Genomic DNA, 72,089 nt, shown 5'->3' with positions numbered 1-72,089 from the left:
TATACATATATTTATACATACTTCAAAACATCAAGTTATACACATTAAAATTATGCAATTTCTTTTCCAGTTTCTCTATTCTATTCCACTGATCTATGTGTCCATTTTTGTGCCATTACCATACTGTCTTAATGATTATAGTTTTGTAATACAAGTTAAAGTCCGAACTGTGATGCCTCCAGCTTTGGTGTTCTTTGTCAACATTACTTTGATTACTTGGGCTCTTTTGTGGTTCCATACAAATTTTAGGATTTTTTGTTCTGGCTCTGTGAAGTATTCTTGTGTTATTTTGACAGGGATTCCATTGAACGTGTAGATTCCTTTGGGTGGTTTCAACATTTTAACAATATTTTTTCTTCCAATCCATGAGCATGAAACATTTTTCCATTTCTTTGTGTCTTCTTCAATTTATTGCGTAAGCCAAGACTGCACTGTATGCTGACTAACCTGAAAATATAAATAAATATAAATAAATAAATAAATAAATAAAAAAATATATACAGTTCCTATGTATCAATTATCACTCAATACAGCTGAAAAAATTATTCATTTTTAGAGAGATTCCACTATAGTGTCCTGTGCTATTGCTAGTTATTAGAGAGTTAAATCATAAGTGAAGCAGGTTATTATTTCTATTATTCTTTCTCAAGATATAATTTCTTTTGTCTAGTGGACCCATCTTGAGACTATCGCCCCGTTAATATCCTTGGGTTGGCAGACGGCTAAAGAGAAAGTTAAATCATCATAACCATCACTGCCATAGAATCATGGCAGTAACATTTACCCCTTCTGCATATAATTTATGTTTCTTCTATAATCCTCACCAAGTAATATTCTAAAGTGGATGATGATGAGGTATTTCTCCAGAAACTAACTTAACTAAAAATACTCATGATAGACTAAGCCTTGCAGAGAAATCATGTCAATTTACTCTCAGTAAACTGAAGACCACTACAGTTTTCCACAAAAGCAGGAAACTCAGAAATATTTATTTAACTGTTACAGGGTTTTTCTTTTATTGCATCTATTAAAGTTATGGTAATGAAACCGAGTTTAAATACTATTACTACCTCCAATATCTCTTTCCTATACAAAATATTTAGCTGTGGCTATAAAAGAAGAATGTTGCTTCCAATGTGGACCAAGAATAGCATAATGCTATATTTTAAACATCACACATGGTCAGTATATTTAACTACACTGATTTGTGTTTTGAGCACCTTTTAATCACCGTGGTGTCAGAGTGGCTTTAAAGTTCAGCAAAATTTTACACAAAACATATTTAAAATTACTTCACACTTCAGTGAAATTCACTCAGCTTTAGGCTAAATATAGAAACTTAACAGTCTAACACACTTATGTCAAAGCTGGTTAAGAGGGGGAAGTTGTAAAGGTAATCCATTCAGTCAAACTCTTCAGGGAAATATAACATGCATGGAACACCATGTCCCCTCTGGCACACTGCTATTATTATTTTATTTACTTTTCACTGAAACTTTTTTATAAACTATCCTAGAAAAGAATAACACACTTTTAAATGATTTGCGCCTTATGTGTACATTTATTAAATTTAAGACTGCACCACAGAGAGGTTTAAGCCTTTCTGACTAGCCTTCTCTAAGAGCTGTATGTCTTTTCTATTTAAAATTCTTAAATATTATATAAAGGTGCCTTTAATGTTAATACTTAACATATATGATAATTCAAGATATATATAATTGAATAAGGGTAAAATGGATACTAGAGCCATTTTAGGGTCATGTCAACTAAAATACTGGCTGGTTTCAAAATAAAAATACCCAAGGCTAATGAAAGGCATCACTCTATTCTAAGTAACTGGAGAGTATTCTCTTTGGACTATATTACTTCACATGTTCTGAACACTGTGATTCTGGACGTACTTACTCTCTGTGTGAACTTCCATGAATCTCATCTAATTATCTGATAGTTTAGCTATCATTTTTTAAATGAGGATGACTCCACAGTTTGACATATGACAACCAGAAATGCAGTCTTGGCTCCCCACTTACTCATAGTGTAGCATTGGTAAGTTATTTTACCTCTCTATCCCTCAATTCTCCTCATCTGGTAAATGTTTATAATAGCAATTATTGTTCACAGAAGTATTTACGAATTAATAAGACAGTACTTGAAAGCTGTTAACATTGCCTATCCCAGAGTTTACCATCAGTCAAAGGATATTAGCTGGTCTTATTTCTGTTTCTTTTCTAAATTAAGTTATGCATTTTTAGCTACCTTTAAGATATCTTCATCTGAGTTGTATCACCAGGAATTCACATAGGACAAGGTCAACATTAAACACAAAGTAAAACAAAATATATCTCTTGTCACGTACTATCTCTGTAATGAGACAACTAGAGTCCCATTCACCTAGATTTGAAACATAAAATTATCTTAGTCTTCTCTGTTTCTGCATATGCAATTATTATATCCTCTGTATTTTCCTTCCCCAGAATTCCTTTCAAAGGTTCTTCTCAAATGCTAGCTCTCTTCATATGTCTTACCTACACCACTGTCTCTGAGACTTATTGTCTCCTAACTATTCATGCTGCCTCCAGTTATTTCTACTCTGTAAGATCTAATTCCTTGCAGTTATATTGAACCTCCTGAAGCACACTTCTTGTCACATTACTTTTCTGGCCAGAAACTTTCAGTGGTGTTCAGAAGCAAAACAAAGTCCAGACTTCCTGCTCTATCATTCAAAGCAACTTACTTCAGAAACCAGTACTCTGTGTGTCTTCTTTACTCCCAGCCTTATGAACTGTTACCATTTCCTTTAAATATGCTGTCTTTTCCAACCGTATGCCATTTCCCAATTTTCCAACAGTTTCCCTTGCTTAGAATAGACTGTCAGCTATTTTTATTGAAGGAAGACATAGGTTATAATATAATTCAATGTAAGAACTGAATGTGAAATAAAACTAAGTTCTGAGAAAGATAATGTCTATAGAATGTACTCTTTCCTAGGGCTCTTATAACAAGTACAACAAACTGGGTGACTTGAAAGAACAGGAATTTATTCTCTCACAGTTTTAGAGGATAGAAGTACAATATCAAGATACTAATTTGGAGGACTTTGTGTTCCATGCTTCTATCCTAGCTTCTGATAGTTACTAGACACTCTTGGTTTTCCTTGGCCTATAGATATCGAACTCTAATCTTTGCATCCATCACTGTCACATGGGTATCTTTTCCCTGTGTGTCTTTTGTCTTCACATGATGTTCTCTTTTGTCACTGTTGTCACTCTTTCCTCTTACAAGGACAACAGTCATCATATTGGATTAAAGGCTCCCTGTACTCAGTATGACCTCATCTAAACTTTACTAATTATATATGCAAGGATGCTATTTCTTCCTTTTTTCCTCCCTTCCTTCCTTCCTTCCTTCCTTCCTTCCTTCCTTCCTTCCTTCTTTTTTAAGAGACAGAAAAGCACAAAAAGGGGGTGGAGCAGAGGGAAAGAGAAAGAATCCCAAGCAGGCTCTACACTGAGTGTAGAGCCCCATGCAGGGCTCGATCCCATAACCGTGGTATCATGACCTGAGCTGAAATAAAGAGGGATGTTCAATCAGCTGAGCCACCTAGGTGCCCCTGCAATGATGCTATTTCTAAACAAGATCACATTCTAAGGTGTTGGGAGTTAAGATATTGACATATCTTATTAGGGGACACAATTCAACCTATAACAAAAAGGAAGTTAAAAAAATTGTAGACGCTGAATACTGGAGCCAGACTGAATTGGTTCCTTCTTTCCTGAGTTGTTCTCTCACTTCCTGGGTTGATTCCTCACTCCCATTACTTAACGAGTTCTCTAGTGTTTAGCAACTACTCAACCTCCTTACATTTCAATTTCCTCATCTGTAATGTGAAAAAAATAATACTTCCCACTTCAAGGTATTTTGTGAGCATTAAAGAATGTGAACATGAATAAACTATTTAAAACAGTTGTATTAAATCAATGTGCGTATCATTCTTTTCTTACTGTGGGTCCCTGGGAGATAACAGTGTCACATGCCCAGTGTGAGTGTGGAGAGTTAGCCTCTTTTTAATTGTTATAACCACATACCCTCCCCCTTGATGTTTTCCTACTTCCCTGACTCCTTCTCTTGATGTTTATTTTTGTTTTTGTTTTTGTTTTTTTGTTTCTTTGTTTGTTTAGTTTTCACCCCTCTCTATTAAGATACTTCTAGGAACATCCATGAAATATCTTAATTAAAGGTATGATTAAGGTATCGAGTCTTATGTGACTGAGGCGAATAAAGTCATGGAAGAGAAGATGATTGATGACGTTGTTCCTAAATGTAGGAGGGCCCCAGCGAGCACAGTGGTGCCTTAGCTCTTCTCTATCTCTAGTCCTCACCTTCAGAATTCTTCCCAACCCATCCATATCACAATGAATCCTATTTACAAATAAATAAATTCCAAACTGATACATACCTAATTAGTTACCTACAATGACATTTATAGGGAATTTTCTAGTAGGTTATTAAAATTGTTAAAACTTTGGGGTGTTTGGGTGGCTCAGTTGGTTGAGCGTCCGACTTCGGCTCCGGTCATGATATCTCAGTTGATTAGTTCCAGCCCACGTTGGGCTCTGTCCTGACAGCTCAGATCCTGAGGCCTGCTCCTGATACTGTGTCTCCCTCTCTCTCTGCCTCTCCCCTGTGCATGCTCTGTTTCTCTCTGACTCAAAGATAAACATTAAAAAAAGTTTTTTAAAATTGTTAAAACTTTTATTAAAAGAGTCAAAGTCACTTTGAATGAGAATTATAAAAATTATTTTAAATAAATTAGTAAAATAAAAAAATTATTAATATCCATTTCATAACATGAAATAATTACAGAGGAAAATTATTTTCATAATTTAGACAGTTCCTTTTTGGCTACCTCCCTATCCAAATTTTAACTACCTGTGTTCTCTAATACCTGATTTGGGGGATATTTGGTTTTAAACTTATAATTTTGGGATGCCTGGGTGGCTCCCAGGCAGTTGGTTGAACATCTGATTCTTAGTTTCAGCTCAGGTCATCATTTTAGGGTTCAAGAGATTGAGCCTTATGTCAGTCTCTGTGCTAACAGCATGGAGCCTACTTGGGATTATCTGTCTCCCTCTCTCTCTGCCCCTCCCCCCTCAAAATAAATGAATAAACTTTAAAATAAATAAATATATAAATAAATATAATTATAAACTTCCTTCTGTTAATAATTTGTATTTTTGCCAATTCTGTGTATACATCAAAAACATGAAAAGAATGAAAGAGTATTCTTAGAATAAATAGAATAATAATTCACATTAATGATTCTCCATAGATAAAGAAAGCCTAGTTTTGGTTCAAAATGAGAATATATTTTCAAACTAAATTCCATAAATGTTCAAGGAAATTTCTAAGGGAAAGCCATATTAGATAGTAATTTTAAATGAATTATCAGTGCATAGAATATTACACAATTCTTCACGACCAGGTATAAAAGACTAAAGTATCTGCATAAAGAGCTTAAGTAAATCTCAGTAGTTCATAACCTTAAACATCTTGAAAAATCACCTCTACTATCCCCAATCTTATTGTGAAGTAAATGTTAGTTTTTACAGTGGATTTAAATTTCCATATTTTATTTTATTCTATAATGATAGAACAATATTTCTAATTTACATATAAAGCTCAGTTTTTTATGAGTATCTTTACTGTATCGCATTAGTATATTCAGTATTGCTTTGTATACACTATATTGTGGTAGGTATATATAGTTATCTCATATATAAAGTAACATTAAGAAATTTCCCAGGGCACCTGGCTAGCTCAGTTGGTTAAGCATCCTACTTTGGCTCAGGTTGTGATCTAATGGTTCATGGGTTCCAGCCCCACGATCTCGTAGTTCATGGGATCAAGCCCTGCATCGGGCTCTCTGCTGTCAGCCCAGAGCCGACTTTGCATCTTTTCTCTTCCTGTCTCTCTGCCCCTCACCCACTTGCATGCATGCATATTCTCTCTCTCTCTCTCTCTCTCCCAAAAAAAAACATTGAAAAAAAAGAATTTCTCATGAAATGTATGTAATATATTTAATGATTCAAAGAGTGTCTGGCAAAAGTAAGTTCCATGCTAGTGTTTATTAAATATTTTAGTGTTTATTAAATATTAAATACAATGAATGCATTTCTATACATTCTATTGATGTAAAATAATATGTACTAGCTTGTGGGCACTGAGTCAAAATAAGTAAAAGCTGAAATAGAAAACTCATATTTTTTGTTGAAAAATATTAATGGCTATTCTTAAGAAAGCTTTAAATAGATTCTGAGTGTGTATGAAGTTGAAATAGACTTCACATTCTTGAAATATATGCTTTAGAAAAAATTAGACTTATACATAAGTCATTATTCAACATAATATTAAATATAATATTAAAAGGAAAGATAAAGAGTCATTATTTGGTTTTAGAAAATCTGCCTCCAGCTGAGTAAATCAGGAAATGTTTTGACCTGGGGCTTTCATAAACAAAATGGACAAGTAGAATAACTCAAGTAGCATATAGTGAACATTTTAATTGGTTTGTAGTCTGAAGCAAAATAAAACAGAGAGATTGTGTAGCAAGAAATATGATTAGACAAAATTGGAAAAGTCAGCTTGGGGACAGATAATTCTGGATTTCACATAAAAAATTAAGGTAGATTTCATTTGGTATGTAAGGAAGGCTCTAAAAAATTTTATGCAAAATGTAACACAATTGGGGTGGCTTTAGTAAAACTAATCTGACACCATGGTGTCAAGTGAATGAGAACAGGGGTGGAGAAGTCTATGGGAGTTTAATGCAATAGTTTAGGAGAGCGTAATGAGTTTAAAGACCGCTGAAATAGAGGATTGGATATGAGGTTGTGGAAGAAGAAGAGGGCAGTGAGTAGAAAGATGTTACTAAAAGATGTAAGAAATAGAGATGAAAAAAGAATGTTTAGGAGAGTGATGACTCCATTCTGGATATGTTGTATCCACATGCTATAAAAATACTCATATTAAAGATGCTTAGCAGTTATTAGAAATACTATATGATAATCTGGTTAAATGGATTAAAGTCTACACCTTTTGTTATAATTTTCTTTCCCTGAGTTGCTAGGTCAGAATTTTGAAAAGTAAGGATTTTGACCACCTACACCAAGATTCCTGGAAATGCTTTTATAATGCGGTATCCAAAGCCAATCCCTAAATTCCTAAGCCAAAATATATATTTGAATTCACTAACTTTGTAACCTCACTGTTTTTCTTCATACCATGCCCTATAATTGTGTTATAAATACTAATTGGGGGCTTAAATGCAATTCAGATAAATCTTAAATTAAAATGAAATGTAAATTATGAGAATAAAAGCCTATTTTTGAATACTATGTTTATCTTTGATACTTCAAGAGGAGACTTCACTTTAAGTTAATGAGTTACAGTAATCTATAGAGTCTGAAAAAATACATGAATTAATTTTAAGTCACAATGCCATACCGTTGATTAATGGATACATGAATAGCATTTTTATCTGAAATTGTTTAATTATAGTCAGTGCTATAAATGTCCATATTTTATTTCAAAGCAAAAGTAATATACATAATTAGCTTTTATTGTTGTCTTTTTCACTACTCATATCTTGGCATATATTTTACTTGTATTTTTATGAACATCTCTTCTGTTTTGATTAAATTAGAAGCCCATTGAAGTCACAGTACATTAATTTTCTATTCCCATCACCTACTGCATGACATTAAATTGCATAGAAGCATCAAAATTATTGTGAAAATATTTAGCATATTAAACAAAGATTTGTAAATATACTTCTTTTATTGAGTGGAGAAGCATTTCTCTATAAAAAATACAGTCAAACATTGTAACAAAAAGTTATATTTCTTTCTTGGTTAGTTCTGCAACCATTTACTTACGGTTTCAGAAGAATATGAAAGAAGTGAGGAGATTTGGGGAAATTTAATTACTTGTATTTGGTATCTAACACTTCTGTTTTTATATGCCTTAAAGAAATTATTGCTTTATTAAAATAAATATTAATCTTGTTATATAGAATTGGAATAAAAATGTATTTCATGTATGCAGATATAGAAGGCAAGACCACACTTATTGCAATGATAGATTCTTTCTGTAAAGTCAGAGTTTGGATAACATTGAGGAGGAGGGTGACCATGGCTTAAGGTCACTAGAGATCCAATAATACTACCAGAGGGTATTCATATGTATGTATCTCAGTAAGGAGATCCCAAGGCCTTATGAGTTTGATTTAGTAATGATTGAATAAAGAGTAACTTGAACGGTTTGAAAAGCAACTTGCAGAAATTTGTTTTTAAAGGGAGAATGAGCTATACCAGAGTAAATGTAGGCAGAATCAGAAGATGAATCTGGAAAGACGTTTGCCATATGGAGATACAAACCATGACATTTCCTAAAAATGGGATTTATATAACAATCTAGATCTAGATCTGGACTTGGTTGAATCATGCAAATTTCAATCTTCTTTAGAATACAAGTGAATAGAATCTAATATTTGCAGTTAGCTAAGAAAAAACTACTTAAGACGTCTTGAAAAGAAAAAGAACATTGTCTTCCTGATAACAGAAGTTGCTCAGTCATTGTATATCAGATTATAAAATAATCTATAAAAACATTTATTAGTCATTTAAAAATATTCCAATTATGTTTTAAGCAACTATTACTTTAACAGGAAATTTGTAAGTGTCCCCTGATTAAGTTCCACCTTTTCTTGGTTAAAATGCCTGTTGACGGGGCGCCTGGGTGGCGCAGTGGGTTAAGCGTCCAACTTCAGCCAGGTCACGATCTCGCGGTCCATGAGTTCAAGCCCCGCGTCAGGCTCTGGGCTGATGGCTCAGAGCCTGGACCCTGTTTCTGACTCTGTGTCTCCCTCTCTCTCTGCCCCTCCCCCATTCATGCTCTGTCTCTCTCTGTCCCAAAAATAAATAAACGTTGAAAAAAAAAATTAAAAAAAAAATGCCTGTTGAGCTACAAAATTAGATTACAACTCACACAAATATGCAAAATTAATTATGTTAGGGAGTTAAATATGTATTAATGTTAAGGCTGACAAAAAAGGATTAAGAAAAAAATACTCTGCTTGTGTCGTAAAGATTGCCAAGCAATATACCAAAATATAGACCATGTGATAAAAGAGAAGCTCCCTGATGACTCAGGTTATCTCTCTATGAACACAGAGTATTGTTGCTGTTTCTAGGATATAGTCATCTCTTTCAAGTAGGTAGTTAATTCATTGGCAAATATATCCCTATGAGTTAAATGCTGCAGAGGGCCATAAATGTAATAGCAGTCCCAGAAATAAACCAATGTCAAATGATCTCCAACAGATGTACCAAAACCACTTAATTCAGAAAAAAAACCAGTGTCTTCAACAATTGCTTTTACGAAAACTGGATATCCACATGCAAAAGAATGAAGTTGAGCTCTTATCTTACATTAGAGACAAAAATGAACTCAAAATAGATTAAAATGTAAACATAAGACCTAAAAGTATAAAACTCCGAGAAGAAAACATATGGACAATGTTTTATGATATTGGACTTAACAATATTTTCTTAAATATGACCCCAACCACTAAAAGTTAACAAAAGTAAAAATGGGTAAATAGGATTACATTAAATTAAAAAAAAAAAAACTTTTGTGGCTCAAAGGACAAAATCAACAGAGTGAAAAGGCAACCTAATCAATGGGAGAAAATATTTACAAATTATATATCTAATAAAGAGTTAATATCCAGAATATATAAAGAACCACTACAACTCAACAACAACAAAATGAAATACCACATTAAAAATGAGCTAAGGACTTGAATAGATGTTTCTCCAAAAATGGTATTTGAATGCCCAATAAGCAAATGAAAAGATACACAACATCACTGATAATCAGGAAACTGCAAATAAAAACCACAATGAGCTATCGCCTCACACCCATTAGGATGGTTACTATAAAAAAAGGGGGGATAGCAAGTGTTGGTGGTAAGGATGTGGAAACACTGGAATCCCTGTACCTTGTTGGTAGAATTGTAAAATGGTGCACTGCTTAGAAAAAATATGCAGTGTCTTCAAAACATTAAAATAGAACCACCATATGATCCTACTTCTGAGTGTATATCTAAAATAATTGAAATCAGAATTTCTAAAAGATATCTATACTTCCATGTGCATACCAGCACTATTCACAATAGCCAAAAAGTAGAAGCACCCCAAATGTCCATTGGTGGATAAATGGGTAAAATGTGATGGATATATATTTATTTATAATAAAATACTATTCAACCTGAAGAAAGAAGGAAACCCTGTCATTTGCAACAATGTGAATGACCCGGGAGGGCATTAAAATAAATGAAATAAGCCAGATGAAGAAAGACAAATACTGAATGGTATTGCTTATTTGTGGATCCAAAAAAAAAAAAGACAGAATTAGTAAAAACTGAGAGTAGAATGGTGGTTGCCAGAGGTGGGGGTGGAGAAAATAAGATGAGGTTGGTAGAAAGAGTACAAACTTTTAGTTATAAGATAAATAAGGTATGAGGAATGGATGTAGAATACAGTTACTATAGTTAATAACACTGTATTGTATAACTGAAATTCGCTAAGAGAGCAGAACTTTAATATTCTCATAAAAAAAGTATGTGAGGTGATGGGTGTGTTTAGTTAATCAGTGCGGGGGGGGTTCTTTCACAATGTTTATATATGTCAAATCATCACATTGTATACTTTAAATATCTTGCACTTTTTACCAATTGTATTTCGATAAAGCTGGAGGAAAAAAGGAAGAAATCCTGTGACGTGCTACAAAATGGATGAACCTGGAGGGCATGATGCTTAAGTGAAGTAAACCAGTAAAAAGAAAACAAATACTGTATGATTCCACTTCTATGGAATAAATAAAGGAATTGGATTCATAGAATCAGAAGGCAGGATGATAGTTACAAAGGGCTGGGGGGAGGGGTAAAAGAGGACTTGTTCAATAAGTTTGAGTTTCATTGGGCATTTGGGTGACTAAATTGGTCAGGTGTCTGACTTGATTTCTGCTCCTATCATGATCCCAGGGTCATAGGATCGAGTTCTGAGTCAGGCTCCACATTGAGCATGGAGCCTGATTGGGACTCTCTCTCTCTCCCAGTCTCTCCGCCCCTCTCCTGCTCACGCCCTATCTCTTCCACATAAATAAAAAAATAAACTTTAAAAAATGGTTAAGATGGTAGATTTTATGTTATGTGTTTTTTTACCAAAATCAGAAAAGGGAAAACAGTGTTTTTGAAGAGGCAGAAGACCATGAGAAGCCAATAGATTACCGTGTGTATATGTTATATATGTGTGTTATATATATGTTTTATATATATTATATATTATTATATATATATATTATTATTATATTATATATTATTATATATGTTTTATATATATTATATATTATATATATTATCATTATTATATATATATAATATATAATATATATAAAACATATATATAACTAGAGCAGAAGATACAGAAGTTATGTTGATGGGCTACAGGAGAGTTTTGGAAGGGCATATTATAAAACTTATTTCCTAGTAGAGTTTCCAGGGGAAGAATCAGGGGAAAGGAGGGTGGTTCTGATCTCTTTTCTGTCTTCCTTGCAGGTTAGTCTGTGGTAACATTCTATCTCAATGCTCTCACGCGCAAAAGGTGCAAAAGGGTAATTTATTCCTATTCTTTTATGGAAGTGTGAAAAAATGGGTCAGTATGATTTTGACATAAAAAAGGATTATGAAAGGAGATTCACAGGCATTGCAAAGACTCTCTTTCATTACAGAATACAGGCTTATATTTTGATAAGAGCCCAGAGGTCTTTTGTATCTTGCTTAAAACAAATAGACATTGATTTCATCTGTTTTCTCATTCTGCTTTCCGTGAGAAAAGAAAAAAAAATGATAATTTCTAGTGATGTCAAGGAATCGTAGGTCTGGTTTGTATTTGTTTTCTTTTTCTTGAAGGTCTTTATGAACTACAAGGGATCACACAAAATGAAAGGATAATTAGTGAAAAAAGTGTATTATGAAGAAGAATTGGTGAGGAGCAAGGCCTGTTAAGAGAAGTCTAAACGCTCAAGACTTTTTAAAATAGGTTTTTTGAGGTACCATCTACGTCCCAGAACCGAAGTCAATTCACAGAGTTTTACAGCAACCAGATCTGAGTCCAAGTTTAGAAAATGTCCTTAGTCAAAACAAACAAACAAAAAGAAAAACAAAACAAAACCCACAAGAAAACAAAGCAAACCAAACAAAAAAACCAACAAACAAAAACAAACACAAAAACAAACCCCTGCGTTCATTTGTAGTAATTCTCTATTTCCACAATCAACCCCAAGCAACCATTCATTTATTCTCTAATTCTATAGGTTGCCTTTGGGGGGGGGGGGGGGTCAATTCCAAAAATGAATAGAGCTATTTATTTAAAATATTTTAAACAAGTGTTAACTGAACCTCATCTCCCTGACTCTGTAGCCCAGCATATTCCAAATATCTGAGCTTTCATAAAGAAACAGACCTGCCTAAGAGGAAACAAACAAAACTAAACAAAAACAGTTTACAAACATGCTAACTGTTGCAAGAGACTAGCTTCATTTGATGCCGCTCAGAATAATCCTAGTTGCAGCACTCTGCTAGAGTTGAAATTTATTTCTGCAGCGCTCCTTTGCTGTTTATCAGACGTGATTCCAGTGACACAAAAACCTTTTCTAGGGACCTCTTTTCCCTACAGTCGTTGATTATTCACTCACCTCCAGTTGTGCTTTATTCTTATCCCTTAATGCTGATCTTACCTACAATCTCACAGCTTTGCTATTTGAGAAATTCTGAGCCGAATCAGCGTAAGGCACGAGGTCTCTTTCTGTGCTGGAAACGTCTCCTAAATGTCAAGTGTTCACCTTCATGAGTGGGTAGCCATTTATTGCCCAGGGTAGTAAATGCACACGCTGGTTGTAATTCTGACACCTCATTGTAGCCACCCTGGTGTTTCTGGTAGGCATTGTGATGAATTATGTATGAGAAATTCTTCATCCTCTCAATGTTTTACCTGGTCAGTGTCTGCATCTACATTAATTCCTTCCGAACCTGCTGGGAACTAGTGGGCAGCTCTCACGCTAGGTTCTAGATTTGTCTTGTGACTTGTCATCCTTCGTTGCCCTTAAGTTAAATTTGTATGTTTTAATTTTCATCTGAGATAAGACAAGGAAGTTTACGTATACCTTCTTAAAATGAGGATGGGCAAATATTCTGTATCCTAAGCTTAAATGGACCCCACGCTTACTCAATTTCAGTAACTCGGTTGGTAGAGGAAAAATTGGAGTCATACAGAAACCACCTGCAAGAGACCTGGTGAGTCATGATATTATGACATTTTGCCCAGATGAGAAAAAGCATCCTAAAAAAATGTCACCATCTTTCTATTTTGTCAGAAGGCAGAGAAATAAACAAGTGACAGAGTGACAAGGTTGTAAAGGGATCTATGCAAACCCTTCTCTTTCCCTCTCTCTCTCTCTCTCTCTCTCTCTTTTAGTTAAGTTGCAAGTTGTCAGATCCTGAACTCTCACGAAAGAAAACACCACCTGGTAAATCAAAACCACTGTTGAGAACATCTGGTACTGTCGTGACTAGTTGTTCTGAGGCCATTGAGGGAGTTCAAACAAATTAAAATTTGAAATACCTTTTCCCTTCATCCTAGATTTAAAAAAAGGTTTTGGTTAAAAGTATTGATAATAGTTGCTTTTTTTTTAATCTTCATGCCTTTTACTATACCATTTTATAATAATTTTTCTTAATTGCGGCAATGTGTAATTCTTAAGAGAAAACTCACAGTAAGAGAAAGGCAAAATGATCCAAGGAAAAACTGTAGGCTGTAGAATCAGATACAGATTTAATTTCCAGCTCTGTGCTCACTATGCGTTTGAATGTTTACATACAAACAAGCAAAAACCTAATAGTTATTACCTAAATATTTATTTATGACATTAGTAGTTTAACCATTGGTGCTAACGGTTAAAGCAATTTTGTAATTTACGTGGTCCGATTTTATTTCCACACCTGAAACCTAAAAGCAACTTGAACTAAAACTAGACACATTTGAACCTAAAGCTGTATGACTCCAAAATATATTTTCCTTTCTTGGTGCCTGGGTGGCTCAGTTGTTGAGCAACTGACTTTGGCCTGGGTCATGATCTCACAGTTTGTGAGTTCGAGCCCCTAGCGGGCTCTGTGCTGACAGCCCAGAGCCTGGAATCTGCTTCAGATTCTGTGTTTCCCTCTCTCTCTGCCCCAGCCCCGCTCACACTCTGTGTGTGTCTCTCTCTCAAAAAAAGTCAACATTAACAAAATATTTTGCTTTCATTTTAGCATTTTTTTTTAGCTAAAAATTTTAGTGGGGGTGCCTGGGTAGCTCAGTCGGATGAGTGTCCGACTTTGGCTCAGGTCATGATCTTGCAGTTCATGAGTTTGAACCCCGTGTCATTCTCTGTGCGAACAGCTCGGAGCCCGGAGCCTGCTTCAGATTCTGTGTCTCCCTCTCTCTCTGTCCCTTTCCTGCTTGTGTGCTCTCTGTCTCTCAAAATAAATATTAATTTTTTTAAATTAGTGTAGTGTTTTTTTTTTTGTTTGTTGTTTTTGCTTGTGTTTTTTTCAGAGAGAGAAAGAGTGTGAGCAGGGGAGAGGGGCAGAGGGAGAGAGAGAGAATCTCAAGGAGGCTTTACACTCAGCATGGAGCCCGTTGAGGGTCTCAATCCCTTGACCCTGGGATCATGACCTGGGTCGAAATCAACAGTCAGACACTCAACTGACTGAGCCACCCAGGTGCCCCCAGTGTAGAATTTGTAACAAAGTTCACACAACAAGTATATAGCTCAATGAATTTCACAAACTGATCACATTTGTGTAGCCCAAACTCAGCTCAAAATACAAAGTTGCCAGCCAAAATTACCTCCAAAAGCTCCCATACCCATCATTGCTTTCCCCCAAAGTAAATTCTATCCTAACTTTAAAACCACAAACTAGTTTTCTTTGTGAAATTTATAAGAATAGGATCATATAGCATAAAATTGTGTTTGCCTTCTCTAGTGCAACAGTCTGTGAGATCTATTTCTTTTTTATGCATATAATTGAAGTAGGTTCATTAGCATTACTGTATAATATTCCATTGCATGAATTTAAAAACCCATTCCATGAATTTTACATATATACATGATATATATATATATATATATATATACTGATTGTGTGTTCAGTTTTGATGATCATAAGTAAGGCTATGGACATTTTTGTGCCTGAATTTTGGTGAATATTAACACGTTTCTCTTGAATATATACCTAAGAATAAAAATGTGGATCAGAGTACAATTCTAATGCTTCTAAACTCATTTACTTAATATATTCAGAAAACAATTGCATTCTAAGAAAAAAATGTTATGTATAAAATATGTATGGGAAATGTCTTAGGTCTGTCATATTATGAAGATGTCAACCTGATTTTAAAATACTAAACACACCATTTAAGATCTAGGGAGCCAAATTTAAATAGCATTACATTATAGCTACTGGCTTGGAGTGGCAAACAAAACACAGTCCTTGCTTTCACTAAGCTTAGAATCTGTCTTCAAACAATAGGTGTGTGCATAATTACCAAGTCACATCTTTCTTCCTTTTTAATTAGCTGCAGAGTACTGTTCAGGGCTAGAACTATCACTAAGTTCATTGGAATTGATGTGTACCACCCCTGACTTAAAATGAAGAAGGCGTATTTGAGGATAGAGAACAAACACAATAAGTCTAGAAACTCAAAAACTCTATTTAATTCAATAAGTATTTATTAAATAACTAACTCAGAACTCTGATTGATTACACCAAAAACATTAAAACATTATCACTTCTATCAAGAAATTCACAAATTATTCCAGAATTAAAGAGCTGCGCTTTGAATATAAGAGTGATTCATATTCATGTTGAATTCAAGTTTTTATTGTTTGTTTTGTGTTGTTTTTATGATAGGTAGTCTGACGTTTTTAAATTTGAATGACAAAGATACTGGCGTATAATTTAATGTATTTTAAAGCTACGAAAACAATAAAATCACTAAATTTTCGAACTTTTCAGAGGCACATCTTAATTTTAAATACACAGAACAATATTTCTTGGTCTTTTTCTAAAAAATAAAAAAAAAATGGCTATTGATAGAAAAGCTTTTACATTGTTTTAGTCAAACTCAAATAAAAGGATTTAAAAAATAAAACATGAACTAAAAAGAGTTTTACCAGAATATTGAGCTCTCCTTGATATTCATAGAAATCAACACAATGTCCATTAGTGCAGAATAAAAGACATAAAACAGTTCAGTGTAAAAAAATGCCCTGCATTAATGGAACATTAAAGTTATGATTGAAAACCACAAAATTCAGGAAATTCAGAATTAGAACTCCCAAGGTAACCTTAACTGTGACCTCTTGTGCATGTATACTATTTAGAAAAGTGGGATTCTTGCCTTCCTGATCACATATCACTATGAAGAACACTTTTGAAGGGGGAAAAAGTACTTCATTTCCTCCGAACCACTCTATATGTTTAAAGTTTTATACCCACTTAGAAAATCAAAGCATCCATCTTTTGCCACCAAATGAGCTAATTATGAAATAAGAAGGAATTTTTAAAATACACTATAGAAAGCCATGGTAGCTACAGCATAATATACCTCTACTTGAATCATGAATTTGGGTTTTCTTTTAAATATAACCATAAGTGTTTACCTATAAAAACATACTTATATTGCAGAGTGACAGTGGGGAACATTATTGAAATTAAACAGCATGTAAGGAAGAAGGGAAATCATTGAGCTGAGAGGCAAAACTATCATGCTTCAAATTTTTAAAATCTATACTCTTGTGTAAAGATATTTGTTCTCTACAAACATGGCTTCTTCATTAGTAAAATGAGAGGATTGACCTGAGTGATGACATCATAGCTTATTCTAACTTTAAAAATATATGATTCTGTGACTTCATATAAATTTATGTTCTAGATGAGGATACTAAATTTGACATCATATTAATCCTTAAATAAATTATATCAGGGCTTAGTGAGATATGCCAAGAAAGTGATGTTGATAAACTACTGGGCTTCCCTTAGGAACGACCAGCCTGCCTCATTGATATCGCCATTTCTTTTGGATCTTTTACTAAGGAAAAAAAAAAAAGTAAACTTATCTATCTAACCAAACATTAGTCTCTGTGACTGAGGTTAGGGTAGATGTCTGTTAGCAAATTGAAAAACATTCATCAGGTCTCCTAGGATATGTTCCTCAATATAATGGATATGAGATCAAGGACTATGGAGAAAGGTAGTGGTGAAGGAAGGCTATATCAGTGTCACTGTGGTATATAGTTCTTCTAACCAAAGTCACTAAGGACCATTTTTTTAAAATAAGGAAATATATTTATTGAAAAGATAACTGAAAAAGCGCGCGCACACACACACACACACACACACACACACACACACACACACTTATAGATAATTTACGTGAACTGTGGCACAGTAGACACTATCAAAACTCCTTTGCTTTCCCAACAGCCAGCACTTGCACCTCTGTGTCAGAGGGCTGACCCCAGCCTGCCAAAACCCATTTTGCCTACATGCATAGGGATTTTACAGCCCCATGGTGGCTGTTAACCAATATCTTACTCGTGCATGGATATGAACACCAGTGCCCCCTTGCTTCTTATGTTGTACCTCCATTGCCTTCCTGGAGTTGCCCTGAAAGGCTGAGGCAAAGTTATCTACCCGCCAAAAGATTTTACCTGAGTTCACACTTACAGTCCTAATATTTTGTTGGGTTGGTTTGGTGAATCTTGGAATAAAACAAACAAACAGTTTTTAATGATGTATATATTCCAGAATTGCCTTAAAAGAATGTTGAGGTAAGGCAATCTAAAGACTAAGAGAAGTGGGCGTGTGTACAAGGACCTATTATATACATGTGGTGAAACACTTGCCGGCCAATCAACAGAAGTGTGAGTAGCAGTCTACTGGCTGGGTTCAACCATGAGTCTTGTTAGCCCCCTGCACCTGCTCACCACCGATTCCACTTCTCCCCAGACCAGCCTGAAGGCGCTTGAATGAATGCCGATCCATGCCTACTTCAAGGAGTTTGCCCAGGACATGGGCCACATGTTCCTTCCTTGATTCACTTTATTATATGAGTTAGCCTGATGCCCAATCAAAGGCTTATTAACTAAACTATAAATTTCTAAAAGTGAGCAACAACAAAAAAATTCATGACTTTTAGTTCTATTTAGACCAAAGGAAGCAATTGTGCTTTGTTTTTAATTGCATGTGTTTGAACCCTTTGTTGGGGTGAAAATACAATTAATTCCAAATAATATAGAAAAATACAGAGCAACATAAGGGTTCTGTCTCAGGGCAATGCAAGTCTAATAACCATCTGTGAAGTTGGAACTTTGTGCCCAACAATTGCTTCACCCAAGAGCAGAATTCAATCTTCAGGAAAATGAAAATATTTTTGGATTTTCTGTGGCAAATAAGGAATCACTGAGATCACTTGTGGAATCATGGAGGGAGAGAATTTTATGGCCCATTTACATGAGGAGAGATGTTACTCATTGATGAATATACCATAAAGAAAATAATATTACAATGTTACCTTAACATTATTTATAAAAAGCCAAGAAACCTCTCTGCTAAAGGTGGTCTAAATTTAATTGCTGATGATGTTTTACTAGCTTTTTTTATATGAGGTTGGATAAATTGGAACAATGGCAACAAAGGAGCCTATGATATATCCTCTTATTGAAAAACAAAGTGAATTTTTGAGAAAATGAAATACCTTATAAATCAAAAACATGTCTCAGCTATTTTCATGTTTGCATGCTATCTTCCAAATATTGTGAATATGGATACATATATTTTATGGTTGAAATAGTAATGACCAAATCATTCTATATCTGCCTTTTAGTGGAACTTCATTTTTTTTATATGTGACAAAAATTTGTATGACTATTTTAAGAAGAACAATATACTACCAAGTTAATGCACTATAATTTACTTAATTTCTTTAATGTAAGAAAGACACTTTAGCTACTGGAGAACACACTTCAGGGAATAACCATGTGCATATTGCTTTTTTTCCCCTCATCTTGACAAATTTCCAGCATGAAATATTTATGACAATACACAAAGTGACATTGTAACTAGTTGAAGGTGAGGAAAGGAGTGTTTAAAATTTAGACTGCAGTCTTAACGGAAGTGACTGTCAATGATAAATTATCTACTGAGGTACCAGGACAGAAATCCTGTCTCCTAATGGGTATGCAGACGTTTAAAAGTAAGCTCCCATAAACGTGTGTTATCTGTTCAGAACCCCAACCATTGGTTGCTAGAAGAGTAATAGACATGTTTTAGATTTAAACAGCCATTCAGTGTCACCAAATACCTTTAGGTACCTATCAAACCACTTTTATCATCTTAACCTTCAGATTAAAATATTAGGGAACAAATACGGTTACCTTCACATGGAAACAAAAATATGGAGGCTACACATTTTAGCAGGGCAAGCATTAATATGTTTTGAGAGGGTACCTTGCTTTGTATAGGTCATAGGATTGGGGGATATTATTTCCTTATGCAAAACAAGCATTCTTACTCTGAAATACCACTGCAATCAAGGATAATACCATTTTAACGAATACCCTTCCAATAGCTTGAACGCCTTGTGGTGCTTTCCTTCTGTTTCCCAGCACAGGTACCTTTTCTCTACGGAGGAGCCAATCCTCTTACTACCTTTCCTTACAAGCATCTTCAGCCTTTGTGGTCTCATTGCTGGCCCTGCCGTTTGACTGAAACCTTTCTGACAATAGGCAGCAATAACATGTGATGAAATCTAATGAACACTTTCCAGTCTCTTTTTATTTGACCTCCCTGCCACATCTGATATTTTTGATCACTTGCTTCAGGAAATTTTATTTTCCCTTGGCTCCATGTAAAAGGTCTCTCCTCATTGTCCTGTAACTTTGCTATCTAAGCTACCTTTTTTTTTTTTTTTTTGCAACCTTTCTGGGTTGAGGCTCCCCAAGGTAATATCCTACCCTATTGTGTTCTCATTTTACACTTTGCCTGCTGAAAGCCTATTCATTTTTATTACTTAATAATTAACCTTCTATACACTGATTCGGTAATGTAAATTTCCTGTCCAAACCTATGTAGAGAGTAATAGATATATTGTAAAGCCAATTTTCTGTCTATATGAATAGCTTAAGCTGTTTAAAATTGGACCTAATTGCCTCATCCCCAAATCAGCTATTCCTATTTCAATATTTGTTCTGATAAGAGACACCATCACGTACATAGTTAATCAGCCAGAATAATGTCATCCTCATCCTCACCACCACCAACACCCTCCTCTCACTACCTGGATGGCCAATTATTTATTGTATACCATCTAAATATCTCTGTAATCTATTGTTTCCATTTCATGCTCTCTGCTATTCCTCCATAATGCCCTCTTTCCTAAGCTATTGAAATATATTCCTAACTCATATCCTGATAGATTTTCTCTAATCTTATCTCTTTCCATGTATCTGCCTCAGGCTCAACAAAGAGAATCTTCTAAACCACACATTGGACCAAATTACGTTCTATTTGATCCACTGAACTTTAATCACCCTTGATTTATATTTCATTCCATTTAGCTACCTATCTAATCATACACTCAACAGTAAGAATTCAGAGCTCCTGGTCTCATGGCGCTTATAGTTGAAGATGAAAGGCTTAAATTTATCTAGCAATGATATGTGTACCATAAATATGAAAACAGAATTCCTACGGGAGCCTGTAGATAGAGGACCTAGCAATGTTTCAGAGTCAGCCAAAGCCTTTGCAATCAACTGTAACTTGAAAGTTGCATGTGAATTTGCAAATTGAAGATAAGGAAAATGGAGGCATTGGGTCTTAAAGAATTCTGGATGAAATGATTGTCCCAAATAGAATGAACAACTTTAACCAGACTCTGAGGCAAAAGAGAACATACAGCTCTGGAAGAACCTGGTAGGGGGTGGAGTACAAGTGTTTTACCCTTTATTGAAAAGGGTGAGGGAGAATAGGTACCGATGGGATTTAGAAGGATTATTGAGACAAAAGGTTGGACTCAACTGCCACACTGAAGAAGTGACATGACCACTTTTATATTTTAGGAGAAATAGACACATAAGAAACCAGAAAACAAATCATAAATTCTTTGGTTTCCGAGTTCAAGTGCAAAGATTTTTATAACCAAGCTCCTGCCTGCAGTCTGTGCCTCACCTTCCAGTCAATTCTGGCAGCCCCATTCCTCCAATTACAGTTACCTTTTACCAAAGTTAACAGGTGTTAACTTTTCCTGGTGTCTCCTGTTATGGGCCTCCGCATCTAGTCAGATGCTTTTTCTAGCTTTTAAAATTTGTTTTCCCTTTTCTCAAACTATGAAAACCTACTTCATCGTACAGAGCTAGCTCAAGCATTTTCTCCTCTGTGAACCGATCCTTGACTTCCATATATATAAGTATATTTGAAGATACAAGTATATTTGAAGATATTTATATGAAATATAAATCAAGGGTGATTAAAATCAACTTTTTGATTTCCTGTCCCTACACTAGAAGTACAATACCTGGATTCACTGAATGTATTTTTAACTGTTTATCCACTGCACTTAGCACAGTATCTGGCACTTGATGAAATGAAGGAAAGGAGGAAGGAAGGCAAAGAGGGGGGAGAAAGAAGAAGGGGATAGGGTAGAGAGAAAAGTTATTTGATCAATGTGTGGTATTTTTCTACTGTTTCCATTATAAGGGTAGAATGCTGGAGAAGTAAACAAAAAAAAAAAAAAAACAAAAACAAAAAAAAACAAAAAACCTTCCCATGGAAATAATTAATCTTCTCTACAGAATCCTTGAAAGATGGTCATACAGACTTTGCTTGAACATCCAGTAACTTGAGACCCATTCTTTCTAAACCAGACCATTGTTTAAAATGTTGAATTTTTAGAGCTGACATTGGCCTTATAACTTTTGTCCATCATAACTAGTTTTTTTCCCCCTGAAAGTATGTGGAATAAGTGAAAGAAAGTGTCTTTAGGTACTATATGTTATTCAGTGCACTTCTGTGGAAAGTTCCTATTTGGTAATGCCCAGCATAAAATAAAACATTGATTAAACATAATATGAAAGCCATATTTAAAGCTAATACTGTCTGATTATTCCATTCACTACCTGATGGTAGTCATCTGATTCACTCAAAATCTTAAAGATGTGGCCCTTAGTTTTCTGACATTCTTTACAATATTTCTTTTGTCCTGAACTATGATGATTGTAATGTCTCCATAGATGATCTTTCTATTGCCCTTAACTTGATATTCTCTACTCCAATAAATTTCTCTGCCACCCATGCCAAGCATGGTCATACCTGAAACTCCATTCTAATAACTGATAATCCTCCACAATCTCAAATACAAGAATTCCCTTCTCATATTTACCTGCTCCACTTATTTCTCTAGGTGCCCAACTTCAGAATTGTTTTCTTTTCCAATAGGTCGAACAATCTATTGGTTTTTAGTACCCTTATAAGAGGAGATATCAGAGAGCTTTCTTTTATTGTTTTCTGCCATGTGAGCACATACTAAGAAGTTTACTATCCACAAGCCAAGAAGAGAGATCTTGCCAGAACCTGACCATGCTGATACCTTGGACTTCCAAGCTCAGAACTGCAAGGAAATAAATGTGTATTGTTTAAGTCACCAGTCTATAAAGTATGTTGTTATGTACCTAAGTTAAGACAGTACAGTTCTTTAAAGAATATGGGGAGAAAAAGAAAATAATGTTTTAATTGTATTATGTTTTATAATAAGGCATAATTTTTTTCTTATTATATTATGCCACTATTTTATTTTTATCAAACTTCCTAAAAGCTTGCTTTTGTATCTTCTTCCCTCCTCCCACTCTTCCTTCCTTCCTTCCTTCCTTCCTTCCTTCCTTCCTTCCTTCCCTGGCCTACTTCCTTAAAGACTTTTTCCATTTTGTCTAGAAATTCTTCCTTTCTCAAAGACTAGAGCATATGGTTGCTTATTTTAAGAACTTACTATTTCTTATCTATCCATGTGATCATTCTGCTTTTATTGCTCACAAAATTTTTTCCAATATAAGACAGGAAAACAGAGATAACTGGTTGAAGATCACTTTACTGCTTTCTTCAGGATCTATAATTCTTAGATCTCAAATTGAACAATACTTTTCTAGGCCCATTGTAAAAACAGCAATTGCAAAATACCACTCCAAATATTCTTCATTTCATATTTGTTTTTTAAGAAATTCATTGTGGAGAGGAATTCTTACATTTATGGATGGGTTTATTATCTGATTCAGTCAACAAAAATACTCTAATACTTATAGTTATCTCTATCTAACTAACTGAAATTTTATTATTATTTTATTGTATAAAAATATGGTGTTTATCTACAAGTAAAGAGAAGTAATTCACCAATCTTTCTTTCTATATAATTAGGCAGCAATATTAATGGATTCTCTGCTTGTTCTGTTCTCATGCTTCTATAGCTAAAAAATAAGATTCACTAAAAAACTAAGATATTTCACTGTGAAAACAGACATTTGTGTTTTTTAATGCAATTCACCAGGATGGTAATATTTTTATTTGTAATTATTTTATTAAACTATTTTATCCAGTGTTTAAAGGTTAATGAATTGAAAATTACAATGTAGAATATGAAAAAATTACTAGAGCATAACAGTGAACTGGAGATTGCAGAAAAAAGATAAGTAAACATCAACAGATTAATATATATTATCATATTTGAAACATAATCAGAAAAATAATCTGTTTGAAAGCAATTAACAATTTCTTATTTTGGACAATTTCAAGCATTATAATCTAAATGTAATTGGAATCCCAGAAATAAAATTATGCAGAAAAATATTTGAAAGCATATTACCTAGAAACTTCCCAATTTTTTTTTAGAAACCTATTTATCCAAAAGTTTGACTAATGTTAACAGTAAATACTGAGAGAGAGAGAGAGAGAGAGAGAGAGAGAGAGAGAGAATGATGCTTAGGTATGAAATAGTTAACATGTTGGAAGCCAACAGTGAAAAAAATAAAGGTAAAGAAGGGAGGGAGAAAGGGAGGGAGAGAGACAGAGAGAGGGAAAGGGAGAAGAAAGAAAGAAAGAAAGAAAGAAAGAAAGAAAGAAAGAAAGAAAGAAAGAAAGAAAGAGAAAAAGAAAGAAAGGGCAACCAATGAATAAGCTATCTTAAATATAGGGAACAATATATACTGATAGCTTCATTTTCATCAGAAACAGAACAGAAAACAAAACAGAAAACAGAAAACAGGATAACATTTTTAATGTGGGAAAATAAAAAGTCAATCTAGAAGTCTATATCACTCTAAAATTTATTATAATTTATGTAAGTGAAAAGTTAGAGAATGTTATGCCTACGAACATACACAAGAAGAAATGCAAAATAAAAAATTAAATGAAACCCCAAAAAGGAGAAAGGAAATGAAATATAAGAGGAAGAAAGAAAGAAAGAAAGAAAGAAAGAAAGAAAGAAAGAAAGAAAAGATTTTCTTTATTATTTTGTTCAATAAAATGCTAAGTTTATTTTTTGAAATTGTTGACAAAATTAGTAAATCTGTAGAGACACTTATCCAGAGAAAAAAATGGGAAAATGCATTTTAAAAATAACAGGAGTGAATTTGAGGCACCTGGGTGGCTTAGGCCGATAAGTGTCGAAGTCTTGATTTTGGCTCAGGTCATGGTCTAGCGGTTGGTGAGATTAAGCCCCTTATAGGGCTGTGCCCTGACAGCTGGAAGACAGTTTGGGATTCTTTCCCTCTCTCTATGCCCCTCCCCTTGCTCATGCTCTCTCTCTCTCTCTCTCTCTCACTCTCTCTCAAAATAAATAAAATTAATAAATGACAGGAGTAAAAAAGAAAATGTTTTCACCAACTCTACCAATAAAAAAAAACACAGGAATATTATGAAAATCATAAAGCCAATAATTAGGAACTTAGAAGAAATGGTGCATTCTTTGACTATACAAATTACCAAAATTGACTCTGAAAAAGTCAATCTGAATAGTCCAATAGTTATTCAATAAAATAGACATTTAAATACTTATATTTAAATAATAAATATAAACATTTTAAAATAAAAATAATAAATATTTATTATAAATAAAGCATTTTCCTACTATGGGAAAATGTGTAGTTTTTACAGATTGCTCTGCTGTTGAATTTTTCAAACATTTAAATTATTCTTTTTTTTAATGTTTATTTATTTATTTTTGAGACAGAAAGAGAGACAGAGGTGGGGGAAGGAGAGCAGAGAGAGAGAATCCCAAGCAGGGTCTGCACTGTCAGTGCAGAGCCCGACATGTGGCCCCAGCCCATGACACTGAGATCACCACCTCCGCCCAATCCAAGAGTCTGATGCTTAACTGATTGAGCCACACAGATCCAAGAGTCTGATGCTTAATTGACTGAGCCACCCAGGCACGCTGAATTTTTCAGGTTTTTAAAGAAGGAATACTACAAGTCCTAGGCAAATATGTTGAGAAAATGGAGGAAGAAAAGAATATTTCCAAACGTATCTTAGGAAGACAATATTACTCTGATAACAAAAGCAAAAGAACATCAAAGGAGAAAAAAAATCAGATAAATTTTGGAAAATCATGCATTATATAGATAAATGTGGTGGCTATGATAAAAAAAGAATTGGATTGAGAAAATGGAATAATGTAGATATAAACAAATAAAAAGTAGAAGTGAACCTACAAACACATATTTTGTGTTCTCTGGAAGTGAGAATGTATAATTTTATTAAAAGTAGTCCAAGCAGGTTTAGAGAAATTATAAAATGGAAGATGTAGCCGATATCTTGGTCAAAGGGGGGAAAAGAGAAATCTGGGTAACAAATATTCTCATCTTACATAGTCTAAAGTAAAACAAACAAACAGACAAACAAAAACACTTATCTCAAGGGCACTTGGGTGGCTCAGTTCATTAAACTTCCGACTTAAGTTGAATATGTTTGCCTCTGAAGAATGTTTGAAGTGAAAGAACTTTGAAATAATTTTTAAGCTATTCTAGGATAGTTGCCTCTTTTGGGGGGATAAAGTGCCTACATTTTGGGGGGATAAAGTACCCATATAGTTAAAGAAAACAGTGCAACAATATTTCAGTAAAACTAAAAAAAAAAAAATGCTAGATGATAGAACTAGGAGATATGCCAACCAGCCAAACTATCAATTATTAGAGTAGCAGCTATCCTTTATTTTCCAGAGTTCATGTTAAAAGGAAAAAGCATACAAAAATTATGTTGAAGATTGTTTATTCAAGAAGGTTTCAATCTAACACAGCAGGACATACTGTGTGCACATGCAAATACACGTATGCATATCCTCAAGACCATGTACAAGTTCAATATACTTTCTGACCTCTGAGTATACTGCCTCATACAGAACAAGATGTGTTACAATAGCTTATGACAATGATATTTTCAATGCAAAAAAAGAATACCAAAAACTTTCTGTGGAACACGTGTATATTTTTTAATGATACATCTTAATATTAAATTACATTTAAAATATTTTAATATAAACATTTAAATTACTGCTTTAAATGATAACTTCTAAACAACTTGAAAATATTAGCTTTTCAAGTTTTGCAAATCCTCAAACAAAATGCATTTTGATTATGCCCCTCTTCCTAGTCAACTGTATTAAAGTGTATTGATAAGTTTTTAATTTTTTTAAGTTTTTTATTTTAATTCCAGTATAGTTAACATACAGTGTTAATTAGTTTCGTGTGTACAATGTAGTAATTCAACAATGATATACATTACTCAGAGTTCATCCTGATAAGTGTAGTCTTTATTCTCCATCATCTATTTCACCCATCTCCTCCCCACTTCCCCGCTAGTAACCATCTGTTTGTTCTCCAGTGTTAAAGAATCCATTTCTTGGTTTCTCTCTGTCTCCCTCTCCATCTTTCTCTCTGTCTTATTCCTTTGCCCATTTGTTTCATTTCTTAAATTTCACATATGAGTGACATCATATAGTATTTTCTTTCTCTCACTGACTTATGTCAGTTGACATTATACTCTATCTCTATCCATGTCACAGAAAATGGCAAGATTTTGTTCCTTTTTATGGCTGAATAATATTCCAGTGTGTGTGTGTGTGTGTGTGTGTGTGTGTGTGTGTGTGTGTGTGTATACCACTTCTTTATCCATTCATCTATCGATGGACCCTTAGGCTGTTTCCATTTTTGGCTGCTGTAAATAGTGCTGCATGTAGCCCTTTGAATTTGTGTTTTTGTGTTTTGGGGGTAAATACCCAATAGTGCAACTACTGGATCATAAGGTAGTTTTATTATTAACTCTTTGAGAAACTTCCATACTGTTTTTCAGAGTGGCTACACCAGTTTGCATTCCCATCAACAGTGTACAAGGTTTCCATTTTCTCCACATCCTCGCCAACACTTGTTTCTTAAGTTGTTGATTTTAGCCATTCTGACAGGTGTGAGGTGATATCTCATTGTAGTTTTGATTTTCATTTCTCTGATGATGAGAGATGTTGAGGATCTTGTCATGTGTCTTTTGGCCATCTGTGTCTTCTTTGGAAAAATGTCTGGTTGTGTCTTCTGTCCATTTTTTAAATGGGTTATTTGGTTTATGGGTGTTGAGTTCTATCAGGTTTTTTAAAAATATTTTGGAATACTAACCCTAAACAGCTGTTTTTTTTAAGTTGTAACAGGGATTTGTGTTCATTTTGGGCAGACCTATGTTCTCAAGATTTATTTTTTTTAATGTTTATTTTTGAGAGAGAGAGAGATAGAGTTCGTGAGTGGGGGAGGAGCAGCGAGAGAGGGAGAAGTGGGTTCTGTGCTGACAGTAGAGAGCCCAACATGGGGCTCCAAGTCAGGACCATGAGCTCATGACTGGAGCCGAAGCCAGATGCTTAACCCACTGAGCCACCCAGGCCCCCCAATTTATTTTATTTTTAAGTAAATCTCAGAATTTCTGCAGGTACCCTGTGAGTCTCAGGAAACATCCCACACCCACTGACTGCTTTCTAAAGAGATTCTTACAAAAGTGAAAAAGCAGCTAAACTTTAAACAAAATGAATATGTTTTACACTAGCTAAGATAGAAATCAAGTACAAAATTTACAAAAGCATTTCCCTTTATTACAAAAAATAGGGGCTCCTTTATACCTATTAGATTGTTTTTAGATAGTTTTACTTATTGGTATTGTTTTGAATTAAGTGGAAAGCACTCGTGAAAATGAGGGCTATGGGTTTTCCAAGCCTGTTTATTACATAACTACCAGATCATTCCAGCATCGCTCCTGTTTGTAGAAACTCCTAGAATGACTTTTCAGATCAGTTCATATCAAGAATCTGTGTCCAGTCAGTGCCTCCTTGTATCATTCAAGTCCATACTTATAATATCACTATGTGTACTTCATGATCTCTTACCTGCTTTTTATTCTCTTTCTTGCTTCCAGCCTTTCACATATGCTCTTTCTTCTGTCTAGAGTATTGCTGACTCCTTTTTATTTCTAAACCTGATAATTCTCTAGCCCCTCATATAAGCTGGATTAAATCCTCAAATTTGGTCTAGGTTGCAGATGGGTATGAATGCTGGGCTAGGTTCAGCAAAATTAGTTTCTGTGTGTTTTTGCAATAATTAACAAGCTAAATGCCCAAATGATGAACGAAACAAGGATACAAAGGTAGAGATTATTACCCTATGTTCTCTCACTAAGACGTTTAGACATTTTGGACTAAGACTAAGACGTTTGGTCAGTTTGGAAATTCAAGTAAACAGAGAAAAAAAACTTTTTTAAAAAAGCCCAGATGACTTATATTATTCATTAAAATACATCATTTGTTTGCTTCCACAGAGAGAACTTTATCAAATCCCTAAACAATTGTAACTCATTAGTCCTTATAATGAAATGTTTAATTGCCCACTTTACTTACCTACTCTAAATTTAATAAGCAGGAGGTAAAGGGGCTTAAATTTTTATCTAGCAGAGTAGCCATCACTGGTAGGCACTCAGCAAATATTTATGTATCCTGAATATTTCTCATGTGCCTACTATGTGTCAAGTTGTTAAGGGAAAATGAATAGAGAGTAGGAAAGGAAATATCTGGATAAAATCCTATCTTCCATGAATTAAAAAAAAATGAACCACCTTTTAGGAAACAACTGATTAGCAAGAATTTTTTAAGGAACTTCTCATTTTCAATAATAGAAGGTGGAAGACAAAGGGAGAACATCTATAGACTACTGAGAAGGTCAGATTATGATTCAACTGTCATGTCCCCAACCAAACTACCAAACATACCAGGCAAAAAAAAGGCATTTGTGAACAACAACAAAAATTAAAAGAGTGTACCTTTTAGGTATCTATTAGAAGGATATCATCAAAGAGTAGTCTTAATGAAAATATATTTGAATTAATAACATGGATTTCAATAAGAAAGTTAAAAGGAGAGGGGAAACAGTGGTGATGATCAATGAGTCTTGAAGTGAATTTAGTTTACAGTAAATGCATGAATGTGCAATATAAGTGGAAAGTAAGATTCTCATGATGGAAAAAACATACAGAAAAGAAAACTAAAAAATATCCTGAAACTAAACTAAACTAAACTAAACTAAACTAAACTAAACCATCCCCGCACAAAATAAGCAATTGAAGGAAGGGTTCTGGGAGGTGGATGAGATCAATAAAGTTTATTTCCCTAAAGGGAAAATTGTCTTATTTCACAGCATTGCCCCAATAATTTTTGCTGCTCATTAGTCATGCATATGCTTCATTGCTTAGTATGTGAGCAGAGCATTCTTGACAGAGACAATAAAACTAAATAGTAGGCACAACTTCTGCTGTTGAAAGGTTGTCAGATGATGGTGGGAAAAACACATTTTTAAATAGAGAATAGAAAAATGCTCAGGAAGCTGTGAACTTTAGAAGTGACTTTATGCATGCAAAAGGGAGACCAGGAAGACAGATGTTTTCTGGAAAGGGATCAGTATGAAGGGGGGAAGGGTAGTAAGTGGTTAATAGGATTGAGTTTATTGTTTTAGGTTAAGTCTTAGCTCTCTGCTGTTTCCTGGAAGCATGGCTATCAGAGAAACACTACCAGCTGCCACCACAGACTCCTGAAGCTACTGTGGAATAGCAAATAGCTAGACTGTCCCTGAAAAAGTGCCAATTTGCATCTCTCCCCCCACTTCATGCGCGCATGTACATACACACACACACACACAGAGAGAACAGATTTACTGCACTTTTTTTAATTGAAAGGATGCAAATGTGTCTTTTTCTTACTATATCAAAATTGAATATGTATCTTCATAAGAAAAAAATCACTCTTTTTAGACAGATAAACTGAAACCATCTCTTGTAGAGAAAGGATTTAGGTCTCAATGCCCTGCTGCAAACACGGTCATTAGAATACAAGGATAATTAAGCAGTTTTCAAATCCAATGGGGAAAAGTGGGATCAAATGTACCCCCAGCTGGCATGGGAAGCTGGGAACTGGCATCTGTGGTTTATAATTCCAACCCTTATGTTGTAAGGGAAAATTCTCATACTCTATTAGGGTCTATTTTCAATTGATCATTGTCTCTTTCAGTTGTGTCACTTAAAAGCCTTGTAATTAACCTTTACCTAGAGGTTTCATTTGCAGAAATGGATAGCATATTTTTGGCTGTGTTGTTTGAGGAGCAGAATGAGATCAATATAATCAATAAGATTAAAATAGAATGTATTCAAATTGTTCAATGCAATTGGACGCATTTGACATATCTTAGCATATTAAAGATGAGATTGAGGAAATAAGTTAATTTCAATTTGTAATAATAATGAAAGAGCAAACTAGATGAAAAACAAGCTACCCAAGGGAAAAAGTCTTGCAGGGTTTTCTTTTGCCTCACTAAATTGAGTTGACAACTGTGCTGGGATATCTAGTCCACTTGTTATCACTACCATCACTATCACTGGGTCACCTTGTCATACACCACATTAGTTACATGCATTTCTGTAGAAACTGCAATAATCAGTATACACCCAGACAGGTTTCACTGTCATGTCTCCAAAATATTATTGACCAAATGGAAGCAATTCAATGTATTAGCCAAGATTAGAACCTTCAAAATTCAATCAGATATCAAAACATATACACACGCGCACACACACGCACACACATACACACACACACACTTGATGTCTCTAAACAAATTGAGATTTAAACAATAGCAACGTTTTGATAAGATCAAATTCACTTACCTATTTCTCTTGTTCCCTCCTTCTCTATCACTTGGGAAAAGGTGGCATCAGAACAGCTAATCATGAAACAAATAAATTTCATGAACCAATGTTATACCAATTCATGGGTTTTGCCAAATATTCTTCTCTTGTTTGTTATTTGTATGACAGCAATAGTGATGATGTGATGAGGAGAAATAAAGGTAGTAATGTAAGTGGGGAAAAAAAACCAAAGTTCTGGATGTAATTTGCAAATAACTAACCTCAAATGAAAAAAAAAATTTCCATATGATTCATAAATATATATATATATATATACGATTTCTCTTAGTTTATAAAGTAAATGCTACAAATGCAAAAAAAGTAAAGAAAGACTTATAGTTTCTCTGCTATTAGAATGAACTGGTTTTGTGTTATTAATAGAACCAAACAGCTTTTACTAGTATCACTCCCATGTCACAACGTGTTGACACATTATGTATTTTCTAACACATTTGGAATGTTAGGTTTCCCTAGTGAATCTCAATATCTCAGAGGATGAAAACAAAATCTGAACACTGTCAGAAACTTCCAAATCTGCTCTAATTTAGAGACTCAATGGACTGCCCAATTGCCTTGAGATGTTCATTATGTGAGAAAATATAAACCTTTTTCAAGTTTTTACTTATTTAATTATTTAACTTTCATTTTTGGCACTTCATTTCTGTTACTGTATTTGTCATAATTCTTGTTTGCTAGCTCACATAACCAAAATAAATAACAGGAAACAGGAAACTTGAATACATAGTAAAATTATTTTTTATTAATTTTTTTTTAAATTTTAGAGAGAGCGCACAAGTTGGGGAGAGGGGTAGATGGATATAGAGAAAAAGAGAAAGAATCTTAGGCAGGCTCCATGCACAGCATAAGCTGGACATAGAACTCAATCTCACACCCTGGGATCATGATGTGAGCAGAAATCAAGATTCAGAAGCTCAACCGACTGAGCCACCTTCATGTCCCCAAAATACTGAAATTATTTTAAAAATAAATTTTATTACAAGTTATTATATTTATCATTGCTGCTAGCTTTTTTAAACTTGTCCCCATAATTACATACCTCTGTGCATACATATATAGAGAAAATTAATACTGCCTGTGTCATTAAATATTCTTTGAACACCTGATTCTATTTTTTTTATATGAAATTTATTGTCAAATTGGTTTCCATACAACACCCAGTGCTCCTCCCAAGAGGTGCCCTCCTCAATGTCCATTACCCACTTTCCCCTCCCTCCCACTCCCCATCAACTCTAAGTTTATTCTCAGTTTTTAAGGGTCTCTTATGGTTTGTCTCCCTCCCTCTCTAACTTTTTTCCCCCTTCCCTTCCCCCATGGTCTTCTGTTAAGTTTCTCAGGATCCATATAACAAGTGAAAACATATGGTATCTGTCTTTCTCTCTATGACTTATTTCACTTAGCATAACACTCTCCAGTTCCATCCACGTTGCTACACAAGGCCATATTTCATTCTTTCTCCTTGCCATGTAGTATTCTATTGTGTATATAAACCACAATTTCTTTATCCATATGTCAGTTGATGTACACTTAGGCTCTTTCCATAATTTGGCTATTGTTGAAAGTGCTGCTATAAACATTGGGGTACAAGTGCCCCTATGCATCAGCACTCCTGTATCCCTTGGGTAACTTCCTAACAGCTATTGCTGGGTATAGAGTAGATCTATTTTTAATTTTTTGAGGAACCTCCACACTGTTTTCCAGAGTGGCTGCACCAGTTTGCATTCTCACCAACAGTGCAAGAAGGTTCCCATTTCTCCACATCCTCTCCAGCATCTATAGTCTCCTGATTTGTTCATTTTAGCCACTCTGATTGGCATGAGGTCATATCTCAGTGTGGTTTTGATTTGTATTTCCCTGATGAGGAGTGACATTGAGCATCTTTTCATGTGCCTGTTGGCCATCTGGATGTCTTCTTTAGAGAAGTGTCTATTCACGTCTTCTGCCCATTTCTTCACTGGATTATTTGTTTTTCGGGTGTGGAGTTTGGTGAGTTCTTTATGGATTTTGGATACTACCCCTTGGTCCAATATGTCATTTGCAAATATCTTTTCCCATTTCATCGGTTGCCTTTTAGTTTTGTTAATTGGTTCCTTTGCAGTGCAGAAGCTTTTTGTCTTGATGAGGTCTGAATAGTTTACTTTTGCTTTTAATTCCCTTGCCTTTGGAGATGTGTCAAGTAAGAAATTGCTGTGGCTGAGGTCAGAGAGGTCTTTTTCTGCTTTCTCCTCTAGGGTTTTGATGGTTTCCTGTCTCACATTCAGGTCCTTTATCCATTTTGAGTTTATTTTTGTGAATGGTGTGAGAAAGTGGTCTAGTTTCAACCTTCTGCATGTTGCTGTCCAGTTCTCCCAGCACCATTTGTTAAAGAGACTGTCTTTTTTCCATTGGCTATTCTTTCCTGCTTTGTCAAAGATTAGTTGGCCATACTTTTGTGGGTCCAATTCTGGAGTCTCTATTCTATTCCATTGGTCTATGTGTCTGTTTTTGTGCTAACACCATGCTCTCTTGATGATTACAGCTTTGTAGTAGAGGCTGAAATCTGGGATTGTGAGGCCTCCTGCTATGGTCTTCTTCAAATTACTTTGGCTATTTGGGGTTTTTGGTGGTCCCATACACATTTTAGGATTGCTTGTTCTAGCTTTTAGAAGAATGCTGGTGCAATTTGGATTGGGATTGCATTGAATGTATAGATAGCTTTGGGTAGTATTGACATTTTAACAATATTTATTCTTCCAATCCGTGAGCACAGGATGTTTTTCCATTTCTTTGTATCTTCTTCAATTTTCTTCATAAGCTTTCTATAGTTTTCAGCATACAGATCTTTATATTTTGGTTAGGTTTATTCCTAGGTATTTTATGATTCTTGGTGCAGTTGTGAATGGGATCAGTTTCTTTATTTTTCTTTCTGCTATTTCATTATTAGTGTACAAGAATGCAACTGATTTCTGTACATTAATTTTGTATCCTGTGACTTTGCTGAATTTATGTATCATTTCTAGCAGACTTTTGGTGGAGTCTATCGGGTTTTCCATGTGTAATATCATGTCATCTGCAAAAAGTGAAAGCTTGACTTCATCTTTGCCAATTTTCATGCCTTTGATTTCATTTTGTTGTCTGATTGCTGAAGCTAGAACTTCCAACACTATGTTAAACAACAGCGGTGAGAGTGGACATTCCTGTTGTGTTCCTTATCTCAGAGGGAAAGCTCTCAGTTTTTCCCCATTGAGGATGATATTAGCTGTGGGCTTTTCATGAATGGCTTTTATGCTGTTTAAGTATGTTCCTTCTATCCCAACTTTCTCGAGGAATTTTATTAAGAAAGGATGCTGAATTTTGTCAAATTCTTTTTCTGCATCGATTGACAGGATCATATGTTCTTATCTTCTATTTTATTAATATGATGTATCACATTGGTTGATTTATGAATATTGAACCAGGCCTGCAGCCCAGGAAAGAATCCCGCTTGATAATGGTGAATAATTCTTTTTATATGCTGTTGAATTGGATTTGTTAGTATCTTGTTGAGAATTTTTGCCTCCATATTCATCAGGGGATATTGGCCTGTAGTTTTCTCTCTCTCTTTTTTTTTTTTGCTGGGTCTCTGTCTGGTTTAGGAATCAAAGTAATGCTGGCTTCATAGAATGAGTCTGGAAGTTTTCCTTCCCTTTTATTTTTTGGAACAACTTGAGAAGAATAGGTATTATCTCTGCTTTAAGTGTCTGGGAGAACTCCCCAGGGAAGCCATCTGGTCCTGGATTCTTATTTATTGGGAGATTTTTGATAGCTGGTTATGGGTCTGTTAAAGTTTTCTGTTTCTTCCTTTTTGAGTTTTAGAAGTGGGTGGGTGCTTAGGAATTTGTCCATTTCTTCCAGGTTGTCCAGTTTGTTGGCATATAATTTTTTATAGTATTCCCTGATAATCGCTTGTATTTCTGAAAGAGTGGTTGTAATACTTCCTTTTTCATTAATAATTTTATCTTTTTAGGTCATCTCCCTTTTCTTTTTGAGAACCCTGCTAGAGGTTTATCAATTTTGTTTATTTTTTCAAGAAACCAACTCTTAGTTTCGTTGATCTGCTCTACAGTTTTTTTTTTTAGGTTCTATATTGTTTATTTCTGCCCTGATATTTATGATTTCTCCTATTCTGCTGGGTTTGGGGTGTCTTTGCTGTTCTGCTTCTATTTCCTTTAGGTGTGCTGTTAGATTTTGTATTTAGGATTTTGCTTGTTTCTTGAGATAGGCCTGGATAGCAATGTATTTTCCCATCAGGACTGCCTTCACTGCATCCCAAAGCGTTTGGATTGTTGTCTTTTCATTTTCATTTGTTTCCATATATTTTTTAAATTTCTTCTCTAATTGCCTGGTTGACCCATTCATTCTTTAGTAGGGTATTATTTAACCTCCATGTGTTTGGAGGTTTTCCAGACTTTTTCCTGTGGTTGATTTCAAGTTTCATAGCATTGTGGTCTGAAAGTGTGCATGGTATGATCTCAATTATTTTATACTTATGAAGGGCTGTTTTGCGACCCAGTAGGTGATCTGTCTTGAAGAATGTTCTATGTGCACTCGAGAAGAAAGTATATTCTGTTGCTTTGGGATGCAGAGTTCAAAATATATCCGTCAAGTCCATCTGATCCAATGTATCATTCAGGGCCCTTGTTTCTTTATTGACAATGTGTCTAGATGATCTATCCATTGTTGTAAGTGGGGTATTAAAGTCCCCTGCAATGACCACATTCTTGTCAATAAGGTTGCTTGTGTTTGTGCGTAATTGTTTTATATATTTGGGGGCTCCTGTATTTGGTCATAGACATTTGTAATTGTTAGCTCTTCCTGATGAATAGACCCTGTATTTATTATATAATGCCCTTCTTCATCTTTTGTTATAGCCTTTAATTTAAAGTCTAGTTTGTCTGATATAAGTATGGCTACTCCAGCTTTTCTTGACTTCCAGTAGCATGATAGATAGTTCTCCATCCCCTCACTTTCAATCTGAAGGTGTCCTCAGGTCTAAAATGAGTCTCATGTAGACAGCAAATAGATGGTCTTGTTTTTGTTTTGTTGCTGTTGTTGTTTTTTTTAATCTATTCTGATACCCTATGTCTTTTGGTTGGAGTATTTAGTCCATTTACATTCAGTGTTATTATTGAAAGATATGGGTTTAGAGTCATTGTGATATCTGTAGGTTTCATTCTTGTAATGCTGTCTCTGGTACTTTGTGGTCCTTGTAACATTTCACTCAGAGTCCCCCTTAGGATCTCTTGTAGGGCTGGTTTATTGGTGATGAATTCCTTCAGTTTTTGTTTGTTTGGGAAGACCTTTATCTCTCCTTCTATTCTGAATGACAGACTTGCTGAATAAAGGATTATTGGCTGCATAGTTTTTCGGTTCATCACACTGAACATTTCCTGCCATTCCTTTCTGGCCTGCCAAGTTTCAGTAGATAGGTGCTACTATCCTTATGTGTCTACCTTTGTATGTTAGGGTCTGTTTATCCCTAGCTGCTTTCAGAATTCTCTCTTTATCCTTGTATTTTGCCAGTTTCACTATGATATGTTGTGCAGAAGACTGATTCAAGTTACGTGTGAAGGGAGTTCTCTGTGTCTCTTGGATTTCAATGCCTTTTCCTTCCCCAGATCAGGGCAGTTCTCAGCTACGATTTGTTCAAGTACACCTTCAACCCCTTTCCCTCTCTCTTCCTCTTCTGGAATTCCTATGATGCGGATATTGTTCCATTTGATTGCATCACTTAGTTCTCTAATTCTCCCTCATACTCCTTGATTTTTTTATCTCTCTTTTTCTCAGCTTCCTCGTTTTCCATAATTTTATCTTCTAATTCACCTATTCTCTCCTCTGCCTCTTCAATCCGTGCTATGGCCACCTCCATTTATTTTGCACCGCATTTATAGCATTTTTAAATTCCTCTTGACTATTTTTTAGTCCCTTGCTCTCTATAGCAATAGATACTCTGCTGTCCTCTATGCTTTTTTCAAGCCCAGCGATTAATTTTATGACCATTATTCTAAATTCTTATTCCATTATATTACTTAAATTGGTTTTGATTAATTCATTAGCTGTCGCTACTTCCTGGAGTTTCTTTTAAGGAGAATTCTTCCGTTTCATCATTTTGGCTAGTCCCTGCAATGGCTCCAAACTACCAGGCACTTCCCCTGTGCCATTGGGAGTAACTTGTGTTGGTGGGTGGGGCCACAGTCAGACCCAATGTCTGCCCCCAGCCCACCACTGGGACCACAGTCAGACTGGTGTGTGCCTTAACTTCCCCTCTCCCAAAGGCAGGACTCACTGTGGAGTGGTGTGGCGTTTGTCGGGGCTGCGTGCACACTGTCAGGCTTGTGATGCTGCTTCAGTGGCATCTGGCCAAGGGCCAATTAGCCAGGGTGGATCCGCAAGATGTACAGGGGTGGGAGGGGCAGGCTTAGCTTGCTTTGCCATCGGTGGTCCCCTGCAGGAGGGGCCCTGCAGCAGGGAGGCAGGCCCATCTGAGGGATGGATCCACAGAAGCACAGCATTGAGCATTTGCTCAGTGCAAGCAAGTTCAGTGAGAGGAGCCGGTTCCCTTTGGAATTTCGGCTAGGGAGTGGGAGAGGGAAATTGAGCTTGCCAGTGCCTTTGTTCCCCTGCCCAAGCTGTCCTTCAGGGGCTCCAGAACTCTCCCACCCAGCATCCTCTCACCCTACCCGCGCTCGAGAGACAAGCTTTTGACTTTAACATCCAGATGTTAAGTCCCGCTGGTTGTCAGAACTCATGCGGTCGGCCCTCCTGCTTTTGCAAGCCAGACTGCGGCGGCTCTGCCCTGCCAGGTGGGCTTCCCCTCCACCGCCCCGACTCCCTCCTGCCAGTCCATGTAGCACACACTGCCTCTCTGCCCTTCTTACCCTCTTCCATGGGCCTCTTGTCTATGCTTGGCTCTGGAGAATCTGTTCTGGCAGTTTTCTGGGTTATTTAGGCCGATGTGGGTGGAATTGCAGCAATAAGCAGGATGAGGTGAGCCCAGCATCCTCCTAAACCCCCATCTCCCCCATCTCCGAACACCTGATTCTCAATAACTACACCAGTGTTTGGATTTAATAATTATCTACAGTTAGATAGTTGAATTGCTTCTACCTTTTTGCAATCAGGGTTGCCAAGTACATTCACAAATATAAGATACTGTCTCCATTTATTATTCTTTCTTTAGTAGAGGTTACTACAAAAGAAATAAAATGGTCTACATACTGAATTTTTTACTGTGCCTGCTCTAATTTACTTTAGAGAAATATGTCGAAGTGCAAAAGCTACAAAACTACATGAGTGAGGGATTTTGTACCCAGTTACGTTGTTTAGCAGTCCTATCAACTTTGGAAATTTACTTAAACTATTTGTTTGTTTTTAATTTTTTTAATGTTTATTTTTGAGAACGCAGGTGTGGGAGGGGCAGAGAGATGGACACAGAATCTGAAGCAAGCTCTAGGCTCTGAGCTGCCAACACAGAGCCGGATGCGGGGCTTGAACTCATGAACCGTGAGATCACGACCTGAGCTGAATTCTGACAATTAACTGACTGAGCCATGCAGGTGCCCCAACAAACTATTTTAATTTCGGTTTCCTTGTCTAGTCCAAGAAGAATATAAACTCTACTGTAGAGATAACTTGACATGTCATATATAAGTGATTACCATAATGTCTGGCAAAACATAGTGTTTATAAATGGTAAATATTATTACTGAAACGTACAAGCACTGCGTTATGGTTGAGAACTTGTCCTCCAGAGCAGCCAGCTTGAAAATGAATACTGGCTCTTCTACTCCACTGATTATAAAAACTTAAACAAGTTTTTAATCTCTCTGTGCCTCTACTTAACAACAACAACAATAATAATGATAATAATTATAAAATACCTATTTCATAAGGATGCTGTGTGGATTAATTGGTGATACAGTGTAACTGAAGTCCTAGAAAAAATCCTGCACATTATGTATGTTCAATAGATATGTGCTATATTTTTAATACTCCCATGTTCACCTGTTACCCACTTAAACCATATCTTATTTTTTTTAATAAAATAAGTTTTTTGCAAATGTCTTAGTTATAAAAGGGTAATTTCTTTTTATTTGTCTTATTTAGGTTACTGTTTTATTGAATTCTTGGAATGGACTAATTCTATACATTTTTCTCTAGAAGATGGTAATTAAAAATGTTTATATATATGGATTCTAACCCTTTGCCCTTCATATTTTCTTGCAATTTTTCCCTAGTTTCTCATGTTAACATTGTTGATGGCTTATTGTCATATTTCCTTTGTAGATTGTCAAATCCAGGAAGTATCTTTTAATATTGCTTTCCTTTATTCAGGTAAGTGGGAGTTTGTTGATGTTCAATTTAGAAAGAGTTTACTTATTTTCAGTAGAAGTCTGAACATTATATTTTGTAATTTCATTTGCTATATTTATCTCTTTAGTGTTATTTATGCACTTTATGTATTTAATATGTTGATACTGCATGCTTCAGACTGAATGTTTGTGTCCCCCCAAATTTATGTTCCATCCCTAATCTTCATGCCAAGGTGGGGCCCTTGGGAAGTAATTTATTCATGAGAGTGGAGCCCTCAGGATGGGATTAGTATTCCTATAAGAAAAGACAGGGGAAAAAATGAACTCTCTCTCCACCATGTGAGGATCCAGCAAGAAGGTGTTCATCTGCAAACCAGGAAGAAGGCCCTTGCTAGAAAACAGATTGGTTGGCACCTTAATCTTGGGCTTGCCAGCCTGCAGAATTGTGAGAAATAAATGCTGTTCATGGCTTAAACATACAGTCTATGACATTTGTTAGTGCAACTTGAGTTGAATTAAGATACTGGGGAAAGCTTAATATACAATTTATATTAAAAGAGGCAGGTTGTATGGAACCACAAAAGACCCTGAATAGCCAAAGAAACCTTTAAAAAAAAAAAAAAAAGCAGGAGCACCTGGGTGAGTCAGTAGGTTGAGCATCTGACTTTGACTCAGGTCATGATCTCATGGTTCACAGGTTCGAATTCCACATCAGGCTCTGTGCTGACAGTTCAGAACCTGGAGCCTGCTTTGGATTCTTTGTCTCCCTCTCTCTCTGCCCCTCCCCTGCTGCACTCTGTGTCTCGCTATCTCTCTGAAAAATAAATAAATATTAAAAAAAAAAAAAAGAAAAGCTGGAGGCATCACAATTCTGACTTCAAGTAGTATTACAAAGCTGTAGTAATCAAAACAGTTTGGTACTGGCACAAAAATAGATTTATAGATCAGTAAAACAAAATATAAAACCTAGAAATGAACCCACATCTATATGGTCAATTAATCTTGGACAAAGCAGGAAAGAATACCCATTGGGAAAAAGATACCATTCATTAAATGGTATAGGGAAAACTGGACAGCAACATGCAAAAGAATGAAACTGGACCATTCTCTTACACCATACACAAAAATAAATTCAAAAAGGTTGACCTCAGGAAAGACCTAAATTTGATACCTGAAACCATAAAAATCCTAGAGAACACAGGCAGTAACTTTTTGACATCAGCCATAGCAACTTCATTCTAGATATGTTTCTGAGGCAAGAGAAACAAAAGCAAAAAATAAACTATTGGGAGAACAGCAAAATAAAAAGCTTCTGCACAGAAAAGGAAACCATCAACAGAACTAAAAGGCAACTATGGAATGGGAGAAGATATTTGCAAATGACATATCTGATAAAGGGTTAGTATCCAAAATCTGTAGAGAACTTATCAAATTCAACACCCAGAAATGAAGTAATCCAGTGAAGACATGGGCAGAAGACATGAACAGACATTTTTCAAAAAAAAACATACAGATGGCTAACAGACACATTAAAAAATGGTCAACATCACTCATCATCAGGGAAATGCAAATAAAAACTACAATGAGGTACCACCTCACACCTGTCAGAATTGCTAAAATCAACAACACAAGAAACAAGTTTTGGTGATGTAGTGGAGAAAGGGGAACCTTCTTACACTTTGGGTGGGGATGCAAACTGGTGGCACTCTTGAAAACAGTATGGAGATTCCTCAAAAAGTTAGAAATAGAACCACCCTATGGTTCAGCAATTTCACTACTAGGTATTTACCCAAAGATACAAAAACATTAATTCAAAAGGGCACACACACCCTCATGTACAGCAGCAGGCGGCATTATCTACAATAGCCAAATTATGGAAACAGCCTAAGTTTCCATCGACTGATGAATGGATGTATACAATGGAATATTATTCAGCCATAAAGAAGGAATGAAATCTTGCTATTTGCAATGACATGCACGGAGCTAGAGAGCATTATGTTAAGCGAAATCAGTCAGCTGGGGAAAGACAAATACCACATGATTTCACTCATATGTGAAATTTAAGAAATAAAACAAACAAGCAAAGAAGAAAAAAGAGAGCGGGTGAGTAGCAAGAAACAGAGTCTTAATTATAGAGAACAAACTGATAGTTACCAGAAGAGAGGTGGGTGGAGGATGGGTGAAATAGATGATGGAGATTAAGGAGTGCACTTTGATGAGCACCGGGTATTGTATGGAAGTGTTGAATCACTATATTGTAACCTGAAACTAATTTTATGCTGTATGTTAACTAACTGGAATTTATTTTAAAAATTTTTTTAAAAAGGATCGATTTAACAAAAGCCACTTCTAAATAGTTATCTCCGTGTCATATATTTGTGATGATTTCTAAATTATATTAGCCTATCTCTTTCATTCCATTCATTCCTCATAATTACTCTTAACAGTGCCACACTATTTTGATTTTGTGGCTTCTATGTTTTTATACTACAAAAGAGAAGTCTTATAATTTCTTCCTCTGTTCTGAAGCATTTAAGCTATCATACTTATTTTTATTAGAATTTAGAAATATATATATACATACATATATATGTATAAAGGATTGTAATCTCAATATCTATTTTTCTTTCTATTTATTTATATATATTCATTTTGGAAAACAGTATATTTAAAATCTTATTGTAAAATTGAAATATTTATTAAACTTCCACAAATCCTTGAAAAAATTTATAGTACGGTGAAAATTACTGGATTCATGTTATCTGATTATCATTTGATTCTCGATTTGAAGAATATATTAATAACTTATTATAGAAATCAGATTACTTAGTCAGCAAAGCAGAGTAATTTTACCTTTCAACCAGTGTTATGAAAGACCCTATTGGATTATATTTGTATACAAAGGGTTAAAGCCCTCCATATCTTCTATCCAACTGAGAAGATTGCTAACTCATGAGATTAGTCTCAGCAGAAGTGATAAAAGTAGAAATAAAACTTCAAATTTACCTAATCTTGGATAAAGAGAGATGCATAAGTTTTGAAAAAGAAAAATCACCTGCACTTTCTTGATATCATTGAAGGCAAGTAATTTAGTGGTCTTAAAACCTCTAAATAATTATCACTTATCCACTTTACCTAGGAAGAAACATACAAGAGAGCACTACATCAGATATAAATGATTTTAAGGTTATTCTTGGATCATCTCATCCACAATGTTTTAAAAAACATAATCAACAGATAAGACTTTTGCTCCAATTAGTGCTAATTTCTCACTGAGAAAATATATAAAACAATTATCTGCATAATGTCTCTAGTTTAATATATGCTAATATTTAATGAGGAAAGTGTATTCACTCAACATTCATGAAATACCAATTTTCTTTAAATATTAATGAATTCAACTTCAAACATACTTAGTAGCAAACATATTCAACTTCCTTATTTATGTTATTTCAAAATACATAAACTATGCATATCCCGCATAACTTAATTAAAAACAGTGATCATACCATTATCTATAAATGAAATAGTTAAACTAAGGATAAGTTTCCTTCCAGAAATAAAAAGTACATATGGTCTTTATTGTGAAAATATTAAATTGTAATTCCATCTTTTCATAGTTTTAAAAACCTTAAGCCTATTTAACCCTGTACATTTATTCCAGCAAATCAATGATCACTTAGCTAGAAAAATTAAATATATCAGATGAACATACTCCAAAGCTTTCTTCTCATTTTCATTTTCTCATCTGGATTATGAATCTGATGTTTTAAAGACAATGTTTAATTTTCTGTATAACCATTTGCAAAACAAAATAATCATTCTCTATGAGTCTTACTATTAGAGAACTTTATAACAATAACGAAAATCATAGCTCACTGAATTTCTGGGATTATTGTTTTTGTAGTCAGTCTATGAATAATGTTATTATGTTGTCCAAAATAGTGTTAACAGAGGGAAATACAAAGTTGCAAAAAACAACAACAACAACAACAACAACAACACAGTACATAATGTTCTTAGGTGTTAAGTTTAGTTCTTATGGATTTCAAAAATAGATTTATTTACACATACAGTGAGATAATTTGAATATATGATAAACTTAAATGGATAATGGCAATATATAATTTTCTTATTTTAATTTTTTTTGAAGGTTATTTATTTGAGGGAGAGAAGCAAGTGGGGTAGGGGTAGAGAGAGAGAGGGGAGAGAGAGAATCCCAAGCAGTTTCCTCACTGTCAGTGCAGAGCCCGATCGGGGCTTGAACGCACAAAATGTGAGATCATGACCAGAACTGAAATCAAGAGTCAGATGCTTAACTGAATGAGCCATCCAGGTGCCCCAAATATATAAGATTTTCAGTCAAGATCATTCTCCATGACCACATACTGAAGACAACCTCAGACGCATACGCATACAGACATACATAAAACAGATAACCCTCTCATAATAGTTACAATTAATAACCCAAGATTTAGAAAATAATCTGCTGAGTTGACCTATTACATGACCATTTCTATAAACCATAATCAAAATCTAAACATAAATTAGACTATGGGGATGAAGCGTCAAGCCTCCTGACCCTTAGCCGTCAGACAACAGAGAGGAGAAGAAAGTTTCTCTCTGTAATAAGCCATTCTTTTTAAAGCACACTAGTAAAACAAGACTCCCTACTCTAAACCAGGCATCAGGGATAGAACTTGTTGCTGAGAAGTAAATGGAACAAACTGCTGATTATCACTCCTTGAGGCTATGAATGATTTGGAAGTCCTGGAAGAGGTGGTGATTGAAGCAAATGACCATGACTGCCTTGTGCTTGACTCTATAACATCCACTATCACCAAGTGACAGGGTCCCCAACCTGCTTTTGCATTTCCAGGAACTGGAGTTGATTGAAGTCACTGTCAATACTTCTAGACAGAGAAAGTAAAACATAAAGATGCAAAAGGGAAACTTAACTTACATCTGGAATGAGTCACAACCACAAATAGAAATGAGCACCTGCAATGTCATGAAAAAAACCTAGTCAATACAGTTTTCTCCAAATTAAATTAAGTAATGACATAAAATTAATTTTTATTAAGTATAATTTTAATCTTCAAAAAGAAATGGATGAATAATTTCTAAAGAACATAATATCAACAAAAATCATTATGAAACAAACAGGTAAAAATCAAAGATTTATGTATATAATATATCTATGTATACAGAATGAATACAGAAGTCAGAAATGTTAGTGTGTGTGTATGCGTGTGTGTGTGTGTGTGTGTGTGTGTGTGTGTGTGTGTGTGTTTTAAAAAAAATTAAGGGCTTTTAGATAAATGTAACAAGAATGTAAAAGACTGAACAGTGGGAGTAGCAATATTTCAGCAGAAATAGCTACAGAATTTTAGAATTAATAAAGTATATGAATTCTCAAATTGAAGGAATACTCTAACTCACTCTAATACATTCATATTCTTCTATAAGCACTAGACTCAAAGAAAAGTTTAAAATTATTATAAAGAAATATGAAAATAGTGAGAGCCAGACAAGTGTCCCAAATCTTCTGCAGTAGGGAAGTAGACCTTATATCCTAAAATATTTTAAAAATCACAAACAATACTATGTTGCAACCTAGTCTGCTGTTTGCTTAATTCAGAGGATTCCATCTTCCCACATTCAGAACAAAGAGGTTCTGAATACATTAAACATGAGAATTAAATTTGTCAAAGACCATTGCATCTGAACACAGTTACCATTAGATAGTGAAAGTGAGTCTATTAGTGGCCCTGCCAGTTGGAATTCATCCTGTTCAAAGAGGAAAATGTAAGTGGAAAAAAAGAAAGTTCAATCTGAAAGAAAATAAAAAGTACTCTTTGTAATTTTTCGAGCCACATCCTTAAGGTATTTAAATTGCTCTTTTTTTTATACTTCAACAATTAGGCATATTTCAAGCATTTGATCACTATTTAGGACCACTGGAAGAATATTTATAAGGAGAGCAGTAGCAAACTCAAGAGTTAATAATGGCCATGTGTCCTGAAGGAGTTAATATAACTTCCAAAGAGAATTTACTTTGCAGAAGACAGTAACTTAACTCTCCTTCCTCTTTGCATGGATATATCCCCTTTGAAGATATATATTTTGGACATTGAAATTAGATTGAAGAAAAATGTTAATGTATAAACAATTGTAAAATCATGTATTAGACTTGTAATCAATTACATTCAAGTGTGGGATGGTTAATGCAATGGGAAGAGAAAAGAGAATTTTTGAGAAATCCACAGCTATGTCCTGATGCTTAAACTGCTGACAGGACCAAAAATATACCTGGGAACATCGCTTAGTACAGCTGGCAAGTCAAGGGAAGAGATATTTAAGTAGTAAATAGTAGAAGGTCACACACTAGTGATTACACACACATATGCTGGAAACCCATGGGGTGTCAGGGGGAAACATAAAGTTCAGTGGAGCTAATACAACAAAGAATCTATATACAAGCATATCATTTAGCATAGATTATCAACACAAAATATTTTCTGACCCCTGTCTTGAATTGATCTGTCCTCATAAGCAGTGAAATAAAATGTAAAAAAAAAAAAAAAAAAAAAAAGGGGGCATTTCCCAATATGATATTATTTATATTACACAAAGGTCACCTTACACTTAAGCTGTACACTTTTAACTTGTTCTCTGCCATAGAGGGATATTTTTCACATATGTGAGTATTTACATAATAATGATGCTGTTCTAAATCCATAAGCTTGCAGCCTTTTTAGTTAACCTGTGGAGAATATGGATCCTATCTATGTTCTTCCCTGTAAACTGATCAAATCCACAAATGAAAAGAGACAGTCAGGAGCAGAAGGAGGCAGAGAGAGAGAGAGACGGGAAAACAGTAAAAAGGTAATTGCGATGATTCCCAGTGTGGGGATAGATACAACTTCCGAAGAAAGGTGCTCAACATTCGATGTGGTGCCCGCAAGTGGTGTTTGATAGACATGTCAAGAGTCGAGTTATTTGTCTCTTACATAAAAATTCTCATATATACCCAACCTTGTTTTATATTTTGTATATAATATTCAGCATCTGCAGAGTATATTATTAATACTGTTTGCAAAGCCTTGCAACAAAAACAAAATACTTATTTTTAACTAGAAGACAGCTTACCCTGAAGCAGGGCTATTATCATCTTCTGGGATCCATATTCTACATTTACGCTCCATTGCTGAGCAAAATCCTACACCAGCATACGTGAAGTAAATGCAAGTATCATTAAACCATTGGCAATAACTCCAGAGGGATACTGGCCCCCTCTGAGTATAACAGATAAGCCTCCATGACAGAATTGATTCTCCCAGTCAGTTCATTCTTCCGGTATATGTGTTCCTCATTGCTACTGTGGATCATTTACTGGATCAGCAGAGAAAGATCTAGGACAAGTCTCTACTGAGACTGTTGCTATTGTTACTGCTGTATGTGGAAATATACAATACCATTGGCAATCTAAGGGTATCCCAGATGATACTCCAATTATGCTTTATGTGGGGGTTAGTGCATTTAAACACTTTTGAATATCAGTTGAGTGATAAATGACTAGTGAATGTATCTGAACTCCTTTGGTTCAGGAATAAGCTTCTTGCTAGACCTTTTATGTTTTCTCACACTTCTGGAATTTGTATCATGCTCACGTTTTTGTTGTTGTTCTATGTCCTTCCATACTTCTCTGCCTAAACTTCACTCATTTTAAGCTAGCAATGAGTTTTTACAATAAATAAATCTGTAGGGCTATGTCGGGACCATTAATGCATTAATAGAAACCACTGGTCTTCGTTACTCTCCTTTCCTATGCATAATAGGCATGCATTTTAAGGAGATGCTTATAAGGCCTGTACCTTTGGAGTTTAACACACTGATATTGTAATGACAGAGATATTGATTCAAGCATCTGTGGTGGGAGGTGTTTCTGTAGATAGGCCCTTATAATGTTCCTATCTCCTCTTCCTATCCCAAGCCAAATCATACTATGTTCATGGATGCATGTTCTCTACTCCCGGAAAAGATTATTGGTTTCAATTATTTGCCAACCAATATTTTACAATTATGCACAAAATATGTCTAGAACAAAGGCTCCAGACACATAGGTGAATGTTTATTAGAAACAAACTTGTTGGTTTCTTCAAGTCTGATTCAGTCAGTGGTCTTATTCATTCATTCATTTAATTAAAAAAAAATGCATCTCATACCCACAAGGTACAAATGTGCCTGTAAACACTAGGTATCATCTAGTGAATAAATCCTAATCCATTCTTCTGGGGTTTCCAATCTACTAGGGATGGTGGGGTGGGGGTAGACAATAAGGTAGGGTGAAACAAATCAAAGGGGAATTTTAATAGTGTGGCAATTTCAATGTTGCTAAATCAATTCATATCTCATAATCCATATTCCACCTATTCAAAATTGCCTTTGATATGAACACACACAGAAATTCTACTTTGATAGATAACCTCTTAAATGGCTCAGAAAGCTTAAAACTACCATTTCTTCCTTGCTTTCCACATATGATAAAATCACAAACTATAGTCAGGTCAAACTTCTATCTCTTTAATCTAGGATTTTTTTATCTCCAGAATGATTACAATAGTTCAAGTGCCCTGAATTGAGGCACTAGTGTGCTAGCAGGGAGTGTGACTCCACATTCACCCCAACTTCCCAATATGAACTACTCCATGAGGAAGGAAAGAAGTGACAGCAACTACCCAGTCCTGCATTATCCAACCCAGTCAGGGATTGTTCCTGAGGAAGGAAGTCACTAATGTCACATTAGCTGCTAGCTCCTCTGGACCTAATTCAGCCATACAAGTCCCCATTTATTTTTCATCCAAAGAGTATCAGAACAATTCATTTAGAAATCACAATTATATAAATTGTAGGAACTCAAGTTTATAAAAATCAGAGCAGAACAATCACCTCAGTGCTAATGTCCTAAAAAGGTGGTTATACCAGAAGCCAGAGCCAACATGTATTGGCTCATTTCCTTCTAAGTTCCAGTCATAGAAATTGCAACTGAATTATATTGGTGATGTTAGTAAATCATAATGTTTTTCTCTTCAACATATGCAGAACCATACTGTGTTATCCCTTATTTATTTTACATTTTAAATTAAGGTATTCTCAATAATTAAACTTAAGGTCACTAGAACAGAGGCTCTGTGAGGACAGGTGATTTTTTAAAAAAAATTAATTTGCTTTTACATCCTTAGCACATAGAAAAATGCTAGGCACATGATCGGTGCTTAACATATGTTGAATGAACAAATACATCTAAGTATTTTTCCCCCTCTCCTTCCACGAGAGACGAACAATAGATTCTGAAGAAAATTCTTTGCACAGATTTCCACTTTCTTTCATTCTTCCCATTTACCTCAAAATGAGAAAATTAAGAAGAACACTTTAGGAAACGGGGTAAAATTACTACCACTATGGGTTTATATGATCCAGAATGCGTAAGGACTCTTTCAGCTGTCAGTAACAAAAATCCAACTCCAAAGTTTAATATGCAGCTAAATTATTGGTTCACAAAGCTGACAAAAACCCAATGATATATTCTTCAGACATGACTGAATAGATGTTCCTATCATGTCCTCAGGGATCTGACTCTTTTTTTTTTTCTCCTATCTCTTTCTCAGTAATGTTTTTCTTTCCACTGACTTTATTCTCCAGCAGACTTCTGCATATGGATTCAAGATGCCAGTGGCATTTCCAGACTTACATGACATTATTGCTTGAGTTTCCAGAGAAAGAAACAGTGTGTTTCCTGATATCATTGCTCTGGTAAATGTCCAAGGAGAAGTAAGATGGTCTCAACATAATTTACATGGAGAGGCCTGAACCAACCACTGGACTGCTAAGCTTGGTGCTCCTGCTGATTTCTGGACTGGAGGGAAATTTCTGTAAGATTAATTCCAGCCATGAACTGGGTAGACAGAAAAACATTGTCAACCACTCACAGCCCACAAGATGCTGCAAAATCTTATTCTTGATTTTTCTCTTGTCACATCTTACCTCACTTTCTTTCTAGTTCCTCATTCTCTCTCTCTCTCTCTCTCCTTTCTCTTTTAAGATTGGTCTTAGTTTTCTATTCCTAAATGCATTAATGTGACTTCAGTCCTGAAAGATTTTACACATGCTGTTCTATCTGGAATATTCTTCCTTGTATCCTTTTCATCCTGAGCACTTTGTATTTGTCTGTAACACTCAAGTTAATGATTACTTTCTCCTGGAAGCCATTGATGGTATTCTAGTTCAGAATACATACTCCCTGTTAAAAAATGTGTATGCTTCTTTTCAAAATTTGTCGTTATTGTGGTTACTTATTTTGTAAATAGTTGTTGACTTTTGATCCCTTTACCTACAGGAGGACAGTGTTCCAGACCATCATCTTCCTCAGCGTTACTCCAGTTTGTGACACGCTGTCTGGCACATGGCAGGCACTAAAAACACTTATCAATGAATCAAATAAAGAATTGGATTAATTAAATATTAATTTAGCCTAGTCTAGGGGTGTCTATTCTAAGGGGAGAACTTTTTTTCATAAAAGGCTAGATAGTAAATATTTTAGGCTTTTTAGCACCTACTGTTTCTGTCACATATTATTCTTTGTATTTTTCTTGTTTGTCTCTCTGCTTTTTTACAATCATTTAAAATGTAAAAAAGCATTCTTATCACTATGCCGTACTAAGCAGGTCACTGGCAAGACCATGGCCGGTGGGTCATAGCTTGCCCACCTCTGCCTTAGTATCCTAGTAGTTCTAATTCTTCTTGCAATTGTGTAATTATAGTGAGATTCTAACTCCATATTTTTATTTGTTTGTTTCTTTATTTTTGCTTTGGTTTTCTTTCTGAAATGCACCCTTAACTTTCTACTTGACATAAATACTAATTCTGTTCTCAGCAGTACCCAAGCCAGGATCATATTGGTGTGCTTTCTTTTGAAACCTATTTGTTACCAACTTTTTCTTTCTACAAAATGCCTATGCATTTCTTGTAATCTCCTGCTATCTCTGCCACACTGTGCCTTCTCCATTCTTCAGCCAAGTGCACCTGCTGCCCTGGGTTCTTATTGCTGTTTCCAGTTTTTATGCTGTATCATCATCCCCTCTGCTTTCTGCAGGACAGAGGATAATATTTCAGTAGAAGGAGAAATGTTTATTTAAAATACACCGAGTAAAACAGACATTCCTAGATTCTGACACCAGGGAAATAAGCATGCCATCTGCCCTCCATAAGGAGCTCTTTGCCTGAGGGACATAACCGTATCACCCAGGTAAGCTCTTACTAATGTGTAAATTGTACTGCAACCTACAAATCGTGGTTGTCATTCTAGACCTTCTGTTCTTTTGCTGCCCTAAGTTCTATAGTTTATTTTCAATTCTTTTTCCCCCTACTGTATACACGTTGACACCTCTTCCCCCGGAATACAACAACCACTAGTCTTGTGAATGGGAAACTTAGAACATCTCACCCATTAGTTTCTCAGTATGAATCGCAAGATTGTTTTTTAGGGGAAAAATGGCACATTTCAAGTACTGCTGTTACATAATTAGAGGTAATAGGGGAAAAACCCAAAGCATATACATATATAGGTATTTTAAATTCCATCCATTGTGAATGCATGATTTATAAAAAATAAGTGAGAGGGGCGCCTTAAGCGTCCAACTTCAGCCAGGTCACGATCTCGCGGTCCGTGAGTTCGAGCCCTGCGTCAGGCTCTGGGCTGATGGCTCAGAGTCTGGAGCCTGTTTCCGATTCTGTGTCTCCCTCTCTCTCTGCCCCTCCCCCGTTCATGCTCTGTCTCTCTCTGTCCCCAAAATAAATAAACGTTGAAAAAAAAATTAAAAAAAAAATAAGTGAGCATGCTATGTCTTGCAAACTTAAAAGAAAGATAATCTGTCATCAGCTTACTCAAAAAAGAATCAAACTGTGGCAGAAATCAATTGCTCCCCAATATTTACTATGTGAAAACACATAGTTTAATAGCTCTTCATCCAATATGACAAATGTTATACTAAGATAAACTTTATAAAGAATAAACTTGAGAGGACTTAATTTAACAAATTTGTATAAATGCAGACACCCATGTAAGGATCAACACAATTAAGATGAAACATGTTTCCATCTATCTACAAATTTCCTTTATGCTCACTTCAAACCAATCCCCATCCACTCATAACTAAATCCTATTCTTGTTTCTATCTCCACAGAATTAGTTTTTCTTATTCTTGAACTTCATATAAATTGAATCATAGAGTATGTATTATATTGTTTCTGACTTTTTATCATAATGTTTTGAGATTTGTCTGTGTTTTGTGTTTTAAAGGTCCATTCCTTTCATTGCAAAATATTATTCCATTGTATAAATAAAGGATCATGAATGTATTCAATTAGTTCATCCATTACCCAGTTTAAGGATGTTTGAGCTGTCAGTTTTTGTCCCTTATTTTTCAAAAAGAAATTTAATATTTATTTATTTTTTAAGAGAGAGAGAGAGAAAGAGAGAGAGCATGAGCAGTGGAGGGGCAGAGGGAAAGGGAGACACAGAATCTGAAGCAGGCTCCAGGTTCCGAGCTGTCAGTACAGAACCTGACACAGGGTTCGAACCCACAAACTGTGAGATCATGACCTGAGCCGAAGTTGGATGCTTAACTGACTAAGCCATCCAGGCGTCCCTGTCCATTTTTTTTTTTCAATATTGATTGATTGAGAGAGAGAGAGAGAGAGAAGAGAGAGAGAGAGAGAGAGAGAGAGAGAGAGAGAGAATTCCAAGGAGGCTCCACACTGTCAGTGCAGACCCCAGTGTGGGGCTCATCTCTCACACAGTGAGATCATGACCTGAGCTGAAATCAAGAGTCAGACACTTAACCGACTGAGCCACCCAGGTGTACCAGTTCTTGTCCATTATTTTGTCCATTTATAGCACCTTAAGAAAGGTTTCTTAAGGCACTTACTTAAGGCATTCATGAGCAAATTTTCTTTGGTGGGCCTAGGTGTTTATTTCACCTAGTTAAATGCCTAGGAGGATGCTTGCTGCATTGTAAGGTAGGTGTATCTTTAGTAGAAGCTATTGCCAAACCCTTTTCCACAGTAGTTGTGCCATTTTACATTCTTGTCCACAGTGTTTGTGAGATTCAGTTGCTCCAATCCTTGTGAACATGTGGTGCATACAGTGTTTTTAATTTTACCCAGTTTATTAGGCATGAGGTAGTTTCATATGTATTTCTCTGATGACTCATGATGTTGAGTACTACTTACTCAGTTGCTTCTTTGCCTTTCATATAATTTCCTTTACAATTTTTAAGCAACTTTATTTTTTTATTATTGCTATTATTATTATTAATTTATAGGAAGTGTTTATATATCCCAGATATAACTATCTGGCATACATATTCTTGTCTAACTTATTACTCATTTACTTAATTAAGTTTCAAGAAGCAGTGAAAATATTTTCTCAATAGGATTTTTATGTAATTTTAGATATACCCAAAAATTGCAAAGATAGTACAAGAATCCCCATATACTCCACATCCAGTTTCCTTTATTAATAATATATGAGTGTAGGGGCGCCTGGGTGGCGCAGTCGGTTAAGCGTCTGACTTCAGCCAGGTCACGATCTCGCGGTCCGTGGGTTCGAGCCCCGCGTCAGGCTCTGGGCTGATGGCTCAGAGCCTGGAGCCTGTTTCCGATTCTGTGTCTCCCTCTCTCTCTGCCCCCCCCCCTTCATGCTGTGTCTCTCTCTGTCCCCCAAAAAAATAAATAAACGTTGAAAAAAAATTAAAAAAAATAATATATGAGTGTAGTATATTTGTTATTGTTAATGAAACAATGTCAATACACTATTACTAACTGAAATTCATGCATTTTCAGATTTCCTTAGGTTTTTTCCCCCTAATATCCTTTCTCTGTTGCAGGATTCCATCCAGGATAACATATTACATGTAGTAGCTTTGTCTCCTCATGCTCCTCTTGCATGTGACAGTTTCTTAAGTGTCTTTGGTGGCCTTAACTGTTTTAAGAAGTGCTGGGCAAGGATTTTGTGGAATGTCCCTCAAGTGGGATTTGTCCAGTATTTTTCTCATGATTACACTGAAGTTATGTATATTTGAGAGGAGGACCATGAAGAAAAAGTGCCATTTTCATCACATCCTTAGATATGTACTATCAACCTGACTTATTGTTGAGGTTGACCTTGATGAATTGGTCGAGGAAATATTTGTCAGGTTTCTCCACTGTAAAAGTTATTCACACCCCTCCCCCCAACTCATTCTTTAGTATATTATTTGGACGAGATTCATTAAACACAACCAAAACTTAAGGGGCGAAAAGTTAAGGGTGCCACTCTAAAGGCAATGTTTACATAAATGATTTGGAATTCTTTAGCACTGGAGATTTGGCTTCTCCGTCATTACTTATTGATTCAATAATTCATTTGTATCAATATGAACTCATGAACAAATGCTTAATACTTTGGGTTAAAATACAACAATACTAGGGTGCCTGGGTGGCTCAGGCTGTTAAGTGCCCGACTGGTGATTTTGGCTCAGGTAGTGATCTCACCATTGTGAGATCAAGGCCCGTGTTGGTTGTAGGTGGAGTTCTGCCCTGGGTGGGAAGCCTGCTTAATAATCTCTCTCTCCTTCTCCCTCTGCCCCTCCCACATGTCCTCTCTGTCTCTCTCAAATAATATTAATAATAATAATAATAATAATAATAATACAATTATACCTTTTGAATTTTTATTGCTCAAAATATTCTAGCTTTGGCTATTGGGAAATTTTTCATTTGGTCTCTGCATACTGTTAACATGGTATCTCTCTTTTTTTTTTTGAGTGTCTGTATATGTGTTCTAATGTATTTATCTATAATTAATATAATTTATCTTTGGAAGTTTTAGAGTTACAGAAAAATTGAGCAGAAAACAGACAGTTCTTATATTTCTCCTTTCCCCCTTACCAAGTTTCCCTTATCATTAACATTTTTCATTAGTGACATATATTGTTATAATTGATGAGTCAATCTTGTTACGTTATTAACTAGAGCCCATAGCTTACAATACAGTTCATTTTCTGTGTTGTACATTCTATTGGTTTTGACAATTGCATGATGTTATGTATCCATGATTACAGTTTCATACAGAAAGTTTTACTACCCTAAATATCCCCTGCGCTCCCGCTACTTATCCCTCCCCCTGTTTTCTGAACCACTGGCAAATTGTTCTCCTGTCTCTATAGTGTCATTTAGTTGATATGATACAGTATGTAGCCCTTTTAGATTGTCTTCAGTCAGCAGCATGCATTTAATATTCTTCTATGTCTTTTGTGACTTGATAGCCCATTTCTTTTTATTATCAAATAATCTTCCATTGTATGGACATACCACAGTTTGTTTATCCATTCACTTATTAAAAATTATCCTGTTTTTTTTTTTTTCTAATTTGGGGCAATTATGTATAAACTTGTTACAAGATTTTATGCAGATTTTTGAATGCACATGTATTTTCAATTCATTTGGGTAAATACCTAGAAGAATGATTCCTGTGTCATATGTGAAGCATGTATTTAGGTTTGTAAGGAACTGCAAACTGCTTGTAAATAGCTGTTAACATTTTGCATTCTGTCTGCAATGAATGAGAATTCCCGTTGCTCCATATTCATGCCAGCATTTGGTGTTCAAAATGCTGAAGAAACCTGGTTCCCACAGTCTGTCAACAATATATTTATTTGCTCACTTACAGTATACTGTCCAGGTATCAGAATTATTTTTTGTTAGTGTTTATTTTTGAGAGAGAGAGAGAGAGAGAGAGAAGAGAAGGGGCAGAGAGAGGGAGACAGAGCATCCCAAGCAGCCTGACAGCAGAGAGCCCAATGTGGGGCTTGAACTCATGAACTGTGAGATCATGACCTGAGCCAAAGTCGGACACTTACCTGACTGAACCATCTAGGTGTCCCAGGGTATCAGAATTATTAACCAATATCTCCATGTGAAACAACTTTATCAGCTAGAGTACAATCCTTATGTACAATCATTTTTGCTTTTAGTCTTACAGAATCCACTAATTTCCAAAATTATCAGTTCTTTTTTTCCTGACACCTTTAGGGAGGTGGTTTAATATATTTGTAATGCAACTGGGTTGTTTGGTCACAGTCCAGATACAATTCTTAGATACCCAGACCTCCTAAATGATGTTTTAAAATTTTCATACATGAGCATTTTACTTTTTGTGCTGCCATGTTCTTTGGGTTTTGATAAATGCATTATGCCCTGTACCTACCAGATCATACAGAATAGTTTCATTACTCTAAAAGTTCCTTGTGTTTCACTTATTTAACTCAATTTCCTCTCCAAACTTCTAGAATCACCAATATTTTTACTATCTCTGTAATTTTCGTTTTTTAGAATGTCATATAATTGGAATCATAGAGGCTACAATGTAGTCTTTGAGCAGTGACTTCTTTCACTTATCAATAGGCGTTTAAGATTCATCCAGGTCTTTTTGTAGTTTAAAAGCTGAATTTTATTCACTGAATAATAGTCCATTCTAAGAAGGCACTATAGTTTGCTAGAAGAATGTGTATCCTGCTGTTGTCAGGTGGAATATTCTATAAATGTCAATTAAATCCAGTAGACAGATGGTGCTGTTGAGGTCAATTGTATCTTTACTGATGTTCTGTCTACTTTATCAATTACTGGCAGAAAGCAGGTGAAGTCTGATTGTAAGAGTAGATTTCTTTATTTTTCTCTCAGTTCTATCAGTCTTGGCCATGTGTATTTTGATGCTTTGTTGTTAGTTGTATATAGATGTTTAGGATTGTTCTATTATCTGGGAGAGTCACCCCTTTCTCAAACTATAATATCTAGTGTTTTTCTTGATAATTTTTTTCTTAAGGCTGTTTCACTTGATATTAAAATAGCTATTCCAGGTATTTTTGCTTGTTTGTTTTGTTTGTTTTGTTTGTTTTAGAGTTAACATGATATATCTTTCTCTATTCCATTAACTTGTTTTTGTTTGTTTGTTCGTTTATTTATGTAATTAATTTATTTATTTATATTTTTTTTAACATTTATTTATTTTTGAGAGACAGAGTGAGACAGAGCACGAGCGGAGGAGGGGCAGAGAGAGAAGGAGACACAGAATCCAAAGCAGGCTCCAGGCTCTGAGCTGTCAGCACAGAGCCCCACGAGGGGCTCCAACTCAGGGACCTCGAGATCATGACCTGAGCCAAAGTCAGTGAGCTTAACTGACTGAGCCACCCAGGCACCCCACTTTTTTTTGTCTTTGTATTTAAAATAAGTTCCTTAAAAGAAATTGTTGGTTCTTATTATTGTTTTATGCCCTTTGACAATCTGTCTTTTAATTGGTGTATTTAAATAATTCACATTTTATGTTTTTATTTTCTATGTATTTTTAGAGAGAGGGAGACCAGTGGAAGGATCAGAGACAGAGAGAAAGAGAGAATCCCAAGCAGGTTCCGGGCTGTCATCGTAGAGCCCAATGTGGGGCTTGAACCCATAGACCATGAGACCATGACCCAAGCCAAACCAAGAGTCAGACACTTAATTGACTGAGCCCCACAGGAGTCCCTAGATAATTCACATTTTAAATAATTATTGATATAATTGGTCTAAGATCTACCATGTTGTAACTGTTTCCTATTCATTAGTTTTGTTCTTTGTCCCTCCTTCATTGTCTGTTTTCTCTGATTTTAGTTGGGACTTTTATGAAGTTTTATTATCTTCTCTTTTTGCACTAAGAAAAAAAAGTGTTTGCCTTAAAGTTTCCAATATACATTTTTAATTAATCTAAGCCTACCTTCAACTAACACTATTCCGCTTTATATATAGTACAGGTACCTTATAACAGTGTTTTCTTAATTGCTTCCTCTAATCCCTTATGACATTGCTGCCATTAATTTCACACATATATGCTGTAACACCTAAAACTTTGTTACTATTATTCCTTTAAACAAACATTCATCTTTCACATACAATGAAAATAAGAAAAATAAAAGATCTATTTTATCTTCATTTATTTCTTCCCTGACATTATCAAATTTACTGACTTACATTCTTTACTTGCCCCCTGAAGAACTTCTAACATTTCTTGCATGAGTGTCTATACTCCATGAGTTCTACTGCATTTTGTTTGTCTGAGAAAATCTATTTCTCCTTCACTCTTGAATGGAAATTCTTGACATAGGATTCTAGGTTGGTATTTTTGTTTTTGTTTTTGCTTTTTTTCCCCTTGGTTTTTTGTTTAACGTTTATTTACTTTTGAGAGAAAGAGAGAGAGAGAGACAGAGGCGTGAGCAGAGGAGGGGCAGAGAGAGAGACACACACACAGACTCCTAAGCAGGCTTCAGACTCTGAATGTCAGCACAGAGTCGGGCTGAAATTCACAGACCTCCAGATCATGACCTGAGCTGAGGTCGGAAGCTTAACCCACTGAGCTACCCAGGTGCCCCTTGTTTGTTTTTCTAATCATTTAAGTATATTTTTTTTCTATCATGCTTGCATAGTTGCATAGTTTCTGATGAGAGGCCCATTGTAATTCTTACCTTTGTTCCTCTTTACCTATGGTTTTATTTTTCTCTGACTCTGACTTTCAAGATTTTCTCTTTGTCATTGGCTTTCTGCATTTTGAAAACCTAAGATATGTTTTTGTTTATGTTTCTGAATTTATTTTGGTTGATGTTCTCTGAGCTTCCTAAATCTGTACTTTGGTGTCTGTCTTTAATTTTAAAAAGTTGTTGACCATCAATACTTGGAATATTTCTTGTCATCCACTCTCTTTTTCCTCTTTTTAGTAAATCAGTTATGCAATATACCTTTTAAAATTGTTGCACGTATCTTGTATGCTCTCTAATATTCTTTTTTTCCCTCAATTTCTTTATCTTTTATTTCAGTTTAGGAAGTTTTGTTGGCCTATCTTCAAGCTCACTGATTGTTTCATTGGCTATGTCTGGGCTACTGATGAGTCTGTCCCAAACATTCTTCAATCTGTTATAGTGTTTGTAATTTTGAGAATGTATGTCTGATTCTTTCTTAGTTTATATCTCTCAGCTGGTATTACCCATATTGAATGTTTCCTATTATTTCCATTAGAACCCTTAACATATTAATTAATCATAGTTACTTTAAATTCCTTGTCTGATAATTCCAACGTCTGTGTCATATTCAAGTCTAGTTCTGATACTTGTTCTGTGTGTTCAGATTGTATTTTTTTTTCTTGCCTTTTGGCATGCTTTCTAATATTTTTGGAAAGCCAGACATGTTCAAAGGGTTCTAGCACCTAAGGTAAATAGGCTTTTAGTGCAAGGATTTGTGGTATTCTGGCTAGGAGTTAGGCTGGGTTTAATGTTTGCTGAAGGTTTAGGTGCCAGAAGCTCCACATTCCTCTTGTGTTTTTGTTTGTTTGTTTATTTATTTGTTTTTGTGTGCCAGCTTCACATTGGGCTTCCCTCAGAGAGTGCTTGCTTTTGCTCTTATTTCCACTATGATGCGTTATTGTTATGCTGGAGCCCTGCTGGTATCGGGGAAGAGAAGCGCTTTAAAATCTTATGACTATATTGCAGTCTTTTAGTGGGCCTCTGTCTCTGGGCTTCAATTTTCACAACTGTTTTTAAGTGGTATTGTCCCTTCCCCTTATCTAAAATAGGAAGCCTATGGGAGATGAAATTGGAGGAAATAATCCTCTCCCTGGGATAAGGCTTTTGTGAAATATTGTTACCCTGGAGAGTAGGCCTTTGTAATGGAGAATGCTTTAGGCATATTTCACAATGATTCATCTTTTTCCACTGCCAGAGCCTTGAGGGCATCTTTGACTGTTTTGAAGATAAAGTTCACAAACTTGTGGAGCACCCCCACCCCCAAGGCCACACCTTCAAGAGTTTTTCACTCTGAAGCGAGTCCACATTCAAACTCCAAAAAGTTTACAAAATTACCTTTAAATGTTCTTCAAGTTTATGGTGCTTGTACCTACATTTTCCAGGTAAGCAAATCTCAGCTTTAAATCGCTGGATTTACCTTTCTTTCCAGATATCAGTGTGGATATGTTGCTTTGCAACCTCAGTTCTCTGATGGGGTCGAAAAAGTAATTTACTTTCAGTTTGTTAATTCAATTCTTGCTGTAAATACAGATATAATAACTTACAAGCTCTTTCCATATTGGGACTTAAACCCAAAGTCTGAATATTGTAAGTTTGATAAAATCAAATTTATAAATTTTTTTTCTTTTATGCTTTGTTATTTTTTTTTTTTCCTGTCTCGTATTTTCCCTTTTATTCTAAGAAATATTTGGGGCGCCTAGGTGGCGCAGTCGGTTAAGCGTCCGACTTCAGCCAGGTCACGATCTCGCGGTCCGTGAGTTCGAGCCCCGCGTCGGGGTCTGGGCTGATGGCTCAGAGCCTGGAGCCTGTTTCCAATTCTGTGTCTCCCTCTCTCTCTGCCCCTCCCCCGTTCATGCTCTGTCTCTCTCTGTCCCAAAAATAAATAAAAAAACGTTGAAAAAAAAATTAAAAAAAAAAAAAAAGAAATATTTATCCACCACAAGGTCAGGAAGATTCTTTCCTACATTTTCTTTGAGAAGTTTTATAGTTTTAACATTTATGTTTAGGATTGCCATCCATCTCAAATTAATTATTGTCTGTGGAATTAAGTAAGGATTTAGGAGCTTTTTCCCCTTACATTTATCTAGTTGATGCAGCACCATTTGTTGAAAAGACATTCACTGTGGCATAAGTCATGGAAATAAAATGTACGGCAGAGGGAATATAGTCAATGGTATTGTAATAGTGTTGTACGGTGACAGATGGTAACTACACTTGTGAACACAGCACAACGTATAGAGAAGTGGAATCACTATGTTGTACACCCGAAACTCATGTAGCATTGTGTGTTAACTATATTCAAATTATTTTTTTAAAGAAAAGACATTCATTCTGAATTTCTTGCACTTTTGTTGAAAATCAATTGTCTATATAAATGTGAGCTATTTCTAGTCGCTTTCTTCTGTTTCATTGATCAAGTTTACGAAACTTGGGTCAATACTACAGTGTCTTATTACTGAACCTTTGTGTTTTAATGCTTGTATTAAAGAGTCATTTATTTTTAAAACAATTTAAAAGAAGCATAAGTATTATCATTTATATTTCCCCATATATTTACTTTTTTGAGTGCCTTTCATTTCATTCTATAGATTCAAGTTCCTCTTCCTATCTTGTGCAATTCCCCTTTTATTAGGAAGAATTTTCTTTAGCATTGCTTGTAGTGCAAGAATTTCTTCAATATTTCTTTTTTTTAATTGTTTTTATTTTGTGTTATTTTCTGAATGATGTCTTCATTGGATATTGAATTCTGGAAGGACAGTTACTTTTTGTTTTGTTCTATCATGTACTGGTTTATTGATGATAAAATATATACTGTCTTTCCTATCATTGTTTACTGAATATAATGTATTTTTAAGGCGATTTCAAGAATTTTTCTAGCTCTGATTTTCAGCGGTGTGCTCATATGGGCCTTTCTTCTTCCTATACATGTCTTTTGCTGATCTTAGATTTCTAATATAACATTTTGACCAAATTTGCAAGACTTTCAGTAATTATTTTTTCAAATAAGTTTTTTCTTTCCCATTCTTTCTCTCTACTTATTATTTCAGTTAGGTATGTGCTAGTCTGGTTGATAATTCTCACAACTCACTAAGGTTCTGTTTCTTTTTCTTTTTTCTTTTTTGGTTTGATTTTCTCTTTTTATTTCATACTGGATCTTCATTAAATTTTACGTTCCTGAGTTGTGTGGCATATCCAATCTGCTGTTAAGTCCTTGTAATTTTTTAATAAAATATCAGATATTACAGCTTTCATATAGAATTTTTATTTGATTCTTTAGTATAGTTTCTACTTCTTTTTGAGATAATCTGTTTGAATATTATGACCACATTTTTTGTTTAAGTTCATGTACTTAAGAATTTATAAACCTGCTAAGGGGCACCAGGCTGGCTTAGTTGAAAGAGCATGTGACTCTTGATCTTGGGTTTGTAAGTTTGAGCTTTGTATTTTTTTTTTTTTATTACTCCATAGCAAATTACCACACACTTAGCTGCTTAAAATAATAGCCATTCATTATTTCACAGTTTTTAAGGTCATTAATATTGGTGCAGTCTACTCATGTCTGCCAGATGTATAGGCTCCCACAAGGCCAAAATCAAGGTACCAGCTGGGCTGGGCTCTTATTCCATGGTTCTAGGAAATAATCAATTTCCAAGTTCATTCTTGTCTTTGGCAGATAAATTTATTTGTGGTTGGAGCACCAAACTAAGGACTGGCTTTCTAGCTTGTGGCCTAGGGCAACTTTCAGCTTGTAAAGAACTTCTTATATACTAGAAGCCATTTCAGGCTTTGCATCTGGCCTCCCCATCTTAAAAGGCAGCACTAGTGTTTCAAAATATTTTTTTTGTTATCCAAATCAGCAGATAGAAGACTATATGTTTACTGATTTAAATGTTAATCCCATCCAAACATAGTTTCCAAGTTGTCAAGATAGTTCACCACAAGTAGTAACCTTAAATTTATCTGCTTAATCTCTTTTCCCATGTTGCCTGCATGATATGATCATTGTTATGATAGCTCATCATATTATAGTCCTAGGAATTAGGACATAGAATCTTGGTAGGCCATTTTAGAATTCTGCTTAACACATGTTCTAAAGTTCTTGTCTGTTCATTTTGACACCCATGTTAACTCAATTTCTATTTATGTTGACTGTTTTTTCTCTTTATCTTTGATCACATTTCCTGTTATTTCATGTCTAATCACTTTTTACTATAAACTGGATAGTGTATATTACGGTGCATAGAGACTGAATTCTGTTATCTTCCTTGAAAATATATTTATCATTTTTTCTAGTATGAAATCTAATTACTGTCTGTCAACTTAAATTTATGGAAGTTTAGTGTCATGCCTTCTCTTCTCCAAGGACAACTTCTTTAGTCCTGCAATGTAGTCTAAATTTTAAGGTGTGGCAATTTTAAGTCTTAAATGATAAATCTGAAATGTTTGCTATGTCCCTGCCTATGTTTTGAGGCTCACACTTCATACTTTATTTCTTCTATAGCTCAGTAGCTTTAGTTTTCCAATAGTTATTTTCTGACAGGCTTCTTGAAGGCTGCCTTTCACATGTGCAAGTCAGGATTCATTCAAGGATTTAAAGGAACTTGTATGCAAATTGTAGAATTGCCTCTTTTGGGTGGCTCGCTTCTTTACAGGGCTTCCTTCCTCAATGTCCAGCCAGTCTGGCAGCCAGAATTCTTCTAAGCCTAAATAAATAAGACTGCATCTTTCTACTTGAACTCTAGTCAACTTATGCCCCACCAACTAAGGATTTCACTCAGATTAAAGCTTGAAAAGAATTTAACTTAGTATACTTCTTTAAAAGAAAAAAAAAGTTTGCATACTTAAATTTCTACCTGATTTTCTTTCTTTGTGTTTGCCTTTTAGTGATTTTCTATTTCTTTTCTTCAAATAGTTAAGTTTTACTTGCTTATTCATTCAGTTAATTTTATATTTTGTCCATAGGTTATCATTCCTCTCTCTAATTTGATTTGATTGATACCAGCTGATGCTGAGCTGTGTTGTTATTACTGAACTAGAATCTCCTATTGACATTTTACTGACAATGCTAGCACATATTTAGATGATTATGATAATAATAGTAATGATAATAACTCCTTAAATTTGTCCATAAATTTGGAAATTTATTTAATTTTATATGCAAACTATACATACACATAAACTTCCACATGTATTCATATGTACATACACAGACACACACACACATATATCTTTAGTAGAAATTGAATTTTATACAACTGCATTTGGAGGATGTATTCACATCATTATATGACATTTAATTTGCACTGTTCAAACTAAGCAGAGATGCTCCTTGCCTAATCATGTATCCTATTCAGATTGTTTATTTCTTTAAGATCTAATTCAATTTCTATCTGCCAAATAAAGAATTCTTCAACAACCGTTAACACTCACTGATATTTAAAACATGATTTAGCACTACTTTTCATACTGACTTGGCTTTCTCACTTTTTGAGTCATATACATTACTCATGACACCTCAACTTGAAAGCAAAATTCTTCCAGATAAGTACAAAGTTACAGGCTATTTTTTAAGTGGTTCATAGTCGAATTGAAAGAACCTAAGATCTATATTCAAATAGAGGTAACTTGGAGCTCTGACCTAACACTTGGCTGTGTGACTTGACATATTTCTTAATTTTCTGGCCTCATCTTCTCCCTCTGAAAATTGTACTTGAGAGTGTTCTATAAATTGTTACATGGTCTATGTTATTCTTTTTCTAGAATCACATGTTAACATGTCAAATATACTTTGTTTTCTTCTTTTTTAATATAACTTATTGTCAAGTTAGCTAACATACAGGGTACACAGTGTGCTCTTGACTTCCAGGGTAGATTCCCGTGATTCATTGCCTACATACAACACCCAGTGCTCATCCCCACAAGTGCCCTCCTCAAGGCCCATCACCCAATTTACCCTCTCCCCTACCACCCCCATCAACCCTCAGTTTGTTCTCTGTATTTAAGAGTCTCTTATGGTTTGCCTCCTTCTCTGTTTGAAACTATTTTTCCCCTCCCCTTCCCCCTAGACATCTGTTAAGTTTCTCAAGTTCCACATATGAGTGAAAACATATGATACCTGTCTTTCTCTGACTGACTTATTTCACTTAACATAATACCCTCCAGTTCCTTCCACATTATTGCGACATTGTGGCAGGATTTCTTTCTTTCTCATTGCCAATATTTACCCAAATATACTTTGTTTTCAATAATCTTTGCTGATTGGATGATAATTGTAGACCCAGTGCGCTGCACACTAAAAACGAATTAGATCTGTGTGTTTCTGCCAATTGCAACAATTTCAACAAGCAAAACTGAACACTTTTTGATAAGAGTCCTGAATGATATATCCCTGATATCAACTATAAAGATTGCATAGCTATTTTGAATCATACAGAAGGTATCAAAGTAGATATACCATTATGGCTGAAAGTTTTCAATGTGAAATGAATAAGAGGGTGAGAAACAAAATTTCTAAAATTTAAAATTTGATTTGAAATAATACCGGGCTTTATCAGTTTTTGTGCTTTGCCTCAACTATTTGGATGAAATGTTTGTCTTTTAGTAAACAGATTAAGCACTGAAAATTTTAGAAACTTTTTGGGGAGAATGGGAGAAGAAAACCAGGCCACTTTTATTTTCCCAAAAAGTAATTATCATGCAAATCTTATTTTAAATTGTGAAATCTCTAATAACTATAATAATTAGATTGAAATAAGGGGAAAAAATGAAATGGGTCTTTATTTAGGTTACCAAAATAAATAAGCTTATATATGATATGTTTTATCCCTAGATGCTGACTTACTCAACATCTGAAAAAGTGTGAAATAACTTGTACAAACACCATATTACAGTTAGCCTATGATTTAGATAAGAAGTTTAAGATAGTCAATTGATTTAGTTATGTTATTATAATATTCTTCTATATTTACCATAGCTCTCTATTCACTACAGCCATCTCATTGATGTATTTTTGGTGAAAACAGATCTGTAAAAATTTGTAGGCTATGTCTTGGTAATTATGGAAAGATAAAACAGATTTTTCATAGTCATGTCTGTGCTTATTATAATGGGATAACAAAATTATGTTTTTTGGATTAGTGCATCTTTAATTCTGTGAGATTCTAATCAAACAGATTTATAAGCATTCAAAACAGAACTTCAGGTAGATAAACTAGTTTTGATCAATGCAGTTTTAATTGCTGAAGAAAGTATAGGGGACAATTGAAAGGGTTAGAACTAGTAATAATTTTAAGTTGTAAATATAGTAAGTTTTCTTTATTTTCTTTCTAAAAGGAAAGGTGTACTGAATATTAAAAATTGACTGGATGTTTTTAATTGTCTGTTTATCTTTTGTTCCCATGTTTTCTTTCCTCCAAGCTCAGAAACAGCTTAGTGGGTTTTGCTAAGGATGATGATGATGATAAACATGATTTTTAACAGGTAAGCTATTTGAAGAATGGTCTATTATGCTATATTATAGGTGGGGAACTATATAAAGTTAAGGCCATTTTCCCTTTGCCATTGTTCACTGGGCAGTAGATTACTAAAGTTACATCTGAAAAAGAAAGAATATAAAAAAATGTTGATGACATTATTAATAGAAAAAAATGTTATAATTATTTAAACTTTATTATACATATGCTGACTTTTAACCTTTGGTTTTATAATACTGGTAATTTTCACCTTTTATGCATGATAAAAATGGCTTTACACATTTCCCTTCTATTTCCTTTAATTACCTCATTCTGAAGTATAAATTAACTCTTTTAATTCATAAAACAAAGCCAGTAAGTTGGCCTATTATGTTCCCCATCTTGCAGATGAGGAAGATGATTGCAGAAAAAATAAATGACTTTCCTAGCATCTCACAGCTAGTTGGTGGCAAAGCCAATATTTGGACTCTGGGAATTTTGCATGCAGGATCCACATTTTAACCACTTCACTCTGATTTCTAAGAGCTAATGAGCCTTTCATAGAAAAGAGCTCCAAAAAGTGCAGACAGGAAGTTGAATGATGAAATGGCCAATATACAAGAACAAAAGCTGGTATATTTTAAAGCAGCAAAACGTAGTTTTGTATTGCATAGCACTTTATATACACTGTGCTCTTTTGCATATTCTCTTCAGTCCCCTAAAAGTGTCATTGAGTTGGTGAATGATTGGCAGTTTTACATTTATAATTGACCAATAATGAAAATGTAAATGAGAGGAAAAATATAAGATGTTGTCAGATGGTGATCAATTTATAGTACAAATATTCCCTGTAATGTTCTATAATTGAAACAATATTTGGAAGACATTATCTCAGATGAAATTTTTCCTGAAGGCACACATATGGAGCATTTTCCAAATTGCCTTTGTTAAAATTTTATTGAAAACAAATTATTTAAAATTTTTATTAATATTAACCCTTCTGAACAATAAGTAGTACTTTTATGATGATAATAATATCAAGTACACAAGCAACTAGAAATAACACTATGCTTGAATATGGTCGGTTGTAAGAATGTGGTAGTGAACGAAAGTTTTACAAGAGTTTCTTTCATTCTTAACTCTGTGTGGGTTTTAAAAACTGAAACATAGGCAAAACAAACAAACAAACAAAAACAAACATTCCCAAGCCTATTGTTAGCTTGAGCTAACAATCTCCCACAGGTCTTCATTATAACTCCTTCCTTCATTCAGTACCAGAGATTAGAAACTTTTAGAACCAAGATTTAGATGAGGTTTCTCAGGAAAGCCGTGGAAATGAAGAAACTGGCATCAAAAATTCTTGGCTGCTTTCTAGTTTATACATGAAAAATAAAGGCCATTGGCCTCCTAAACTCTTCATTTGCTTTTGTTGTTTGTGTATTCGGTCTTGGAAAAAAAAAAAAAGATATTACCTTAAGCTAAAACTCGGTATTATTTTTGCTTCTTTATGGACTTATTATTCTGTGCTCTACTGTACTTTTTGTAGATAAGGAGATAAACATTTCTTTGGGGAGTTGAAACATACCCTGGACCAAAAGTAATAATATTTCAAAACTCTATTGCAGAGAAAATTATCATGATGAAAGCTTCTCTCTAGTCTACATTGACCCATGTGCCTTAACCTTTGTCAAATAAGTTACAGCCCACAGAGCCGCAGTAATTCTACATAGGACATAAAAACTGGTTTTTCAATTGGTGAGGTCACAGTAAATCAAAACAAAACAGCTGAGGTCATTGGTTTGTTTTTGCCTGTCCCATTAATTCCATCCATCAGCCATAGGTTGGTACCCTAACCTTGGAGAGTGATGTTGAAAATGTATTTATTTTCTTAAATTTGGGGAGAGGGGTAAGACAGTGTAAATGGAAATGTGCAAGTAGATCATTAGTCTTTCATAAAAAAAAAAAAAAAAGATAAAACTACAAAGACTACAAAGGGGGTTGGTGAGCAGTATTACCCAAAGGACTCCACATGAAGGTGCATTATTTGCACAAACGGATGTCTTCAATATTTAATCCTCTACTTCAAACATACAAGTCCAAGTTAACAAGTGCCTTTGTCCCCAAAGGACATGTGATTCAGTGTGCTTCTAATTCTGTGACAGCATGCACAAGAATAAATAAATGCTTAAGTTTTCATTTGTTTGACAGGTCTCAATTTTGCTAAAAATCAGCATGTTAATACTGAGCAAGGATTAATATTTTTTCTGACTCATTTTATTCAACTTTCAGACAATGATTTTGGAAAGGCTTACTTCCAAGGTTCCAACAAGACCTAAGATTTTATGATTTAGTGAGTTAATTAACAATCAACATGTTATAGAGGAGGTCACATTATGTCACCAACTAAACGTTAGAAGACAGGTAATCATGCAGGAATCAGAGAACACTGTTAAATATCACAATTTGATCTTTCTGAAGTGTTTGTTAAAAGACATTAGAAAATTTGTGTTGAGTTAAAGTGATAGAGAAATACTAAGACATAAAGACTGGTTATTTAACTTAAAGCTAAACAATCTTGAACAAATGTATGGAATACATTAAAATTAGTAACTTTGTGATTTAATTTGGTGAGAAAAAATAAGACATACGCAACAATCATTAATTAAATATCTGGAAAGCAAAACTGAGCATTTTTGTTTTGTTATTAATAAATTTTATATGCCAGAAAGAAAATAACCCTGTTGATTAATGATGATTTTATTAACATGCATAAAGTTGTGGTTACCCTTGCAAGCTAGTGATCACACCTCACATTAATTTTTTTAAAAACAATGAAGTTAACAGAAGCTATTCTGCATCAGTAATTTTTAGATGGTTTCAATAAATTAGGATAATTTAATACTATTATTTTCAAAATTCTGAATTTTGTAGAATGTACGTGTTTTATTGTGAAACAGAATGGGGCACTATTTTAACTTTAAATGATTTTTTTTATATTTAGACATAAATTAGTGAGCAAATTTTATTATCATATTATCACTTCAGTATCTAGGCCATGGCTTAGTTGGTACTAATATTTATTATTAACTATTTACTATTTCATACAACATTCTGTTTTTTTAATCTATGTGGTGCTCTTTATACTATGTGCTTATAAGAGTTCACTCAGATGTGCATGCCTACGTGCCAGCATCAAAGGTCAATATTAACACAGTGGATCCTGTAGGAACACAAATTAACCTGCAGAGAGCTGAAATGGCCAAGTAGGAAAGAACATTTTTTTGTTTTAAGAATTTCAGATATTTGATGATAACCTACCAAATACATGATCAAATAATTTCATTACTTGCCATTAAACTTATTTTCTCAATAGATGTTTTAATGGGGGTTTATGCTAATGCATAAATGTTTTAAAATACTCCTTTGCTAGAATGTAGTAAGAGATATACACATCCAAGTTGCATTAAACTAAATATTATTTTATGTGCAATTTTTAAATTTATGATAAATTAAATTCAATTTAAGTGTAGAGACTTCATATGAGTTTGGAAAGAGTTTATTATTGAGATCTACTTTCCAACAAGATGGCAGTTATTGTAAATGTATCAATTAAGTACAATTTATCTTTGACTTTATTCTGATTAATTCACTTTTCAGTTTAATTTTAAGCATACAAACCTAGGCCTCCTCATTCCTAATACAATGTTCTTCTAAAATACAATGCTGTCATTTTTTAATTAATGAAAACAATAATAGTCATTTTTAATGTTTGAAACCTGTCACTTTAATAGGCCCAAAGTCCTCGTTCCCACTTAATATCATCTAGAAACCAATTGCCATTGCTAAGAAAATCAAAGAGCAGAACTTTATAATATTGAAATCTCATCTCAATGAATTTGCTTGTACCTTCAAAATATCATTCTTATTTAGATTCTCAAATTAGGTTTATCTAAAAAATCATTAACTCGAAATTGCTCAAGTGAAAAGTGTGTAGTTTCCCAGATGGTTAGGAAGACGGGTAAGCAGAAATCACTGAAGATAGGAGCTACTCGTTGAGCAGCGCAGGAGGGGGGCATCAAGCATGAAAATGGTCTCTTCTAAACTATTATTCTGAAATTTTTCAGTCAACAAGAACAATAATAGTCATGCGTGATGCTAAAGGCAGGGTAAAAGATAAATTCAACATATGTTAAGTGTGGAAAAGTAAGAAATGTTTAAAAGTCACAAATGGAATCCATTCTTTTGTGCCTTCTAGCTTTTAGAGACTGACCACATCCTTGGCTCATCCATCTTCAAAGTCAGTAATAGTGGGTCTTTCTCATGCCACCATCCCACTGGGTCTCTTCCTTTGTTCCCATATCTCTCTTTGAGCTGAAAATGTTCTCTGCTTTTAAAGACTCATATGATTATTTTGGGCTTGCCAGAATAATGCAGGATAAACTTTTCTTCTCAATATCCTTAACTTAAATATATTTGCAAAGTCTCTCTTACTGCGTAAGGCAATATATTCACAGGTTTCAAGGATTGGGGGGTGGATATCTTTGGGGACCATTCTTCTACCCAAAACATACACTTCCTAAACTTGCTTTATTTTTACATATAGCACTTACCACCATCTGCAGTATTAAATGCTTGTTTATTTTCTTACTGGCTTTCTCTTAGTTGAATGCAAACTTTTTTGAGAACAAAGACTTTGTACATTTTCTTTGCTAATGTATCCCCAAGTTCTAGAATAGTCCCTGGGATATGGGAGGCATTAAAGAAATATTTGTTAAATGAATAAATAAGTCAGGTGTATTTAATACCTAAAATATATATTTATGACCATGAATAGTAAACTTGATATTGAAATTAAGAAATATTGCTCAAGAAATTTGTGATTTCATTTGAATATAAGAATAGAATTTGCAGGTGTAATGAAATAATATATGTCATATGTTTTTATTATAGCAATCTGGTTGCAAATTAACACATCCCTGACGCCTATCCAAGGAGTGGTAGGTTAAGTAAATGAAAATGAAACAAATCCTATATTGAAAATTTATAACCAGATGACACTTTTATTCTTTAAGAAATACAAAGCACACAACAGCACATTGGCTGTTAAGCTAGATCACCTCCCAAAGATTCCAAAACGTATACGACAGGGAGGGTCGCTGAAGCAAACAAATGAAGTCCAAACATTTGATACTGAGTAATGCATATCAATGTCTTCTAATGACATGATAATAACAATTATTGTCAGACTTTAATTCCCTTAGGCTATGCTCATAAATCCATCCTGATTTTTATCATTTAATTTTTCATTATACTTTATTTTTGAGGAATTGCATATAAACAACATTTTATTTTTGAAAGATTGCATGAAATAAAAATCTACATATTCATTTTTATTGACTTCAAAAATGGGCATATGCAAAATTGCCTGCACTATGGACTATAAGCTAACAAGGCTGAAAGGCTAACAAGGCCCAGAGGCTAAAAGGTAATAATAACATGATAAGGATTTTCAAAAGTCTAATAATTCATATCTGCAATGTACTTCCCTTGATGATATCACACAAGCCATTTTTTTTTTAATTTTTTTTTCAACGTTTATTTATTTTTGGGACAGAGAGAGACAGAGCATGAACGGGGGAGGGGCAGAGAGAGAGGGAGACACAGAATCGGAAACAGGCTCCAGGCTCTGAGCCCTCAGCCCAGAGCCCGACTCGGGGCTTGAACTCACGGACCGCGAGATCGTGACCTGGCTGAAGTCGGACGCTTAACCGACTGCGCCACCCAGGCGCCCCACACAAGCCATTTTTGTGTGAATGTATATTATGCTAAATTTAAATATACCTACCTATTGGGGCACCTGTGTGGCTCAGTCAGTTAAGTGTCTGACTCTTTGTTTCAGCTCAGGTTATGATCTCACAGTTCGTGAGTTCAAGAACCACATCAGGTTCTGTGTTGACAGTGCAGAGCCTGCTTGAGATTCTTTCTCTTCTTCTCTCACTGCCCTTCCCTGACTCATGCTGTCTCTGTCTCTTTTAAAACAAATAAACTAGGGGCGCCTGGGTGGCGCAGTCGGTTAAGCCTCCGACTTCAGCCAGGTCACGATCTCGCGGTCCGTGAGTTCGAGCCCCGCGTCAGGCTCTGGGCTGATGGCTCAGAGTCTGGAGCCTGTTTCCGATTCTGTGTC

This window comes from Herpailurus yagouaroundi, unplaced genomic scaffold (assembly GCF_014898765.1).
Source record: "Herpailurus yagouaroundi ecotype Mexico unplaced genomic scaffold, PumYag 29, whole genome shotgun sequence".
Taxonomy (NCBI): Eukaryota; Metazoa; Chordata; class Mammalia; order Carnivora; family Felidae; genus Herpailurus; species Herpailurus yagouaroundi.
The sequence above is the reverse complement of the archived record's forward strand: the minus strand, read 5'-3'. Positions refer to the sequence as shown.